Source organism: Diadema antillarum, unplaced genomic scaffold (assembly GCF_040938485.1).
Source record: "Diadema antillarum isolate AM-2024a unplaced genomic scaffold, OU_Dant_1.0 scf00000215, whole genome shotgun sequence".
Classification (NCBI taxonomy): Eukaryota; Metazoa; Echinodermata; class Echinoidea; order Diadematoida; family Diadematidae; genus Diadema; species Diadema antillarum.
The window spans coordinates 616,789-688,877 of record NW_027271104.1 but is presented as its reverse complement, the minus strand read 5'-3'; the positions used below and the strand labels follow the sequence as shown (position 1 = coordinate 688,877).

General features: G+C 37.6%; 1 protein-coding gene across 1 annotated transcript; it reads left to right on the top strand.

Moving 5' to 3' along the window:
* Positions 1-34,862: 34,862 nt before the first annotated feature.
* On the top strand, positions 34,863-53,474 carry LOC139724450 (uncharacterized). The gene is made up of 4 exons (XM_071635592.1): positions 34,863-35,448; positions 51,323-51,599; positions 52,348-52,468; positions 53,184-53,474. Exons 1-4 carry the CDS (start codon positions 34,863-34,865, stop codon positions 53,472-53,474), a joined length of 1,275 nt encoding a protein of 424 aa, XP_071491693.1.
* The last annotated feature ends 18,615 nt before the right edge of the window (positions 53,475-72,089 follow it).

The window sequence follows — 72,089 nt, the reverse complement described above, 5'->3', positions numbered from 1 at the left end:
TTTTTGAACTTATGGTTAAAAGAAGTTAAACAATTCTTATTATTCTCTTTATTTTTCTTGACCTTTAATCGCAAATATCTCCATTTGGCAAATATGGACTTATCGGTTTTTGCGAACAAACTCTTCAAATCTGTACAAATCTTCAATACAGGTAAATTGCGAAATAAGTTCATAAGGATGGTTGATAAATATAGGTTAAGAGTTCTCTAAACACATCCAAAAGTTGTATTTACCTGTGACAGTTTCAACGACGGGCTGTCATCTTTCTCAAACGATGGCTAATTGGCAACTGATAATTTGGCGCCAATCAGCAATCACCCAGGTGTGCAATCCGAGTGATCAGCGCCATCGTAAATGTCAGACAGTTGGTATGGGGGTGCACCCCCATCCCGGTTCATCGTTAGCCATCGTTTGAGAAAGATGACAGCCCGGCCGTCGTCGAAACTGTCACAGGTAAATACAAATTTCGGATGTGTTTAGAGAAATCTTTACCTACATCAATACAGGTAGCCAGGAAAGGTAGTCCCTCACTCTTTCTCTTTATTTTCATAGCTGAAAAAGACGCTGAAATGAAAAAGAAAACATTACTGCGTAACAGTTTCTTATAAGTTTACATAAAAGTCAAACTCTCTGAATGCATCCACAACTTACGCAGACCAAAGATCATCATGGATCCCTCAGTTGTGTATCACCAGGGCTATAATTATCATGCAGAACAACGCCCTCCTGGACACATCCGTATCTTGCATTTTAGGCCCTACATCATCTTATCAAATCGTGTCCAAACTTCCATTGATCACACGGTGTCTCGTCTCGAGACTACTAGTATTAAAAAGAATGTGAAAAGGACCATTACGCAATTCTCCACGCCCTACCCCCTCCCGTCGTCCTGCTTTCACGCTTGAATTCCACGCTTTCCGACTGATGTGATAACTGGCTGGGATTATGCCACTAACTAACATAACAGACATCTTGATTGTTCGATTTATTGACATAATCCGAAACACTTGTTGGCGCGTTTCGCATCTCCTCAGACCAGGGAATTGGCTTCCCACCTCCCTGCTCAGACCGATTGATAGGAATCTCGCCCACCTCGGGACTACCACAGCATGGGTTTCGTGATTACGTAATCGCACCCCACATCCCAAATCCCCTAGCTCTGCTTCTCGTTCGCTCCTTTCTCGTCAGATTTGTTCCACCTGCCTGGCTGTCGAGAGAATCATCTCCGTGCCATCTCCAGATCCCAGTCCCACCCCATGGATGGATAGCTCACTCTCGTCTCAGCTCGTTTTATTTGTAGGAGCAAAACAGTCAACCTTTTACTTTCATTCCGATCCTTTCTGACGAGGTCAAGAAGAGAATCATCTTTTCTACTCCAAGAAGAGGACGCCCTGGAAGATCCATCCTCTAAAATCCTCCTCCTCATCTCTTCACTCTCCTCTCTCTGTTCTCCGTATAATTTATATCGTTCATCACGGCCACTTTTTTGCTCCCCTTTGCGTCTGTCATCCGAGACCGCTTGCAACATCGTCTTTTACCTTTTGCCCTGAGATGAGCTGTAGAACTTCAAGGAGAGCAATTCGTCGTGAATCAGAAATTATTTTGTGTGACTATTTAGTGCTAGCGACACGTGGGAACTGAAATAGAGGATATCGCGAGCACATTCCTCGTGCAGTTGTCAGTAAAACTTTTCTACATTTCATTTGTATCGCCGCTCTTGTAGTCCGGTGCTTTTGTGCAATGTGTGGTGACATGGATGAGCAACAGGCTTTGGAGAGTCGCAAGAGAAAGGCTGAGGGAGACTGCTATGAGGTCAATGACGGTCACTCGTCTCGGAAGTCATTGAAGATGACCTCGACTCAGAGCCCCTGTACGAAGGCGACCACCGGATCCGCGTTCTCCATCAGCAAGATTCTCTCTCGTCAGCACACCGGGGACGCGGGAATCCAAACATTTCACGGGCAGACGACAGCAACTCGGCGAGGGGGCGGAAAGGGCGGGAAATTATCTTCCAGTACCAACTCGAGTCCCAGCTCAATAACGGATTCGCCGAAATCGGGGGAACTTTTTGACTCAGAGTATGAGCAGGAGAGCAAGCAGCTCGATGTGGCCTCTTACCACGAGCTCATTTGGCGGCAGCAGAGGCAGCAGCAGCAGTTCTACCACCAGCAACAACTCGCTGCTGCAGCTCCCGGATTTTACCCCCACAGCTACCCGGACTTCCCCCATCTCCATCCGTACTTCTCTCCCGTGAGTCCGCACCAACCCCAATACCCGGTGCAGCCTCATCCGCCATTTCCGCCAGCCTTCTGCCCCGCGGCGCCAGGACCTGGTCAGATACATCCCTACAACTGCTCGTGTTCTGATCAGCTGTGTGATGAACCCTACTTTCTTCTCACTCCTGGTAAGAGAGCAAAGCAAAATGTTAATACTGGAATAATTTTTACGTTCGAAATCAAATGATTCAAAGCCAAATAAATGTATAACTGTGAACTATCTTACAATGAATTACAACTACACAAAGATAGATACCAAAACAAGTGTTTCATCATACCACGAGGTAAAACATCAAAACAGAAGAACACTATAATAATTCATGTAAAGAGGGGAATACAAGTATACATGCATGTTAAGTCCCTGACGTCTTCTCTGAGAAGTTGACAATTTATTTTCAACGAATAATAATGGTTGAACTACCATCTACAATTGTATTCTTTTAACACAATAACATTTTGTTCAGTTTATTGATACACGTACTCGACAAACATAACTAGTAATAGGACGTCGAAGATGAATGGCTGTTGAAATAGGGAGGTGGGAGGACCCCCCCTCCCCACACACACACACACACCATGCCCCTCTACCCTGATAGTGCTGAAAGTGAATGGCATCTGTATTATGTCATAAGCGGTATTCCTAACCCCAAGGATTAGATAACTGGATGAGTAATTGATGAAGCAGTACAACTAAGATAGGCCTAAACCAAGGAATAGATTGCGAATCGCATAGTTTAGGTTGAGACCTGACTTCACATTTCTAGCATTTATTTTTAGATTGTTTGGTTATTATTATTATATTCTAAAGCATGCCTTAGTGTTCTCAGTTATACTACTTATATCATATGCTATTAAAGGACAAGTTCACCTTCATAAACATAAGGATTGAGAGAATGCAACAATATTAGTAGGACACATCAGTGAAAGTTTGAGGAAAATTGGACAATCGATGCAAAAGTTATGAATTTTTGAGATTTTTGTGTTGGAACCGCTGGATGAGGAGACTACTACAGCTTGTGAGTCATATGCGTACAACAGTATAAAGAAAATGTAAAAGAAAATTCAACATATTTTCACTTTTTTCGCATAATAATAGAGCACTTGACTTGCCTCTTTCTAAAGGTGGGGGGAATAATATTACCCATAACATTTGTCGGTAACGAGTCAGGGGAATGTGAACTTTTTTCAAAAGATGAAATTTTGTGAAATTCTCTTTATATTTTCCTTATATTGTTGTACGTATGTGACATCTAAGTTATTCACACACTGCAGTAGTCTTCTCATCCAGCGGTTACTGCACAAAAACTTCAAAAATTCATAACTTTTGAACGGATTGTCCGATTTTCCTCAAACTTTCAATGATGTGTTCTACTAATATTGCTACATTCTCTCTATCCTTATGTTTATGAAAGTGAACTTGTCCTTTAGATAGTAAATCATATTTCTGTTTTTCTTGATTGAAATTAGCCAACTATGTGATTGTTTTACGCATGCTCAATAATTTGTTTCACTTCCTGTTCGATGGAAAAATTAACTGAACTGAAATGTCTGTGAATGTTCTCAGTCATCCAGGTAAAGTATCACAACTGTACTGAACTGAACTAAACTGAACTGAGATAATGAGAAACCTTAAATGAAATATGAAAGAGCATTTATTCGAAGAGGGATTCAACGTTTATCTCAAGAAAATTTGTTTTAAAATAGCTGAGATATACGAAACAGAGCAGTCCTATATGGTAAAAGACGGGACCCACCTTTAGGATCGCTTTGTTTTGCTTTGTTTTTGGATATCTCAGCCATTTCAAAACCAATTTTTGTCAAATAAACTTTGAATTCCTCTTAGAATTGTATGCTCTGGAACATTTAATAAAGTGGTTTCTAAGTATCTGACAAAAAAAAAGTTAAAAGTTAAAAGCTGAATCCTCACCTTGACGAATACTATAGACCTACAGTATTTTATTTCTATACTATCTTATGTACGGGTCAATCCACGTCAAATCATCCAATTTTCAGAAAAGTTGTCACCCGACCCCCTCCGATTTTCTTTAAAATCGCACCAAATGTTCCCCAAAGTGTCTGACGGAAAATCCCAAAATATTTTGCCCCAAGGTCAATTGGTTGCTAAGATAAAGCCTCACATAGCAACCAATGTGCATTCCAAAATATTAGTTAAAAGAAAATTATGCATTTTTGATCGATTGTGGTAGCATAGATATTTATGCAAAAGTGTTCATTATCTGGAAATTGCAAGAACTTTATAGTCTTTGCAAGAAAAAGTGACTGTGACGCGAAATTGACTTTTCGTTAACGTGCACGAGGTCACCGAAAATGGTGTTAAATGTTAATTTTGAAAATTTCAATGCATATTTAGAGGCTAATATCTTCCACATTTCATCACCTCAGGTTCTAAGATATTATGCTGTTGAAGGCTTTGACTTGCTCAGTAATTTTGAAGAAAAATCAGCGGATTCGTGCTCACCGTTTTTACGGAGAGCGCCCTCAAAGTTGACAAAAATGCAAAATGTGTCAAATTCAAGGTCACGGATCACCCTTCGTCCCACCTAGGAATGGCATCAATTTTTGTGTATTGATAGACATTTACCTATATTACCTTGGGTTACCAAAGAAATTTTGCTACCGAAATGTTAAATGGTAAATTTACCCCACTAAAAATGGTCGTAAACGGCCAAATTTCCATGTAATATCACATATTGGGTTTAGAGGACATTTCAAATGTCCATGCTTTCAAGATGAAAAGCTGTAGCCCTGTGATATTTGCTGTAGGGGTAGTCTGTAATACATATTTTAGTAATATATACCACAAAACACTTTTATTACATGATAATGACCTTGAAATTTAATCCAAAATTTGATAAAAACAGTAAGTCGCTCTATTTTCCTCATTGCACTGCATGTAATATGTGTTTAGAATGACTTTTCACAGAGCAATATTTCAAAAATTATGAAAGCTGACAGCCTACCATACTAAGGTTCTAAACTATTTGTGCTCTTCTTTCAGATTTAGTGTCAATTTGATCATGAATGTTATACCCTTGACCTTGAAGTGCTTCTAAAAATAGCTGTAAATTTGTTAACTACAAATTACACACACAACAGGTGTTTTATGGCATAACATACTAGTGATTCTTTCACAAACACAACAGTTTTTATGGTGTAAATGTTATATACTGGAATAAATCTATAGGATCTTGCAAAATATGTTCGATTAATTACTTTGTTCTGACAATGACCCTGAATTTATGACCTTCAAAATCAGGAGAAATGTCTATTCCTGCCCATAAAGACCTGTAATTTACACTGTAAGTACATAATAATAGTTGAAATTATGGACATTGCGCCCATTCTAGCCTGTGAAAAGCAAATTACAAGCATTCAGAGTTTTCTTTCTTGGGGATTTGTTCTGTAGCTTATGACAATTTAAAAATCATTTCCATTCCTATATATTTTCTTGTTTTTGGTAAATTTGTTATGTATTTCTTTGTTTTTTTATTTTCTACAATTTTTTTTTTATTGGAAATTGTCACAGCCCACTTTTTCTACCATAATTTGAATAGAATTAATCAATCAAAGTGATAGATAGTAAAAATGGTCAAGTTTTTATGACTTTTACCACAAGTACTGTTTTCTATAGGAAATGCACATGAAATCACTCAATATTACTGTCCCCTTTTATGATTGAAATTGAGGGTCATTGTCAGAACAAAGTAATTAATTGTAACATATCTTGCAAGCACGTATAGATTAATTCCAGTATATAACATTTACACTATAAAAAGCTTTTGTGTTTGTGAAAGAATCACTAGTATGTTATGCCATAAAACACCTGTTGTGCGTGTAATTTGTAGTTAACAAATTTACAGCTATTTTTAGAAGTACTTCAAGGTCAAGGGTATAACATTCATGATCAAATTGACACTAAATCTGAAAGAAGAGCACAAATAGTTTAGAACCTTAATATGGTAGGCTGTCAGCTTTCATAATTCTTGAAATATTGATCTGTAAAAAGTCATTCAAAACACATATTACATGCAGTGCAATGAGGAAAATAGAGCGACTTATTGTTTTTATCAAATTTTGGATTAAATTTCAAGGTCATTATTATGTAATAAAAGTGTTTTGTGGTATATATTACTAAAATATGTATTACAGACTACCCCTACAGCAAATATCACAGGGCTACGGCTTCTCATCTTGAAAGCATGGACATTTGAAATGTCCTCTAAACCCAATATGTGATATTACATGGAAATTTGGCCGTTTACGACCATTTTCAGTGGGGTAAATTTACCATTTAACATTTCGGTAGCAAAATTTCTTTGGTAACCCAAGATAATATAGGTAAATGTCTATCAATACACAAAAATTGATGCCATTCCTAGGTGGGACGAAGGGTGATCCGTGACCTTGAATTTGTCACATTTTGCATTTTTGTCAACTTTGAGGGCGCTCTCCGTAAAAATGGTGAGCACGAATCCGCTGATTTTTTTCAAAATTACTGAGCAAGTCAAAGCCTTCAACAGCATAATATCTTAGAACCTGAGGTGATGAAATGTGGAAGATATTAGCCTCTAAATATGCATTGAAATTTTCAAAATTAACATTTAACACCATTTTCGGTGACCTCGTGCACGTAAACAAAAAGTCGATTTCGCGTCACAGTCATTTTTTCTTGCAAAGACTATAAAGTTCTCTCAATTTCCAGATAATGAACACTTTTGCATAAATATCCATGCTACCACAATCGATCAAAAATGCATAATTTTCTTTTAACTAATATTTTGTAATGCGCATTGGTTGCTATGTGAGGCTGTATCTTAGCAACCAATTGACCTTGGGGCAAAATATTTTGGGATTTTCCATCAGACACTTTGGGGAACATTTGGTGCGATTTTAAAGAAAATCGGAGGGGGTCGGGTGACAAGCACTGGATGATTTGACATGGATTGACCCGTACTATAAAAGTTTCCTTATAGCATCGAAGCTAGCATCGGATTTGAAAATAATGATATTGCCTAATTACCCTTTGTTTTCGAACAAAAAAAAAGACAATTTCAGTTCGACTGGAATGAAAATTTTCCTGTCTTGTTGTTAGAGACCACATTTATTCAAAGCAGCAATTTACATAATTAAATGGTCAAGTTGAAAATCAGAATGACCAGAATGACCGAAGTGTTCTCAAAATCGGAAATAAAATCAGAAAGTTATAGAATTCTTTTGGTTCTCGTAATTTTACAGAATAAATGATAAACAATTTGAAAGAGACCAAAAGTAATATTTGTAGTTAGTGATTTAGAAGATGCAATATCATTCTATCGGAAAGTCACACGACCAGAATGCCCGAAGTTTCCTCAAAATCGAATATGAAATAAGAAAGTAATAGAATTTTTTATGTTTTACAGACAAAACACGATTACAATTTTATATTAAAAAAATGAAAGTAATGTTTTTGATCAGTGAACTGCAATATCCTGCCACCTGACTATCATACAAGATTAGTATGATATCTTATTTGCTGTGAAGGGCACAAATTGTTATCCTTGTCTTGTTTAAAAAAAACAACAACATTTTAATCCTCCTAGAAAAAAAAAATTACGACGTCATGTTAGTAATACATTCATTATTTCGTTCCAATAATGTGTCGGCAGTTATTTTAAACCCGTTCCATACTAAATTCTAAATCCCCATAGACTTTACACACAGGTAACCAGGTTCCAGTGTAGGGCATGGCCGGAGGAGCGGGGGGGGGGGGGGGGGGGGGGGGGGGGGGGGGGGGGGGGCAGGGGGAAGTACGTAAAGTGGCATTAAAAAGAAATAGACAGAGATATCAAAGTGTGAGCGAGGTAACGTCTTTTGCAATGAAGACCCCCCCCCCCTTTTTTTTTGGCTTGTCTGCTGAAGAAACCCGGATGTGGAAGGAAAAAGATGAGCTGAATACATTTTGTTTTTGCTTTTGTTTTGTTTTGTTTTGTTTTGCTTTGGTTTGTTTTGTTTTTCTTTGCTTGTTAGCTCATGAAACCCAGAAGTGCCACCCCCCTTCCACTTCTGAAAACGCTCCGCCGGCCTTGTGAAGGGAATGGGTTAACTTCATCCATCGAAGATGGCACTGGTATATAAAGACCATGTGATACAGCCATTAAAGATTAATTACTTTTGTAGGGACTTACTGAGAGTTTTTTATGATGATTATACCACCATTGCTTTTGCATTTAGTGCATCCATTTAAACCATATTGTCAGCATTTAATATCGGGGTAAAGGTTTGCTTTGAGAAAATCATATCTATCCTCTGCCTTCTCCGTCGTATGTGATGCTTGCAATCAATCATCTTTGATATCATTAAAGATATAGGGACTGTGATCTTGAGCAAAAGAAAAAAAAATCTTAATCAGATGTTTATGTTAAATTCTGTGTAGTCTTGATACTACTTTGAGTGAAAAAAAGAGGTATTCGTCCTCTGTCGAACAAACTAGGCCCTCTCTCTGAGTCTCTCTTCCAACACAATGGTTGGACTCTTCAATCCATTCTCCTTTTTAAACACATCAGTGACTATTCTAAAGATATAAATATGAATCGTAAAAAAACCCTTGTTGTTGTTGTTGTTGTTATTGTTGCTTTCTCCGCATGAGAAAGCGAACGAAAGAGCGACAAGCAATGACAAGGGTTCAGAATAGTTCACCCCAGTGTCCTGTGACGAGAAGATGTCACGAATCAGGTTGAACACTGATGAGCGAAAAAGAGGTGCCCGATTTACATCAGCTGATGATAGTTCCTTGACATTGGTCCAATTCCGTCAATTCTTTTAGGGAAGAGGAAAGTCGATACGATCATCTGTACTAATCCAATTATCTGTCATTGTCCTTCTGTTAAGGCTTCATGGGACGGCGAGCATAACGGTTATACTTTCTATAACACACAAAAGGGGTTGGTATCAGGAGGGGGTGCTTTCTTTAGTTCTGCTATTCTCTCATTTCTATGGTCTACGTGAACCAATAAGTTCAGAGTATCGTGATCTTTCCAAATATTTTGCAGAAGAATGCGAGCGGACTTCACCGATACTCATCGATCCGATCCCGTTGTTGTGGTCGTGGGCTTAATACCCATTTCCGTGTCATTGCTGGTTAGTGTTTCTTTTATGGTCCCTAGTTCAGGTTGATTGGATGATTGGGTTTTGCGCATTGTCCCGCATTCCCAGCAAAGGGCCCCAAAGCTGTTCCCAAAGAATTGGTTAATTCCTCTAACGAGATAAGACGCTGCTCCGGTACTTCAGCCTTGGGTTTTGATTGATCGATGACGAAGTTTCTCCGGGGTTGGTGACACGGAGTCTGGTATCTGAAAAAATGGAGGGTGATGGTTTTGGTACGTCATGATGATTCGAAGGGGAATTGACCCTCAAAACAAGAAAAGAATCGACATTCGTTGAACAGCAGTAAAAGAGCTATCAATGAAACAATGCAGCGGATTTTTTAAGTATACGCGAACAATAGTGGGAAAAATAATTCTAATGAGAATGTTGTAAACATTTACAGGCTGTTTTTTTTTTTAATCGTAATGTGACGTCAATCTAATACTCTTTCCATCTTCGCTGTATTTATATATATCTCATTGTTTTCATCCTTCCCTCATTGTCAGGCGTGAGCGCATAATTATTACCCTTGATGAATTTGATAGGGATGGTATAGTTTTGGTTGACATGGGGTTTCAGGTTTTAATTCTTGCGATATTATTAGAAACGATTTGTATGAAATATGAAGAGCATAATAATACAATTCTTACATAATATTTTATGAAGAGTGGTTTTGACATGGCGGAGATATACACCCTAAAACAGAGAGGTAAAAGGTAGCAGGTCCCATTTTATATAAGGACCACATTGTTTTACTTTCTTTTCGGATATTTCAGCTGTTTCAAAACAACATTTCATTAAATTAACTTTGGATTCCTCATTATACTCTGTCATATTTCATGTAAGTGGTTTCTATATATCTCGCAAAAAGATAAAACCTAAATTCCCACCTCAACCAAAATTATATCATCCCTTTGATACAGAGTCCTGGCAAAAACGAAATCATACTTGAGTATTCCTATATTATTCTTTCCCCTATCTGATTGACTAATGCCGAAAAGTTTTAATTCTGAATAATGCGACACCCTCTGTCACATGTGAAGGGTTATGCAGACATGCCTCCAATGTAGATGTAAATGTAAATGCAATAGTACTATCTATATCATATGGAATCGCGTTGATTTTATTAAAATATACGAAATGAGGAGTTCCTTGTTCTGCGTCGTTCTCCTCACAGTAAGCCAGGACTATGTTTGCTTGTTATGTTTGTTGTGTTTTCATTTCTCTTGAGAACTTAATGTGGGAAAATGGAGATTGCAGTATGCTACTTGGGAATGCAGTATCAGTAATCAAACACCGCAATCGTAATCATAATAATTACTAACGTTGAAACTTTTCGTTTTCGTTTTTCATTTTCGTTCCGTTTATTTCATTTCCAACAATGTAAAACATTTTCATACACAAAATAACACAATATTAATACAATGTAGCAACAAAGAAAAATACGTGAAGTTAACAATACTACGCATCGCAAAAGCAAATGAAAATTGAACTAAAACTAAAGTTGCAGGAAATGGAGGAGACATGCTAAAAAGCTAAGCTTGTATTTCGCAGTCTCGTCGTGGACAAAAAGACTAAATAACATCAAATCTTTTATTTCATGGACTGTAATATTGTATCTGCGAATTTATCTGTAGCTCCAACTTCTCTTACACCTTCCCCCTTTTTTCTTCTTTTTGACACAGCCGGTTACAGCATCCCGTCGCCTTTCCCGTCAGACTTACGCTACTCGTCGCTTCGCTACTGCCGTCGGCGGAAGGCGCGGACGGTGTTCACGGAGTACCAGCTGCGGGGCTTGGAGGCTCGCTTTGTCAGCCAAAAGTACCTCTCCACTCACGAGCGCATCGAACTTGCCAACCTTCTCTTCCTCACCGAATCACAGGTAGATTAATTACTGGGAATTCCCCTTAATATTTGTTTGTTTGTTTGTTTGATTAATTTTCTTCAGTTTGAAAAATGGATTGAAATGGGGCAGAATATGCGAGTCTATCTATTAGGGTCTTATGATTCAGTGAATCATTTGGCAGTATCATTCTTTGTCTTTATCTCAAAGAGAAAGCATAGTTTTGAGATGGTGCTTCAGATTTTGATTTTATTGTTTTTGATGATATAATGAGAAACTATGCTTATGAAATGTAAAAGGGAATACAATTCTAAGAGGAATGCAAAGTTTATGTGATGAAAATCGATTTTGATATGGCTGAGATATAAAAAAAAAAGTGGTTGTAATAAAAGTTGAAAACCATCTATTATTAGGACCACTTTGTTTTTAGATAGGCTACCTGGATATTTAGAGAGAAGTCTTGAGCCGAAACTAAAAGTGAGGATTGTTTTGTCAGCAATTATCTCCTATCCGTCCTTCTCCGATTAACTCCCTTTTTCATGCCTATCTACTAATCGGCATGGCATGGCCTAATGATCATTCCTGCTGAAAGGGTGTTTTCTTTACCCTCCAGTCCTCTTGAAGAGCACCCCTAATTTCTCCCCACCTGCTTGAGATTATTCTTTCTCCCTATTCCTACGTAATCATCGTTTCGTCGTAATAATGTCTACCTTTATTTCCTATCACGTGTGCCAAAAGTTTGACGAGATAGGCGCTCCTTCTTCAACGGGCAGGTTTAGGTCATAATTTATCATTTGCAGATGAAACAAAAACCCGGTATTAGTGCTTTAAGATATAAGTACCAAACTGTGAGTATGGGATAGAAGCAACCACTGTAAAAATTTGAATCCGTATAATCAATGTTAAATAATGTTAAATACACAAAATGTAAACAATAGTTAAGATTAAAAAAAAAATGTTGCCAGACTAAATTGTCTACAGTTATGGTTTAATGAGAAAAATAGTGACATCTACTTACATTTTAGGCTTTATTGCGAAAATCTTATATGTAGGATGTTTTGTGATACAACCGACGTACACATTAAGATTATGCATCAATGTGATACTATACTGATCTTGAACATTTTTTAAACCACTGTTCCCAAAGGTAAACAGGACCTTTAAAGGGATGATATAGTTTTGGTTGACAAAGGGATTAGGATTTTATCTTTTTCGAGAGTGTGGTCTCACCTTTTATTAGGATCCCTTTGTTTCTAGTTATTTCAGCCATTTCAAAACCAATTTTCCACAAATAAACTTTGAATATACCTCTTAGAACTAAGTGGTTTCTAATTACCTCGCAAAAAGGTAAAATCTGAATCTCCACCTATTGACCTAACTAAATCTATATCATAACTTTAAATTGCCGCGGTTAGTTCCATGTGCCAGCATTAGCAGCAAACAGACCATGTGGTTTTAGAGTAACTACAGTATACAGTAATAGAGGAAAGAGAAAGCAAAAATGCCGTGCACATCCGACCGAACAGTCAGTTGCTACTTTGGTCAATTTACAGCAGAAAGTTGGTACGAAACCATTTTGGTCGGGTCTATGGTGGAACCGCATGTATGCATTCCTCTTTATGATGTACTGAAAATGAGCCCTTTACCAAAAGTCGCCAGAAAAAAAAAAGCCGAATGTTTCAGTGGACATCCGCTGTCATTTAGCCTTTCCGGCAAAAAACTCTCCTATGTCAACACTAATGTAAGGTATGTTTTCATTCCCCAGCCGAAATGAAATAGGCACGTCGTATGCTGTAATTCTTCTAATTTACTTTTTCTATTTCAAATGCTATGTTTATCCTTCTTCATCAGTGGATACACATTCACTCTGCACTTGCAGTAAGAATAAAATATGGATCCCAACTTTTATCAAGACCACATTGTTTGGCTTTGTTTTTGGATATCTCAGCCATTTCATAACCGATTTCATCAAAGTGACTGTAAATACTTCTTAGAATTGTATGCTTATTATTCATGATTATACTAGTAAGTGGTTTTTAATTACCTCGCAAAATTTAAATCGAAATCCCCATCTCAACCAAAACCATACCATCCTTAAATCGTGATTTTAGACTAAATCTCATCGAATGTTTCTTTTAAAATCCGAACGAAACATTAATCACCTCCCATCTCGTATTTGTGGTCACAGATCAATGCGGGTAAATCATCTATGGGTATCATTTGAATGCAAAAGTCCAGCAGATCATTTCACATCATTCTGATCAAAGTTGATCACCAATCTTTCCTTGATCGTCAGGTTAAAACCTGGTTCCAGAACCGGCGCATGAAGCAAAAGAAGTCCAGTCGGGGACCAAGGCTGCCCGGCCAGCGGGACGAAGACGAAGACCACGACGACAACGACAACGACATCGATGACGAGTATGGTGATATCGATGACGACGAGGAGGAGGAGGAAAGGGGCGACGGGGACACGAACGAGACCGAAGAGGATGCAGGACCTGCCAGGAAAGATACGTTCGACAAGTAAAAAATGAAAGATTTCAAAAAAAAGAGAGAAATCACAAGAAGTGATGGGGGAAGCAAAGTTCTGTGTGTGAACAGTTTTGACGACAAATGTATACCTTGGCAACCTGGCTAATCATCTCGTACTCACGACAGAGAAAGTAATTTTGACTAAGTCGATGAAACTGATCACTGCAGTTTCAGACATCTCAGAGTTGAGGGAGTTAAGTCCTTTTTCAGTACATTCAGTAATATAAGCAACGGATATTGCTTCATGGAATTAAAACATGAGTGCAAATGGTATACATGATTATCGTTTATAATACCGTGTATAATAATACCATAATATCGTTTTTTGTTGCTGCTGTTGCCGTTTTAGAAAATGCTGCATCACAAACTCTACTGACTGAAGTAAAAACGGTTATATTGTGTATAAAGATGCGTCCATGATCTACCTCATGCTGACTAATGTACAGTGTAAATAGACCTTACAAGATGTATCCTGTATAATACGCCAAAACTTCTTTTTGTTGTCTTGGCCAACTTGCCATTGGAAAGTGTTCGATGCCTGGTGTTGAGTATGGACAAATTGTGTTACAGAGTCTAAGTTTTGTTTTGAATGCTCTGGAGGTTGTTTTTTGTTTGTTTGTTATTGTTGTTGTTGTTGTTGACATAGGCCTATTATATAGTATTTTATGTTTTGCCGCATTCTGTTCTGCCGTCGGAGCATGTTATGTCTTCTTTGTTTATAATTTTACAACGACATATGTTTGTTTGTTTGTTTGTTTGTTTTTCTGATGCTCATGAATTCCACGTTATACTTATAGCGCCCTTGAAGGAGAAAGTGGCCTATCAAGCCGAGTATATATATTCAAGTTCTTTTCCACCATCACAATGTGCAAGAATATTCACAGTCATTGTTGATTTATATGCATCAGCCAGAGAGATATTCATCCATCGACTTCAATGTTTTTTTTTTTCTATGATATTACGTGTTCCATGACATTTGCTCCTGCGACAAAAGCTCTCATGAAATATCTGCACGCTAAGCCAAACATTCTACCACAGACATATCCTTAACACTAATCCTCGTATCAAACTTAATCTAAAACCCAATCCCAATTCTCACCCTAATCCTAAATCCTTGGAGAAAATAAAAGAGGAGAAATATTGTCGCGGGAGCAAAATAATGTCGCGTCACCGTCTTATGACCTGCATTGTATGCACTTTTACGTCCATTAGATTCCAGCGGATCATCTTCTAGCATAATTCATGTCATGAAATTGATATCAAGACGTATATGCCACAGTTCTCTTTTGTTAGTGAATCGTATTGCTGTTTTCGGGAGTTTGTCCGAAGTTTTATTAAAGTGAAATATCATGGGATGTTTCCTTTCAACAATTTTGGTCTTCTTTTTTTTTTTGATTTATTAAACTGTTTGCTGATGGATGTAGCGACGGAGTCTGTAAGAGTTTGGTTGTTTGTCGCATCAGGAAAAAATTGCGAGGCTACAGTTCACTTTGCCTTTAAAATGATGGTATACTATTGGTTGAGATGAGGATTCAGCTTCTAACTCTTTGCAAGATACTGAGAAACCACTTTATGAAATGTTAGACAGCATACTATTCGAATAGATAGGTGTTCAAAGCTTATTCGAGGAAATCGTTTTTGAAATGGCTGTGATATCCAAAAGGAAGTAAAATAAAGAAATTCTGGGGAAAAGGTGGATACCACCTTTTATTGTGATAAGTTTGTTTGAATGTGTCAGCCATTTCAAAACCAATTTTCAGCAAATTAACTTTGAATTCCTATTCGAATTATTGTGCTCCTCTTTCATTTTTCATAAGAGGTTTCTTACTATCTACAAAAAAGTCAGGAACATGAAGTCCCATCCTAACCAAAGCTATAACATCCGGGTAAAAGTCGAATCGACGTTTTCCTCATTGACGTAATTGTTCCTTAGACTTTCTTTTTTATGATTGATTTGTGTTCGTGACCCTTACTGATGGTGGTGATGATACTAATGAGAGATTGATGGAAATGATAAAAATTTTATTTAGTTACTGTGGTCACGTGATGGTAATGATGGCCCATGTGCATGGGATGGTGATGACAATTCTGATGAAGATGAAGATGATGATGATGATGATGATAAAGAAGAAGAAGAAGATGATGATGATGATTACGATGATAATGATGATGATGATGATGACTTCGATGATGATGATGATCACGATGATGATGACGATCGCGATAAAGTATACTTACACATACAATCATATGTTCATAAGTAAATAACAGCGTTCTAAATACAGTGTACAAGGGCACGGGTTTCGTAGGAATGTGATCAAATAAATGGCAAAAGGCATTTACACTACACTTCATTTATCACAGCAAGCATTGCATTAAACAGTCATTGTATATCGGCATATTGAATGAGATAAATACACTGTACTGATAATTTGCAAAATAATGTAGGTATTGAAGAGAGTAAGAATAGGGAAACAAAGGAATGAAAGCCTTGTGGCTGTTCTAAATTTTGGTTGACTTGTGCCTGGTCTTGTTCTCCCTCCAAAGGGCAACTGATCGCCGAGGCCCATCGACTGCTGATGGGACATTTTTTTTGAAAGGCTCTCTAAATATCACTACCTGATTAAATCAACTTTCTGATGGATAGTGTGACGATTATTGAAGCCGATCCATTATTGTGTTTTATGGAGGATAAGTTTTAGTGGAAAGAAAGTGTGACGAAACGGGGACAAATCCACGAAATACTTCAAGGTATACTGCGCATGTTCACTGACATGCGAACTTTGTTGTCAGGCGAGAAGTACAAAGCAGGACATTAACCCCTTGAGAGTGATAGCTATGAAACGTTCGTATTGTGTGTGTGCTTTGTTTTGTGGCATGGCAGGGCCTTGTGCATAAAAGTACCTTTTTTGGGCGTGTAGACACGCCTATAATGTGCAAAATTATTTGATGAACACGTCAACATGGCAACTACCAGGCCATAGCCAATCAGCTGACTTGTAGTTTTTGCTACATAATGTGAGGAATTCTGGTGCAGGAGTTAGCAGTTACACTTCTTGTGTAGCTGGCTGTTCTACGAAATTGTTCCCCGGAACTGCAGCCGGACAACCTGCGCATTCCACGATACGCATTTTGGCGTGATAAGCAGAATCTTATCGACAGCGGAGCGGTCTAAAATCAATCTAATCCCCGAAGCTTAGGGGGAGGATCCAGTCACGGCCTGCTCGCGGATAATGTGGTAATCTATGTAATCGGGCGTAACATCCTTTTTCTTTTTTCACGACGCTTTCCAGAGTATTGACGGATTCAATTTGTTTCCTCCACTTATTTTGTTTTCTGAATCCACAGCATCTTTTTTTATACTCTTCCCCAAGGAATGATACAGTTTGAGGTATGAGGGCTTACATCTTGTTGAGATGTTCAAGAGTTTTGTTTTTGGACGATCGAGTAACTTTTCCTGTGTTCTTTGATTACGAGTAGGCCTACTGTTTTATCGGGCTATTTTTGTTCACCAAGTAGGCCTACTTTTCTATTCTTTCTTCTTCGTCTGTTTCCATATGACTACATGTATATAATAGGTAGGCCTATCTACTTGTCACTTGCCCATATTTTTTTGTACTTTTTCATTTTTTTTCGATTCCTTTTTTTCCCTGCTTAGACACTATTACTATTGTGTGTAGCATCAGTTTGTTTCATCATGTTCTCACGCTACAGCTCCTGTTGTAAGTATAGCAGTAATCGTTCCACAGAGAGACTGTCAGGAATTTAACTTAAACCATTCCCCTACACATTGGCACATCCAGAGAACATTGAATGGCGAAGTTCCTTCACGAAATGTATCTGCGTTTTCTTCAGTATCTTTTCAAATTAACCACCATCTTTCGCAAGGTTGGCATTATATGAGTACATAATCATTAAATTTATCGTTTTTTTCTATTTTAATTTAGACTTATTTAATACTATAGTTTGATAAAGTTCATGTTTAATTGATACGAAAAGAGAACAAACCGAAAGCGGGCTCTTTCTGTCAAACTCAGATGGTGAAGGGTTGGCCGAAGAAGAGCTTATAGGTCGTTATCGTATTAACTCGACTCGCTTAATTATACGGGTCCAGACGAATTCCTTCTGGACCAGGAACTCCGAAGAAAGCCAAGGTTCGTTGCACTATTGCTCTGTCCAGCTCAGCACTCCACCTCTCCCCTCCCCATTTTTTCTCTCTCTTTACCTCTCTCTCATGCTCTCTTCCTCTCTTTCCTGCTCTCTCTTTCTCTCTTTTATAATGAGCCAACTGCCGTGAAAACGTCTCCCAGCCTCAAGATATTGATTCCGAGGGAAAAAAAGTCCCGAACTTCTATTTACGAAGGTCGCTCATAAATGAACAGGATTTAGACCTATCACATTACACTTGAATGAGAACTGACAAAAGAGATGGGGAATACAACACTCGCTGCTCGATTTCCTTTTGTATAGGTCTTTCTTGTTTCGTGATATAATTGCATCAGTACCCAAAATTAGATACCAGTGTACGTGAAATCTATTATGTTCATAGTTTCAACGCTAAAAAAAAAAAAGAAAAAAGTGAAAAGTGATATCACGTTTATAGTCAGTGATCATTCATTCATTCTTTCATTTGATTCGCCGTTGGTTAGATAATGTTATCTTCAGTACAATTGTGTCATCAAGTTAGGTAATAGACACGGATCAACCTATGTCAACCATTTTTTGTTTTAAGTTAGAATTTGGAAACAATAAGATGTGGGTTTTTTTTTTTTTTCAAAACACAGAATATTCAAGAAGGGGCGTGTCACGTATGGCCTATACCTTGACCTTGACCCCCCCCCCCCCCCCCCCACACACACACACGCACTGAAAAACGTTCCGCGGCCCCTCAATGGAATGTACGTGTCATTTATCTTTTTCACTGATGTTTTCTAAGGTATTACTGAAAAAGAATATGTATTAGTGTTTGAAATTATGTTGAAGAAAATAAAGCAAACAAACAAACAAACAAACTTCGCGGAGGTGGCAATGTTATTATCATCTCAGAGATCTTCTGAACTTTATTCAAATCTTCACTAAATTACTTTTTGGACATTAAAAAGAACAAAACAATAACTCATAGCAAAAATAACAGTTAAGGACAATAGGTTGCAACTGATAATTCACCAACCGAAGATGATTTTGATATTTGTTTGTTTGTTTGTTTGTTTTTGAGAACTAATATCAGAATATTGATCTAAATAAGTAACATCGCCATCTGAAATCGCGTGTAGGCTGTGGACATAATAATATGTGGAGCTTCAAGATTATCCTGTATGATTTTTTCTTGTTTTGGGCAATTTTGATTTTTTTTTAATACTTAATATGTTTTATGATAACTTTATCCATTATTTTAGTCGACGTTAACATGATGTGAAAGTGTATCTTGCCTAGAGATCGCAGTTGCTTTCCAGAGAAAATAATACAACAGTTTTTGTCTCTGTGTGACATGAATATTCTGCTACAAAGGACGAACACATTCCTTTTCGTACAAAGGCGTTTATTTCGCTCGGTGAAGGATAACCCAGACTAGATGTAGATAGAGAGAGAAAACTCACGTGACCACCATGGTGTCAAAGTGATCGATAGGCGAATAGATTGTCGAATCGAAAGAATCTTCTCCTCTGAAACATATCGCCTCTCGATTGTACAAGCCGGTCGATATCGCAGCGGGCTACGATCGATCAATCGCATCAATTACTGCACATTCCTAGCGAAGCACTGTCATTGCCACGCCAGACAGAGCACTTATTCTTTAATCGCCTCTAGAGGGCTCATCTCAATTTCCCCGTGACAACCCCCTTTATTGACTTCCTTTCATTTTGACCATTGACTCTTTCTTTTCTTTCCTTTGTGAGTGCTGCTCGTTATTCTGACTTCATTCCACTCAGTGTATACAAGGGTGGGACAACATCGATTGATTCTATCCAAGAACATTTTATTTGCTACTAATTTCATGCCACGTCCAGACAACATAATAAGTTAGTCTTGTTCCAATACGGAGGTATCGCAGTTTATGACAACGTTACTGACTACAACACTACTAGTGTACCTAGATACATTAATCATAAACTCTGAATTAAGGTCTGGCATTACAACATTATCAGTCTTGTGTAAAAGCTTTATTATCATACTGCCTGAACTAGTCGTCATCACCATCCCTTAAAAACTGAGGGAGCGTTGTTATTGGTGGTGATTGAGGGGGGGGGGGGGGGGTCCAACTCAGCATCTTATTCTGTTGTTCCAAGAAGGTAGGCAATGTGCCCTATGTCTTGATTTTCTAATTTCAACCTCATATCTTCTGAAGGGTTATTTTCTCCCTCGATTCTTGCGGTCTCCATAATACAGTTGCCTCTCAGCTACAGCCGTGATTATTTTGAAAGCTCTCTAATGTCTCGGTCATGTCGTCTTAATGAAGCTTCCTTGATAGCCGTCCGAGAACCCAGCATATGATTTAGGACCAACGATAGATAGTCATCTACTTTTAATCCAAAATGTTCGGTGAATATTTTACAGTGCCATTTCTGAATTGTTTGAACAAAAGATGTGCACAAGGACAAAAAGGTAATACACTCTGCATTAATTACTCCCTGCTTACATCCATGACATCAGCCTGTGAATATACCAGCCTTCATAATTATCAAGTTCATTTCTGTTTCAATCTGTCGAAAAGGGGTTTACCTGAGTCGTTAAACTGTGAATCTGTGTCGAAGGATGATTTAGAGTCATTCTTATTATATTTGCATTAATTCATGCACATTAGGGCCTACAGAAGTTGTAGAACAGCATAACTGTACAGTGCTGCAATGAGGGGAGCGAGCAGCAGCTGCAGCAGAGATTGGGAAGGCAGTATGACAATAGGTGGCGCTATAAACGTTGGCATCCTTGCTGCGTCTATGCCATTGATGTTCCAACGTGAGTATCAATGCTTTTGTGTACTATCGAGTTCACACCCGGATATTCCACTGAACAACAATGTTGGTTCGATTTGATAAACTGTAGCTTGTAAACACAACAGATACAGTCGGTTCTTTGTTTGTTTTTATTCTTTGCATGATATAAGACGGTATCAACTACAGCTCAACTTTATGCAGATGAATTTAGTACTAGATTTCTGAGAAAGTATTAAAGTTTTTGGATTGTTTGTTTTTTAAGATCTTGGTATGATTCACATAATCATCTGAATCACCCAAAACATGAAAAATGTCTTAAATAATACTAAGGGTCATTTGAAGAAAAAAAAAAAACATGTTTTCATTTACGCGTAAGCCGCAGATCGTAATTTCAAGGGGGTGGAAATTTAATTAATTTTGTTACTGATATTATGTGAATGCGCACACTATTCTCTCAGCCTCCTGTAGGAAATTATTAGAACAAGTAGGGTGTCTACTAAGATTACGATCTCCTAGAAAGATGAATATTGCTATTTTGTTAGCTCGCTGCATGCATTCGCTGAATCAACGCAGACGTTTCATGGGACATTTCCACTTTAATCAGCAACAATCATTAATCTTCATGTCGGCATTATTAGCAATTGCAATCAATGAAGAAAAAAAAATGTCACTATAAAACGACAGGTCGTCCGTAACAAAATATCAGCATAATGGTTCGTAGTACAGTGTAAATTGAAGACAACTCGGCACTCACGAAAAAAGAAAGAAAGCAAAAAACAGAAACAGAAACAGGAAGAGAAAAAAAAACGACAACCAGAGAAAGACTGTCACACATACCTGCTTATTTCAATTTTGTTTTAGTAATTGCTAACAGCGAAAACAGGATGTGATCTATCAAAACTTTAACATGATATGTTTATGTTATTCAAATGTCATGCGACATCCGTAGATCGAGTTTCGTTTAAAAAAAATGAAAAAAAAAATGCTAAAAGCAAGACCACCGCCTTTGACACGCCACGTGGAGGGCAAACGTGTTTGCGCATTCGGAGCTCGAAACGTGTTTGCGGTTGGACGTGCGGTCACGGTAACGTACGCACGCGTGCCGCCTCGGTAATTGATTACAGAACAATACAGAACTAATTTATAGAGTTCAATGGCTCGGGAAACTTTCGAGGAAAACGGATGCTAAAATAAGTAACAGGTGCATGCTTGGTGGGAAGGGGAAGTTACAACGGTTTTGTTTCCGAGTAAAGTAGATTCAAGCCAACTGGTTAAATTTCTCTCCCTATTTTGTACGCACGCATATTTTTGATTGCGGAAAAGTTACAAGAATCGTGAAGAGTCTATTAACCTTCTGTTTGCCATACGAATTCCATGTCCATTGGTAATGTTTGTGGAGTTTCTGCACATTTGATTCATTGAAACAGAAAGGGTATAACAGTGTTCAAGTCTAGAGAACCCAAGGAAAGGCCGGTACTTTCCCCGGGTGCTGTTCGTTATTCCGAAGTTTCGTTATTCCGAAGGTTCGTTAATCCGAAACACACAAATTCCCTATGCTTAGATATTCGTTAATCCGAAAATAAAAAAGGGTTCGTTAATCCGAACATTTGTGGCGTTATTCCTAAGGTTCGTTATTCCGCAGATTCGTTAATCCGAAAATGAAATTCGGAATAACGAACCTTCGGAATAACGAATCTTCGGATTAAAGAGCGTTCGGAATAACGAACCTTCGGAATAACGAGCTGTAACCTACTTTCCTATAGTATGCACTTCTTGGTGGTTTACTATGATTAACATTCTGTCGTTGTAAGTTGAATCACATAGCTATCGCTACAAATTCGATCTAAAGCATACCATCATGTTTCAACCAGGCAAATGATGTTTTCGTCTTCTTCCTCCTCTTTGCAGAAAACCCCAATCACACAGCGTATGCATACTGGTACACCATGAATTATATAACATCTAGATAGATTTTTGTTATTTGATTGGTTGTTTGCTATTGATCATTCATCCCGTTTTACCGTGACGCCATCATTCGTGCAATTGTGGCTCCATTATCTCACCGTGCAATCTTGGATCCACCATACGATTTGCTCAATTGCACGCACGCCGAGAGCCCGGCACTCTACGCATTTTCAATATAACGTCTAAGACGACAATAGTACAGCACATTAGAAAAAAATAAAAAAGACAACCAAACATGGAAGTATAAGATATTATCTAAAATAAACCCTCGTACCCCAAAATCAATTCTCCCTAACTACCCTTCCTAACCACGTCCCCCTGTATTCACATCTCCCTCCCCTTTAAATTCCAGCCTATTACCAGACAGACATCGCTGTCCTCCCTTCCCCCGTCACCCTTGCTTCCCAGTCAAAAACAACAACACACACATACATACATACATACATACATACAACACATACATACACCCACGCTGACACTCACAGTTCTCTATAGGCACTCTATAGTCAGTCTGACTTTCCTTACAACATTATTGTCCACACCATTTCCCTTATCTCTTCTTTCACTATCAGTCTGTCTTTCTGTCTGTCTGTCTGTCTGTCTGTCTCTCTACTCCCCTGTCAGTTTTTGAAGTGATCTCATTTGTTCAGAGCTCAATAAACAAAGGTGACAGCAGCAGAATTCATAATAGAAAAAGAAATGAGAAAAAGAACAAAGATAAGAAAAGTAAGAGAGGAGGAGTTTACGTATGAAAGGCACCGTACCAGGCCAGGTGTGCCGGAAAGTTTGGATTCGCAGCGGGATCGCCCTCGCGTCTCACCGGTCGAGCCCGCGCCGCAGATCAGGCTCACTGCGGCGATCATTTCCCCGACACCACCTCCTTTATGGTTAGCATAATACATGAAATACCGTGTTCCATCAATTAACGTCAATCAAATCCTCAGCGTAACCCTCAGTATCCTCTACTAATTAATGGTTCGTACAAGACAGCGCCGGAGTTGACGTTGCGCTACGCTTTGAGTAAGTCACACCGGTTACGTGAGCACACCTGAACATACAGCAGGGATGACTGCAACATACAGGGAGCGCACATTTTTCTTGCGATTTCGTTTTCTTTATCAACCCTTCATCACCTGTAAATATCGAAGAAGAAAGCTTTCAAAATGACCTTTTCAAAGGACACACTACAAGCAACCTGATTTTAGGTTTTGTTCTCTCATTTTTCGCGGTCAATCAACTCATAGAACTAATCGCAAAGAAGAGATGGACCGATCAATTCAGGCACTTTCGCAACTAAATTACACTTTAACGTATCTATGCTTAGGCATTTAGACTGCAATTCAGTCATGACGACAAGACTCACAAAACCGATGAAAATCAAAACTCCAAAGCAAGTCAAGCTACTTGGTATCGGATTCATCAGAGAGAGGAATAATTCGTGCACACTACAACAAATAAAACTACAACTGCAAAAATGAAAGTATAGATTTTCCCGGCCAATTTCGCACTTTTGTCAGTCCAATTCCTAATTGCTGCATTCACTTTAGCAAAATTTAGCGTAGATGACATGTTCGGTAGTTCAATTTTATGATCTCTTCATTCAAATTCATTTTGGAGCATTCAAATTACCTTTAGCCTCATTCTAATTAACACTTTTCAATTGAAATTCGTAAAACAAGCACCATTTCGTTATTCGTTCATTCAATTTAGAATGATATAGTCACGTGATCACGGACATGCCGCACTCGTTCATTCAAATTCATTTTTGGGCATCCAATTTAACATCTTTTGCAGTCAATTTAGCACGCATGTTTATGCTTTGGTTCTTTCGTTTTTTTGGCAACATAGTTATTGTTTTGCAAGCGTCATTACATTTCATATTTTCGTACTTATTTTAGAGATTTTGGCAACATTTTTTTTTCTTCAATGTGCTTAGTGATTTTTCCAGTCCGAAGATATAGTGCATCATGTGGCCATAACTTATCAGGCCGTTGAGTGCTTTATTCCGAGTGTGTCGGCCAGTTCTAGGAAGTCAAGGTTATGATCATCAAATGTTCCTACAATTCTGTTTCTGTCTTCTTGAGAAATACGTCTGTATTTAACTTGTGCTGTCATGACTGTAAGAAGATGAAGTTAATCTGTAGTATTGGTACATGTAGGCCTAAAATGACATGTATGAAAGAAAAGGGGCGTTACAGAACAACAAACTCGAGTTACATACGGACAAAAATATGATACTTTTACTGCTTAACAGTGCGTGGATGAAGCAAAAAGTCACATAGAAATACGAGTTTAAATGTTATTCAAAAAAGAAATAACATGACGTTAATTTGAATGAACATGTTAGGAATTTGACTGCCCATACGCGAAATTGAATGACTGAAATACCCCTTTCGGCCAGTGTTGGCGAATTTGAATGACCGAAGAGCACGTGCCAATTTGAATGCTCGTTTTACGAATTCGAAAGGCACATGTGCAAATTTCATTGATCGAAATGGTAAATTGAACGACGAACTTGCAATTTTGAATGACAGAATGTGCAGTGACGAGGATTTTCGCTAAATTGAATGAACCTTTTATCAAATGGACTGACAAAGTGCGAAATTGGCCGGGAAAACCTATATTTGTCATTCAGCCGAAGGTTACGATGGCAGAACACCGGAGAGCCCAACATAATAATAATGAGTAAAAAGAGAAATACACTGCATGAGGTGTGGATGACACCTAGACGTGTGTAGCGGTGTAAGCACAGTGTGAAATCACAGTATTGGAAATGGAGATGTACTCGATCAGGAAGTAAACTGGCAACTATTCTTTCGAGAAAAGAAAAATGATGGCATGACCTATTAAGATCTTGAAGATAATGCACTTTAATTTGACGACTTGTGGACCTATTAAATAGATTTGAATCTAACTTGTTTTACGTGAACGCTAGGCAGGTAATTAATACTCTTAAAGGAACTATGCAATGCATGTTAGATTGACTCGTGTTTATTCATGATACACTCAGCATCAGGTATGTGGTAAAATAAATGTCGAAATGGGAGCCATGATACTTTTTTTAATTCGCTATTTTTCCACAAGCCCATAAAAACCTCTCAAACCCAGATTCTGTCAGTGACGTCAATCCGTGGTAAATCACTTACTACGATTAACAAAAGACATTGGAATGCACCTTTCCCTGGACTTGACATAACCTGCGAGTTTCTAGTAACTAACTATGATAAACAATACACATTGAAGGGAAACATGCAAGTAATGTCTTGTCTACTTGGAAGGTACCTCCCAATGTCTTTTGTAAATCATATCAGTGATATTTCACAGATGATGTCACTGGCGGAATCTTGGTTTGGAAGGTTTGTTTTGTGAACATATCTGAATAATTTCAATACAAAATATAAGAAACTCATTGTAGAATATAATTATGGCGCACAATGTGTAAATATTGGTTTGGTCAAATAAGCGATGAACAGAGTACTATAGAGTCAATACAAGTTTTAACTTCATTCGCATTACAGTTCCATGAAGTTTGCTCCTGCGACAATTGCTCCTATGAAATATCTGTAATTTAAACCAAACATAAATCCAACCTACACACATAAGCCTTTTAGCCCTAATCCTAATCTCACATCAAATTAAACCTACTACTCTATCACAAACCTAACCCTAACCCTAAGTCGTCGAAGAAAATCAGACCTAAGCAATTGTCGTAGGAGAAAAATATCTTGTCACCTCGCATTGCATAAAGTCCCTTTAAGCACCTAGTGGGATAGAGTTCCCTGCCATGGGGCACATCCGCCGCTGCTATAGGGCTACTCGAACCAGGTACCTTGAGATTGATATGCAATGGCTTTATCCACTGAACCACAACAGCTCCTCTCCATCATTTTGGAGGTGACAATAGTTTGTAAGTGAACAACCAAAGGTTTTCCAACAAGTGATCTAATCCATTCTTAGTGACGTAGGCCTATCGTCAAACTGTGTCTCTAAAAAAAAAAAGTATTATAAGCAACGTATATGTGTTTATTGTAATAACAATGTGTAAATGCACAATGGCAATGCACAATCCAATGCATGGAATCGAATCATTCAAGTCAAAACCAATATTGATCTTTGATAAAAATAATGATTACCCCTTGTTAACTTGCAATTCATCCACCATGTATGATTTCACATGAAATTACGAATGTTTGAAATAGTAAAGTATTTGATTTGTACAGTTTCATCATTTTGTGTGTCAACCTACTTGTCAATGCCTTATCTTCGTATCCCTACTCATCCATAAATGCAGCAACATCCTGGTCAAGTGTGATGGATTTTTACCCATATCCTGTACAAAAAGAAGAAGAAAAATGCCTGTCTTTATATTGTATATAACTTTTGTTGTCTGTTTATAGTTGTATATCATCTTCATCTTTCCAGTAATTCAAGAAAGCCTCAAGAAGTGCGTTTCCACTGCCTGATAAATGTCTCTTCAAATAGACCAAAACAAACAAACGAGCAAGCAAACAAACAAAAATGATAGGCTGGGAATTTGGATTGATCCAAATCAATGAAAGATCCTAGACCACCGCGTATTTCGCTTGGGCAACATGGAGTCGATGTATTATCCTGCATAAACGTCGTCATTGTCAGCTGTGTATGATACCCAAATGAAAATGCACTGCATGTGTTATCTTATCCAAATAGTAGATCCATGTTCCCCTTAGTCTGTGTTGACTTAATGCATTATTCGCATTATAAACCGTGCGTGCCATACTGGGCATCGTACGGGTGGCCTAAGCGGCCCGCCGATCCGGACCGCATTACCTCTTAACGCTTTCGGTAGCTCCCGTCAGAGGGTTATGAAAATATTGATATTAATTTCCATACGCAAACCAGTTGGATTCTCATACGCTGCTCCCGGGGGTAAAGATGTTGGGTACGTGTCTTTTTTTTTCCAGGACGGGATTTAACCGTGTGACGATATAAAGGGCTCGTTTATCGGCTACTTACGGGTTGGGGAAGTCGTTTTCGCTGTTGGGGTGCAAGTGGCGGTGCGCAGGTAAGGTTAACAGGGGTGACATAAACAAGTGCACGAAGCGACGGGTTGGGGTTTGGTAATAGATGGATTCATAGCGTGGGGTTTGGTAGAAAGTGCTAAGTCTAGTGTAGACCCCACACCAATCACCGCAGATTTTCATTTTCCTTCTAAACGTTTATAAAGGTGCTTAGATATGTCCACAATACCAGATCAAAAGTTGTTAGGATACTATCAAATTTAATATTCTTGTATATGGCACCCGTTGAAATTGAAATGAGATCATAAAGAGAATTCTCTAAAATGTAAGGAAAGAAGGGCTAAGAGTTATAATAAGACAGGGGGTGTCCAAATGACTTCCAATGAAATTTGAATTCACCCCCACCACCCCCCCCCCAAAAAAAAAGGGGGGGGGGAGGCGATCGACATTCACATCAAATTTGCTGATTCTGCAGTTCTCTCAGTTTTTAGTTTTGTTGTTAATTTAATTTGGTATTTTGATATCTTTCATGTCAACAATGTAATCATGACATCAATTTTCATCAGTTTGATTGCATCAAGGGAGTGAACATATATGTTTAGAATGAATTGGTTCACAAACGTGCGACGAAAAAAAGAAACGCATGATATTATGCTTTCGTTTCTGACTGAAAGTTCGATCGCTCTTATTACTCGATATTTGCTCCAAGGTGTGTGGTAGAAAACAAAGAGCAGCTGCTGTGTATGAGTTTGTTGTTTAACTGTTCGGTCAAATTGATTTCATTATTGAACTACTCATTCCCAAAAGTTTGTATTTTGTACAATTGGAACCAGCCTCTCTCAATATTTTCTCGGTTACAAAGTGTGACCCTGCACCTCAAAACAAACAAAAAATCGCCAGACATGAATTTTTAGGTAAGACCATATTCTGGAAGAGCAGACTTTAAGCTTTAAAATGATGTATAACTCAAATCAAATGGACACTCCTAACCTATCTAAATATTGGAAAGAAAACACAAACTCAGGAAAAGTGTGAACTGAGAAAAGAGGCTCTAAAGTACAGTGTCTATTCAAGCGCTTAATCTTTACCAAACCGTGCTGGCTGTGCGATGAATGGGACAAAAAACAGGAAGTAAACCACCAGAGTAACAACAATGAAGGGATTATCAAATTAAATTGCAATTAAGCATGCCTCATTAACACATTCTGTGCATAATTAATGCCAACTTTCAAAGCAGTAGCACTATCCTTTCAAAAGTTATTAGAGTTGAAAGTGAAGAGTGTGGACAAGGTTTTTCAGAAATGAAAAAGGGATTCTAAAGACACACCTAATCACACTATTTTACCAAAAATGTTCGAGATAAACTGCTAAAAAACACACTTTCCTGCCCATTTTATAATACCAAATTTTAGCACAATGTAAAAGAAGACCCGCTCTTTCAGAAAATATGAAAAAGTCAAGTTCAGCTATGTTGACCCATTTCACTTATTTTCTGTCCTCACGCAAAATCAGTGTGTGCGACTTTATGTTCGTTTTGAGGTGCACTGTCACAAGTGTTCTAGTTCACCGGAGAAAACAATTAGATAATTCATCTCAGGAATCAAAAGGAGTTACCATGAAGCTATATAGGAGGACGTAAGAAAGAAATAGGCCAGAGGAGATTTTTTTTTGTTGTTGTTGGACATAACAGCCTAAATGATTTTCATGTCTTTCTTGTAACCCGCTGAAGATTATAGTCCCGAGTATACCCGGGCAGGTGTCTATGTTAAAGCAAAATCAGGCCGCCCTCAACGGGTTAAGACGATTTGATGACCATCTCACCTATGTGATGATATACCTGCCTTGATTGAAAAAATCAACGACGGCAAGCCCATGCAAACTAAAGACTAACTACCTTCAGCTATCATTGGCTATGGGTTAGAGAGGAGCGGAAGTAATTCGAAAACCAGTAATCCATCGACCTGAGTTTCTAGGTTGGCTAGGCCTTCATCACAATAGGCTGTATGTGACCACCGTCTTTATCAATATTGTTTCCCATTTAAATACATCGTTGGAGTCTCGTGGGCACAGAAAGAAACAAGTTAACAGAAGATAAAGGGCAGTACAGGAATTAATACACTCAGCAAAAAAAGAAATTAAACACTTTTTCACGTTTATAATACTCATAGAATTTTTGGTGAAATGTTAACGTATTATATACCATATGAAAGGTAATTTAATTGGCTATCAAATTGATAAGTCAATAAAAAGGGAAACTTTACGCATGGGTGAACACCTTTGTTTTTCTTTTCCAAGGCACAAAAGTGAAAATTGCAAAAATTGATCAAGTTGTCATTCATGCGTAAATGCTCTTCCATGTAACAATAAGAACAAAAGACAAATTTGACACAATAATGAACATGGATTCAGTTGCAAAAATATGCCTATGATCTCTATAAATTCTTTAAAAGCCCAAAAGATCAATAAAGGCTATAAATGATGGAGGAAAATGAAGAATGTTCTGTCAAATCCAAATTCACATGAAATGAGAGAATGAGCAACATTAGCAAAAATGGTAGAATTTTGAATTGAATATTCAAATTAGGAAAATTATTGTAAATCATATTTGGTTCTTGAATTTGTCTTATGAATTCTTAAATTACTAATTTGAATGAATGAAATAAAGATATTCTGTTCATTTACTCATCTTCGTGCCCTTACTCCCTATGTCACTTGAAGTGACATTTCGTGTAATTTTGTGTAATGTTATATCGTCTATATCACTTCAGTCTATTTTCATTACAACATTATTTGTTACCCCAAGGTTCCACAATTATATTCTCTTTTCACTTTTACTTTGTTTTAATTATATGTAACCTTATTCTCTGTTACCAATGAAAGTGAAATGTTTATGTTCTTTTCGAAAAATGAAATAAAGTTTGAATTGAATTGAATTGAATTGAAAGTTTGAGTTCAGTAAAAATGCTTATTTTCCTCCCTGAAGTTTCCTACTTTTATAGTTGTTTGAGGTTATAATGAGATTAAGAGAATATAAACTTATTTTTGCCATTTCTTTGTGTCTCTCATTGTGCTAAACTGGTCTTTTGTTATTATTGATGTCTTAAAGGGCATTTGCATATGAAAGACAATATGTCAATTTTTGCAATTTTTACTTTTGTGCTTTGGCGGATAAAAACAAATGTGTTCACTCATGCGTAAAGTTTCCTTTTATATTGACCTACTAGATTGATAGCCAATTAAATTACCTTTTATATGGTATACGATATTTTGATTTTCATGAAAATCTTCTATGAAAATTTTGAACTCGAAAAAGTGTTTACTTTCTTTTTTTGCTGAGTGTATTTGCAGCTTTGTCCGATGAATCACAATTAGTTACGCACCCTACTTGCCCTACAGCTTCTTTCATAATTCATGAAGTATAAAATTCATTCTTTTTTTTTGGGGGGGGGGGGAGGAAGGAGCGGAAACATTCTACGATTTTGAAGGGCGATTACCTTTTGTTATTCAAAATGAGTAGTTTAATTTTTTGTTTGTTTGACAGAGACTAAACAAAATGATTTCCTTATGCCAACTGCCTACCTTGCGCTTAAAGCATAATGGTACTAATAAAGACAAGAGAGAGAGAGAGAGAGAGAGAGAGCTAGAGAGCTAGGGAGCTTTGAGTAGATTTTGAAATTAACTTAAGTTATGTAGAAGTTCAGGTTACACGGTAAATCTGACAAGATTCATGATATGGATGAACGGAATTTATGCTTATGAATCTCAAGGTATCAATATTCCCTGCACATCCTCGCGAACATATGGTTTTGTCGCGATGTATGAGTAATGTCAGCAGAAGTGATACGTATCAACTTTTGATACTACCGTTGTGCCTTTTTCAGAAACACCACCATTTTCTTTCGAAAAAGAAGAGTAAGTAGTCAAAATATTGATGGTCATGTTTCATGCGTTGAAAATTAATATCACCGTTGTCACTTTGCTACATTGTCACATGAATATAATTAATGGTGTCATTTCATAAACTGTTATATTCATGATATTGGCATGATAAAAGTTGGTGGTACGAGTTCTTGTTTTACTCTTTCATTGTGTAATTATTATGTATAGTACTTATCATGAAACAAATGCTATTTCTCACTCACTTGCTGCTCGAACTTAAATCATCTGCTTAACGAAAATTTTTGTAATTCTTATATCAAGGCATTCAAAAGGGATAAAGGTACACCAGCGCCTAGTTGTAAGACTGATACAACAGCAACACTGCCATTTTTTTTTTTTGTTGGAAAATGTGGCGAAAGATGAATGCATAATTTGAGAGAATTCATTGGCTAATGATTACCGCCTTTGTCCGTACATGGACCTAAGAACAATGGTCCATGGTCAGAGTAAAGTCAAAGTGGAAATTGGATACCTTTTGAAGAAGCACGATTTCGAACTAACTTTTAATTAGTGCAGAATTCCCCTTTAACTATAATACTCAGCACACGCTACACTGTAAAAACATCGGTGTTAGATTTAACACCACGTGTTAAATCTAACACCGATCAAACTTCAATAAAGGACCACACCCACGGGTGTTGTAAATGCACTGTGATGGTGTTGAAAAGTGTTCACCTGACACTTCGTGGTGTTAATTTGACACTGTACCTGGTGTTATTTTGACACTGTACTGGTGTTAATTCAAAAATGACACCACATGGTGTTGATTTGATATTTGTTGGTGTTAATATCAATGGTTTAACACCCGTCCAGCTTCAATAAGAGACCACACCAGCTGGTGTTACTGTGGTGTAAATTTATTTTCACATTTTTTCAAAAATCTAGTATTTTAATGTAAAATTCTTGATCGTCTTGTTTACATTAAAAATCAATAAGAAGTGCAGTTACTAATAAGAAACTCTTCAAAAAACAGTTTAACATTTGGAAATGACACCCGGAGGTGTTAATTTAACACCAGAAATGAGCACCGAAAATTTAACACCAGCTCGGTGTTCACTATTTAACACCGGACTTTTTGCAGTGTACCACATATACACTTAAAGGGGACCTCCGGATGATTTTCAAACTTTTACATTTGAACAACTATAAATTAGTTAAACCGAGTACAGAGTTTCAGATTTTTTAGTGATTGGGATGAGGAATGAGAATGTTTTCAAAATCTATAACAAATTGCAATGAACAAGGATGATGACATAGCAGCCTCGCCATAAGAATGCATGAGTTAGGGCTCAAGAAAGCAGAACAAAAGAAGAAGGCATGCATAGATTTTTCACAGGTGAACTTGTTTAGCAAGCGGTATTGTAATGGAATTACACTGCTACATTTATGAAATATATGAGGCTCTGATGTCATCAACACTGTTCAGTGTAATTTGTTTAAGATTTTGATTTTATCGGTTTCTTTGCTCAAGGACCACAATAAATTCCACAAATCTATACATGGAGCTGTTGATTTATGTACTACATGATGTGCAATTGTGAAAATCGTCCGGAATGCCCCTTTAACGGTGAATGCTTATACCAATAGACAGACACGTACGACAGCTGAGTATGCATTCCTGCGCGTCATTAGCCTATTCACTGTCAAGCGCAGAAACCGATGTTTCACATCACTTTTGTGCCTCTAACCTCATTACGCGTTTTGTCAGAAAGGTGATACCCGCCCTACCGTAGGAAAAAAAGGATGAACCCAACGTTATTAGTGGGCAATAAAGTTTCAATCTGTAATTCGCCGCGCTCTGGCGCTTTGGCTTGCTTCCCGCGGTTTTCGAGCCATCCCGCTGCGCTAACAGGCCCCTTGCTCAGTGGGTCACGTTATAGCCGTTTTCTTCTTATTCATTTTCGCAACCCCCCCCCCCCCTCTTGTCTTGAGGTTATACTCTTTCTCATATATTTTTTCAACATGGAGCAGCTATAACTTGCTCATGCGAGAGTTAAAAGTAAAACTTTGTTGAGAATGGCGACAGTTCAGCATCAGAACTGCGAACATTTTGCGCATATACACGTACTTTGTATTCAGATAAAGAGTAAAACAGATTGTGCGACACGTGAAATACATAGCCGAAGAAAGGAAAGCAAGGGCCTGTCTTATAAATCTTGTCATCAGTGACAACTGCCACATTTCTATGACAAATTTGCTCTCAGCCAATCAGATGCAAGGATTTCAGTAGCTTGTCACATCTATGACAACTTGTCACTGATGACAAGTTTTATGAAACGGGCCCCAAGACACAATCATGGAAAGCAATGTATGTCTGTAACGCGGGAACACAAGTTGTTGTGCTAAAGCCTTCTCAAACAAATGTTAAAGTCTTCGGAAATTGAGATGATATGATTTTCAAATAGGACACTATTTCTTTATCTCCGATTTTAAGGATTCATATTTCATAGTCTGACACAGCAGTCGTGAACGTGGTGAAGAAATGGTTCGTTAAAACTGCATGACATCCTTTATGACTTGTAGCCAACGTTGAAGGGAGTTCATGACACCTATGCTTGGTAATCAGTTTGACAGAAGCGACAAAAAGATTGCTCAAGATCACGAAAATGTGAGTGAGACACCCGGGTGCAGTAACGTGGGGAGAGGTATGAGAACAGAGATGAAGGAAAACAAAACAAAACAAAATCTCAAAGACTGAAGAGGGTGTGGAAATCAGAGGGAGGGAGGGGAGAGGGAGTGGAGCGAGAGAGGGGGGGGGGGAGGGAGTCTGACATAAAGGTCGTAATGATGGTTGGAAGGACTGTCACGGTGGGCGGAGCTATAACTTTCACCGCCGATTACTGGCGATCAGAGCAATCGGAAGTAGTTACCGATCCTTTGTCGTTGAGAAGTTTTGTTTGACATAATCATCTTCGCGTCGCCTTTCTGAGCTATAGGTGCCACAATTCCACGCTGACCAGAATAGAATCATAATGCATGGCGGGACTTTCGTGATAATCAGCACTTCGTGAATCGTGCTAACTGCCAATTACACGGTTCTTTTTTACTCTCGACTTCCTGTTCACTCGTCTCATTAGATATAACTGTTGTTCCTTTACAGGTCATAGGAAGTAGGAAAGTGCGTATTTTCACGAAAACAGAGACCCCAGGTTGTGTGCTATTGTAACAAACAAGAAGGAAAAAATTGGTCCAGTTTGCGGAGAAAGTTTGTTTGGTTGTAAGGACTCTAATAATGCAGACGGGGACCGGTGTCCTTTCCGTTGCAGGTGTGCTTGCCATGGGCACGTCGTGCCGGCAAGGCGGCCTCCCGGCTCGGAACGTGTCGCATCCGGACTCGCTTCCATACTTGCAGCTTTGCCACGCACCTGCAGGGGACACCACCACCACCACGACTAAACCGTTGCCCCACGCCGCTCGACCACGCGTAAACAAGCTCTACGCCCAAGTCGCGTCGACATCCGACCCAGAGACCCCGTCATATCTACCTAGGGTTGCTATCCCCAATTCAGAGAGCTCTTATCGCCAAGGTAAAGGTACAGCCATGAAAAAGTGCGGCTTCTCCATCGACGACATCTTGCAAACTCCGGCTCGTAAGTCGGCGCCGCCGTCGCCGTCATCGTACACGAAGCGTTCACCCTCGCCTCGACTCTCGCGTAAGCAACCCCAGGTCGCTCCGATCGGAGAGACCGCCCCCGCTGAGGTTAATCTGGAGCTCTTTGCGAGACTGCAGAACAAGTTCTACCAAGACCTCAAGCTAAGTGGGCTCCCCGTGTCTACATTCAGAACTGCGACCAGCGGAGAGCTTCTATCCCTTACAGGTAACCTTTCTCTGTTTCATTAGTGACATTTTGCCTTTCTATTTTGAAATTTTCTTTTGCAGTATTCCCTCTTTCATCTCAAGGCTTAAGATCAGATCTTTGCTTGTAGTTGAGATCATTTTATAGAAATCGTCCGATGCCTCTAGTGGGCAAGTATTTCCCGGCTTTGCGAAGTTCCTTTTTCTTTTTCATTCCCATCCTTTCACTAACTCAAGTTGCATTTTGTGTAAGAGACGAAGCCTTAAGAGTAATTCATTGATTTTGTGCAGAAGACATGATAATGGAATCTTCAATGTTACGTCGTGGCTGCTCTAACTGTCAAACCTCTTATCAAAACTATAGTGAACAATTTACTAAAAAATTTAGATTTATTTTCAATCTGCTGCAGTTTCGTTGCCGCGTAACCGAAGTTATCGATTCTAGAATAATCCCGAATACGTTAAATGGTATCATTCAGTTTTAACACACTGCTACAAAAGTTTGATTTTCAAATGTCGTCTGTTAAAAGATATTTGACAACAAAGCATTCGACAGGCTTAACAAAGCAGTATCAAATTGTCATTATGTCTACGTTTATACTTGTATTGACATCTTTGGTTATTGCTTTATTGATCAAGTAGGCCCTATTCTGAGTTCATCTTTTAATTTCATGGATGCCGTTTCCACTGGTCTACGTAGGGGCAAGGGTATAATCGTTAATTTTGATTATACTTATATAGGGATTAGACTTCTTTTGTAGCCCTGCGTCCGAGCTATTTTATTTTCTTTCTTTACACTAAATAAATTGTGATTATATCTTCTTCACAAATTCTATTCTGTATTCCAAGTGTAGGACAAAAGTAACAAAAGACCGGTGTCAGTGAAATCCAAACATATCTGTGTAAAGGCCGTAATAAAGAAATCAAACAGGCTGAAATGACACCTCATCGTTTACTCCTCCTCTATTTATCAATATCAAAAGACAATGGAACAATAAACAAAACGAAAGTGCAGTACATCTGGCATATTGTAACACGGAGGAGCGTTTTGGATACATCTTTTGCTTTAAAAAGCAAGAGTGGTAATTTCTTTGGAACTAATGCAGAATGTTTTATTCATCAGACATGTCAACAGTGCTTGGAGTGAATGATGAAAATAACAGAGACATCTTGATGGATATTTTTGTGGGCTTTTTGTTGTATAGATTTTTTTCTCCAAATCTTAAGATTTGGAATGGTTGCGTTAAAATAATTGTCAAAATGACAAGGACTTGGTTTGATTCGATTCGCAAGATATCACTTCGGAATACTACATGTCTTCCTGCTTCTTCCAAACATGGCGTCTCTGAAATGTTTGATCTCCTTCGACAAAGATACATTTCTGAGATCAACTGTAACGAAATACCAAGTAGGCCTACAAATCATAGGTTATACTTACCAAATGCACATTTAATGAATTATAACTTTGATGAGAGAGAACTTCAATGATGTGGTGTAAATATAATATCCAAATTATCAGCGTCATTGAATCTTAGTCTCATTTCTTAACTTGCTCACAAAAGAAAAATAAATATCTGCCAAAAGCACCAAACAAACAACATACATTACAGGAAAAGGCGGAAGAAAACGTAAATGAGGGACATACTGCCTTTATCGTCTTTGATATCTTACTATTCGAACTGACTAATATGAATCAATGACGGACTGTAAACCTGTTTTATACGCTTTGCTTTGCTACCAATTATGTTCTGCAACTTTCGTCATCATCACTTATCACGCTCAGTCATCTAAAAGTCATCATTTCGGTACTCTCTATGTATATTGTATTATGGTAAGTAATAAAGATGTCAAAATCGATAGTTTATAACTCGTCGACCCTGTTTCATGAGGAGTTATAATTGATTATATAGTTGATTTTTTTTAAATCATAAGTCTATGGCAGCCTGTGTGGTAACGGATTTTACATTCGATTATATCTTGTGATAAAACGGGGCCGTCATCTTACAACATCGGTGTGTTTTCTTAATCAAGTCATATTTCTACTATCTTACTGTTGCTTCTGATAAGACAACGTGTAAGGCATTCATCCCTACTCCAAATAATTATTTTTGTTTGTAACACAACATGTAAGTGAGATACTTCCAAAGTAGTCACAGTTTCACCAGTGATGTTGGTTTGGATAATCACAAAACTTGAGTACCGTATTTTATTGTAATCATACCCCAGTATTTCATAATTTCTTTGAAAGTATATTATGCAATTAACATTAGGTTTCTGTGATTAGTGGTCCTGAAGTTTCTTACTTATATGCCGCCAGAATGTGCATGAGAATGTTTATCACTATTGTCATTAGTATAGGGACGTACTATTCTGTAGTATTATTCCATTCCTTTATTGCATCATCTCAGTTGTCACTACCTTATCAGTCAATTTTCGCTGTAGATAATACAAATAGTGTCATCACATTTCTGTTGCCATGACTACTCCATATCATGATAATCATCACTGCAGCTACTTCTCCATTGTTCTGCAAAGGCTTCCTCCATGCTACCTTAGATACCACAACCACTATTATTACGGTCTGAAGCTTGTTGTATGGTACCTCTGCTACTTTTACTGCAAATGCACTAATTATCATTTCATTCAACATCGACAATATTTCATTGTGTGACACAATAATATGGTAATGGTAACGATAAAACCTTGGTTACCTTTCAAACAATATCAACACAATATTTATTTAAAACATAACGCTGCGTTGTCAGATGCTGTCGAATTGACTGACACACTGAATGGTAAATCAAAACATACATTGTATGAATGGAGAGCAAATGAATAGCACATCTGCTCACTTTACTTTCTCTTATCTAATAATGCTGAATCAAATCCCAGGTTTAATGAAATTAATATAATATAAAGTCGAATCAGCAACTTGAATTGTTCAGTTTGTTTGGGTTTCTTGAGTGTCGTTTTCACATTTCATACGGAGAAATAGGGATGAGAAACACTTCTAGTATATGGAATGCAATATGTTAACAGCATGCTCAATATGAACATGTAACCCTTCTTATACAAAGTTAAACATCCCACGTTGATTACCATCTTGACCACAGTGCCACTGATACGACAAAGACACCGACCACCCATTTGAAACTTCGTCGTACATCTTATGCTATCGTTAGCAAACCATTACCGCCGTAATTGGGTTGTTCGAGCGGCCGGGTAAATTGACCATCGCCTGTCACTCCCCCGTAGCATTGACGAGCGGGTCCCTTCCTCGCTGAAAACAGCGTCCGTGCATCCTCCCAGGTTTGTCACGAATTCTTCCACTAATGCTAAGTGATGGAGAAAGAGTCCGCGCAGGAGAGGGGAGCAACTCCAGAAAATTCCGCCCGATGCTCCCTCTTTACGTAGATTGGGTTTCACCGCAGCCTTTCTCACGACGGAAGACAGTGCGTAAAAGGCATGGTATAGGGGTCGCTTATTGAGTCGACCAAGGAAGTACATCCTTGAATAGACATAATACAGACTTTAATCGAGTAATACATTTCTTTCATCTTCCCCTACCCCGTCTTGTTTCATCCGATGTTACCATGGTAACAAATGAAGAAAAAAAAAAAGATGAAGAAAGGCCTCAAGTGCTGTGTTTATCCGAGTATTAACTGTTAATAAGGCCTGCTGTTTCTTTTTTTTTTTTGGGAAAATGCATGGAATAGATTGGATGTATACTTATAAAAATAGAAACGTGAACATGAGTTACATTAGTCTTTGGCAGCAGTATTAGTGAATGTGATCTCTCTTAATCCTTTCTCATTACCATTTACATTATCAGATGATAATAACCACGAAATGATAAACTAATAATTCTTATAATGATTATGGGGTGGGGCAGGGGTCTTCTTTTATTCTAATATTATTGTGAAAGATCCTTTCAATATCATGTTATCAGAAACCCTAGAGTCCTTTCATACAAACGAAAATGACAAATTAGTTTGGTAGATTCCCTCTGGATTTATGCAAAACACAAAGGGGCTTTTCAGTTAATACACAGCAAAGGTGACCTACGTTACACTAATGTTCACTTCCTGTCATCACCATTTTCCACCAACATTCAATGAGGAGTGCAACGAACGCGGATGTTTCACTTTAGCGTGTGCGTGTGTGTGATCGAATATGTTTGTTTGTGTGTCACGTATGTTTGTTTTTATGTGTCGTGGAGAAAGAGGCAAATGGAAAGTTCAAACATTCACATCGAAATAAGAAATTACTCTGGCACCTGCTTTGGTTTCCTCTCAAATGGCCGGCGGCTTCAGACGAGGGATAGATAAGTAATTGAAAACAATTGAAGTCCTTAGGAACAAAAACACAGGTGCCTATTTCTCACCCCGGAGCAAAATGCATTGAGGGCATCGCGAGTCCCCATCTTTATTGCTTGTGACAAAAACACAGGGTTTAACGCCCGCCTATTCGATATCTCCATCCAGTGCCCTCTTATTACATTTTCCAAATCGGACAGAAATAGATTTCTAATCAACATTTCGATCATAGTTTGAGACTGACGAATGTGACTCCGCAATCAAGGCAATACGACGTAGATAATATGTTCAAGGATATACCCCTTTGTTTTATTTGAGAGTTTCAAACTGGTTTTAGGTTCCGTACTTTTGGAGCGTGTTTTATGGATACCCTTTGCTTCTGCTGATTGGCGGATATCCATTCAGGGCCCTGTTGCATAAAAGTTGAGATCAAACATATGTCAGAAAACCACACATAAGTCTCTGAATATTCATTTGTGATTGGCCAATGCCTAACTTATGTCTGATTTTCTGACTTATGTTTGATTTCATCTTTTTATTCAACAGGGCCCATGCAGGTCTCATATTTTTATATCGTAATTCTATTCATGAGGAATAAACAGAGTAATATTTTAGTAATATTAGATCATGAAACATTGTGACTTTTGTAGATGACATTCATTTAATCGTTTTACGATATCACTAATTCATAACTGTACTCAATTCAGAGTACAATACTTTTTCCTTTATGTAGCGGAGTGTGCGGAATCATATCAAATACACGTGGTACATCGATTATCTTGACATTTCATTAGAGATCTTATCTCCACCTATGCTATTTCTATTAGCACCTTTAGATCTCAAATTATTGATCCTTACACAGATATGGATATATTGATATCAATAGTTAATCACATGTACACAGGAAATGTATCGGCATTATAGAGAGCTCTTTGCATTCGATGCTCATTGTGATTAAATCTCTACAAGGATTAAATCAAATAAAATTATTCCTGTACAGAATATTGTAGCTCAAGGAGAAATTCAGTCTAATTAGCGAAGTCAAACGTTTCTTATTGAATTTCTGCAATGTTGAGTAAAATGAAGACAAAAACAAAAAAAGTATCAGCACACAAGTGGAAAGTAACATTATCTTATTTGACTTGCCCTGTTTTAAACATCTTTGAAAAAAAAAGAAAGAAAATGAATTGTCCACGATCTCCTCTCCTCCCTCTTAAACAAAAGAGAAATGACATACAGACAGATTAGAAAAAAAAAATCGGTATTCACAAGTAACGTAAAACAAACTTAATTCCGTATAACTTTCTTATTGATGTTTGTCGGCTTTCGTTCATAATACGTCCACTCATATCTTGTTTTTTTTTCTTAGTGATACGCTACACAGTCTTAACTTCTCCCTTGGATATATAATCATTAATTTCACAGCCATACGTCTTTGTTAAGATGAAATATTTACTGTCTAATTTGACCTTACTGAAAGAGCAAAAGCAAACAAAAATCAGGGTTTCTTTCAAATCTGACAGAAAAAATAATTCGGACGAGGCGACTGTTTCATCTCCTCACAACGCTCCAACTGAATCATAGACGGAAAGATTGATAAAAATTTCTCAATTTTATGAAAAAAGTAAAACAGGTTAATTATGTTTAGAATTCACCTGTCATCGTCTTGTACAGAGGAAGTGACGAAAATATGACAAACTGGTGATTTGTTTCACAGAAATGATTTCACTTCATTCAATTTTCCATTTTCCAACAAAAACAATGTACAATAGTAAACGCAACATGATTATCTAAAAAAAAATATTTATATCTCTGCTATAGATATAAAATGCTATATAAAAAGGTAGCAAGATGTAGAATTTAAGCTATTCGGAATTAATCTACTTTTTATCAAGCAGTGGGTAATTAGGCAGACTTTTTGAGATAGAAGTGACTGCTAAAACACACACACACACACACACACACTCACGCGCGCGCACACACACACACACACACACACACACAAAGTAGCTTTTATGTTGCAGTCCCCACAGATTTTGTTTAGACCCGCATCTGTAGAAAAACAGTAAACGAAAAACACTTGATAAAAAACAAAACATTTTTTCTGTGAATTTATCAAGATGTTCAGAAACAGATTTTTGATCCTCATATATTTGAATGCAACATAATTGGAAACTGTTTTTTTACCATGTTTAATGTAACGTCAAACTATTTTTTCTGTTGCTTTTAAATACTCAATATGATTTAGTTGCTCACTTTAGTGACAAAATTACAAAGATCTTATCTCCACGCTGCATATCACTCGAAACTGACTATCATCAGTACGACTGTATCGTCATAATCATAAGCTACGGGGAATCATCGACAAATTCAGATATTGGAAAAGACATGAAAGATGACAGTTTTGTTAACCCGATCTTACTTTGATATGAACGTTTACGTCTGTCGACAGTGAGGATGGGTGTCACATTGAATGACAAACGTAATTATCATGTTCCATACGAATGTGGAAAACATGAGACACAGATTATGTGGGAAGATTCAACGTGAGGAAAGATTTGACAAGAATCTTGTTAAGCAGTTCTCGTTGAAGTCGTTGATCTGTTCGCGTTTCTTCAATTTCTTTTTTTTCTCCTTCTTTCGTGCATTTTTATTTCTAACTCGCTATTTTGTTTTTGTTTTGATTTTTTTATTTATCTCAGCGGTCATCTAAGGTAATTTCAAGTCAATCCTAGCTCCAGCGTATAGATATATACTTGACCTAAGATAAACGTTGGGACAAATAATGTTTATTTGAATTTATCTGACTATAGAAAAAAAGAAAAAGTCATTCCAATATTGCAGTGCTGCTGGTTTTATGATTTTAAATCAATACGTACAGCAAGGTATAATCATTAACAATATCCCCACACATTTATCATGTATACAAACACTCATACACAAACCAAATGACAACCTTATCATCCCCCACACACACAAAAAAAAAACGATACACATTCACTCACAAATCACAAATTTACCATCGACCATTATTCTCCTCGCGAGAAATCAAGTCTGGAAGCTGCATGCCATTGACAAAATTGGCATTAAATGGTTGCAATTTTTGTAGCAAAAATGATCTACTCCCTCATTACCCCTCCTCCTCCCCCCCCCCCCCCCCCCCACACACACACACACACACCCGCCGTCGGAAAAGACGACTGGTAGCGGCGTGACCCGGAAAAAGGACAAAACCAAACCAAACCCAACCGAATAAAACAACAACAGCAACAACAACAACAACAAAAACAAAACAAAACAAAACAGATAATCTGCTGCGAAACTGACGGTCATACCCATTAGGTCATTTTCAAATTGCTTGATCGAGAGAAGAAAATCCTTTTCCCTTTTTCCGCTAAAGCAATGCTGCGTGTTATCAGCAGCTGCCAAAATGCATGTGGCGGCCATCTACACCGTGGTATAGGCACGCTCTGGCCGGTTCACCCGCGGCGAGGCGGTCCGTAAACGCGCCAAGCTCCCGTTGTGAGGGCGGCACACTTGTCGCCTCGTATGTGGCCACGTTGGTCAGTATAGTTCCTCGATTTCTCCCCCCCCCCCCCTTTTTTTTTTGTTAAGCGGTGTCCAGATTTTGACGTGGCAGGGGTATTAAGTGTACTGTTCAATAATCCCTCCCCTAACATCCATTAAGTTGAGAACGAGAGATGAAAACTTTATTGATGTTCAGCCTCCTACCTATTTCAATTTTCACTCTGCATTTTTTTTTTGTGTCATTTCCTCAAAATATTCAGAAACCAAACAAAAACAAAACTTTTTAAAAGTATTTTATAGCCTAAGTTAGAAATTTTTGATTAATGCTCAGGGCATATTTAGGGGCAAGAGAAACTTACATCTAGATATAAGCTATTCATAATGCTTCACTAAATGATTTCAAACAGGAAGCCCTACATCAAATTGAGTGTTTGTGACAGACACAGAATACTATTTTTGTATTTGTATATAACAGATCAAGGCTACTTTAATGAATAGAACACATTGCAGTGTTGAATCAAATAACATACAGAAACAAATAATGAAAACATAGACAACTTTCCGTAGTCGATTTCTTTATAACGGTGCCATCTGTTTGGAGTTCGTAGTATGATTTCCCCTTTATTATAGTATTCTTCAAGTAGTCAAATGAAAAGAAAAACACTTTTGTTTAGATCAACATTTAGTGTGTCAGAAGTAAAAAGAGAAGATCGATATTCATAGTGCAGTAAAGATTTATGAAAATTCATCGAGTGCTCACATTTGAGAGTAACAGCTATAACCAATAAATATAGAGAACAAGAAAAACAACCAAATGCAAACGTTGCATAGCAACATTCACCCCTTAGATACAAAATTATGTTTATTAGTCGATGTATTTTGAATGAAGTACACTTAAAACGCGCAATTTTTACATGATTTACATTAAGTATATCAGCAAGAAAAACGTTCATTTTCGGGCAAATATCAATTCGTAGCGCATCAGATTCGTAGTTCATAAAGAGAGGGTCAGAGAGAGAGAGAGAGAGAGAGAGAGGGAGAAAAAGAGAAATATTACAGTGGTATAGAATTAATAGGGTGGAATAATTAATGCAAAGGATTTCACTATTAATTTTGCGCAAACAACAAGGAATACAAAGTCAGAAAAAGAAAAACAAAGGAAAGAAAACTTGGTTTCTCCGAAAGCAGTCTGGTTTTCATTCCTCCGCGGGGCTCCGCCGCAATGTCGGCCGGAGCTCACCGCTGGCATGCTACGGCCACGACGGAAGAGGTAATGTGGTTATATTCACGTCCAAAGTGGATGATTTTCATCGCTTTTGACATCGTAATTGAAAAATACTTTCACCGACAGTTGATTAAGCCGGTGAGGGTACTAATCTGCCCCACGTGTACTTGATTGCACTCGAAATGAGTAAAAGCAAAATGGTCTTAGTGACTGACATAATCTGATAATAGTTTACATAAGTTTAGACGTCAAAACCAGAGTATACTCAATATCCCCTTCGACATGGACGCAAATATCATGTTCAAAGTGTATAATTAATCAATTTCTTTCTCTCTTTTATTGGGTGGGGTTCTGAATTTTTATGATAAGTTTGAAGATATTACATTTTGATGTTTTATCAACACAGACTTGGATGATTTTCTTATGACAAAATTCCATCATGTGAAATGATGACGAACTATTGAAAGCTCTTGAGATGGAATAGAAATTACTATTTCACTGTTTTTAAATCTGAAAAAAAAAATACTCTTCACTCTCAAACGTTCCCCATTTTCTTACACAACATGTCTTCTCGTTTCAAATCAAAATAATAAAAAAAAAGGTAATGTGAGTACGTAGGTTTGTCATTTAAATGAGAAGAAAAATAAGTGGAAAACAAAAAGGCAAAGAAGTTGTATGGAAAAAAAGATAATAGATATCATCCCTATCAGCGTTCCAGAGCTGGGTTTGACTGCCGGAAGTGGAAAATACAAATGCCAGCTAATGATATGCAAAAGGAAACTTCGATAGGACGACAGAGAAAACCAAAATGTTTCAACATTGAATCAATCAGGACAGGTACATTAAAAACGAAAAATAGGGAAGAATACATATACCAAGCTGATTGTCAGCAAATATGCTCCATTTCACATAATGATGGGTAGAAATGATACAATCAGAGCAGTCATATTATCAGTCATAGAAGCGTATTATAGACTTTTAGACTTTGTGGAAGTAATGGATATATCGCGATGAACAATAATTGCGCTGGTATTTTTTTCTTTTGTAAACCCGTAGGGCTTTTTGGACGTTCTTCTCGTGTCAGTATAGGAAGAAGCTACAAATTGCAGACTGGAAATTATCATTTAAATTTCGCCTAGGGCTTTACCCTGCTTTAGCTTTGTCCTCTGGGATACGCATAAAAAAAATTCATATTGTTCTTCCTCCTCTTTTTCTTTGACTACATAGAAACAAATTGAAATGAGTATCATCACTTAATCATATTTTCGCTGGTTACAGTAATTCGTTATTCCAAAAGTTCGTTAATCGGGAAATGAAATAAGATTCTTTAATCCGTAGGTTCGTGAATCCGAAAATGACATAATGTTCGATAATTCAAAAACAGAATAAGGTTCGTGTTTCTGATGGTTCGATAGTGCGCACGTTCTTCTCAATTTTAGAGTGACGACCTTGTTTTAAATATTATAGATAATCCTAAATTCGGAATAAGATAACGAACATTACCTCATTTTCGGATTAACAAACCACCGGCATGTCCGGAATAATGAACATCGCTAATTCTGTTGGCTTTTCTCTAGGGAGGTTTGGAAGTTCTCGGAGAATACAACCTGTGTAATACGCAAAGGAGACTTGTTTAAGACGAGACCAAGCTACTATAATGCTGTACGCAAGTCTGTACTTCAGGAAACTGTACTTGGGATGTCTCGGAAGAAAACCTTAAAAGTAATGGCAATTCTGACAAAATTGGTAATAACAGTGCACTCGCCAAATAACTAAGAGTAAGAGTCAGATATTTCTGGTATACTTTGCAATAAAAACAAGTTACCTCTGTATCATCCGCTTATCTTTTTCCCTCCGTCACTTTATCCAACTTCCTATTCCCCTTCCACTTTTGTCTTCGTCTTATCCTTTGTTTGTGTTTTTTCCTCGTCCGGCATCTTCTCTTTTCCTCCTCTCCCAGAGCGGCTTTGCTAATTTTTACAACAGTTCAAGTGTGGCAAGCCGAACGTCCCATAAAAGCAATGACCTTTTATCGGTCGATAAACAGAGTTTTTCGACTTATGGGACAGTTGATTGCTTGCCATATCGCATATAAAAGTACAAGACGCCTTTTCGTCTTAAACCAATGCGACTTAGGCCTATTCAAGTAACCTTCTGGCAATTTCGCTCTGGGACAAGGCTTCTTTAAAGCTCCTTTTTATACCATACTCCCGAGCTCTTGCTGAATTTGTAACGTTTAGTCTGAAAGCTTCATTGCTGCAATTGCAAAGAGAGTAAAATTGTACAATAGGCGTAAATTTGATGACGAAAGAAAAGAAATACATCAAAATTTTTCTTTTGTTGTCATGCCTATCAAATGTCGACTTCCCTGTAGAATATGCTCAGTTGGTATTTTGGCACAGATGTATTATAAAGTTTTTCCGATGTCATTAACGAATCAGTACTGTCGTGAAAAAGAGCGGAGAGAACCGTCAGTCGCGGCCTATTCTTTCAATAACTATTCCTTCTACCGACAAGGCGTTTTGCTTTCCTTGTTGTAAACTATACATCCCTACAACATTTTTTTTTTTTTTTGGGGGGGGGTTTATTTACGTAAAAGCTTCCTTGTATGGACTATCGTTAATATTTTGGGGTCTCACGAGACAGACACCCACGAGTCATACAGCCCATAAGTTTGACATTGAAAAAAAAAGAAGGTAAATGAGTCATAAAGCCCACGAGCCATACAGCCCATGAGTTCGACACGATTCAAATAAGGCCCATAAGTTCGAAACTAGGTAAAAACAGCCCATGAGTTCGACATTTCAACATAAACTTAATAGTCGGTCTCGTGGGCATTGTTTGACTCGTGGGCTGTATGATTCCTGGGTGTCGAACTCGTGACGTCCACCCAATATTTTTTTTTTTCTAATTCCTCTTTTTTATGTGTGTATGAGTATGTATGTTTGTGTGAAACATTACTCCTGAGCAGTGTTCTCAAAATGTCAAAAGAGGATATTGAGCAAGTCTTCTTCATCGGTATACTAAATAAGCAAACGCACACAATGAACATATTAGAAGAGAGAGAAAAAGCAACAAAACTGCACAACGGAGCATTTTATATAAGTTTTTTTTTTCAGAAATAGGGGAACCTGAACTATGATGTGATTTAAAGCAAATAGAGGTTACATAGACATGATATCTACAGTCAGTGGGCCTACTTTGTGTCGAACATACACACACACACACACGCACACAAACGTACACACACACGCATGCACATAAGCCCATGCTTTTAGCCAAACGCATGTATGCCCGATTCAACTCTACATATTTAGACTTCATATCTACTTTTTTCATTCATAATCATGTTTTTCAGTCTTCCAGACGTACAGCACCAAACGTCATACCCGAACGAGAGGCGGGATACAATTACTCGTCCAATCATTTTTCAACTTCAATAATAGATCCTCTTTCCGGAGACCGGCAAAAACGATCAACAGACAGAGCGAACCCCGGACCCCACAATGGGGTGAAAGAGTTTTGTTAGTGTTGGAAATGATTTTCTTGTAAGCGCGCCACCCCTGTACGCGATGTCATGTTTGAATCGCAATACGCGGCTGCCAGTGGAGCGTCGGGCGAGCCCCCGCCGAGCGAATGCGGCGCGGAGCGCGGGGTCCGTAATCTGTCATTTTGTGCCGCGCTCCGAGTAAGCAACAAAGATGGCGACGCCCCGCTGTGACCAATTTGAGCAGTCTTTTTGGATGATAAACATTGTCCTAAGTGCCCTACCTCTCCCGGGGTGCTCCCGCTCGTCTCTGGCCAGCTAGGCAGAACACAAAACTGCTCTGCTCCATTATATTCCAACCACTCAAATTGCTATCTAAAGGAGATACATGTGTGCACAAATGCCGATAAAGCGTAACATGACGCATGGACTTTCGAATATTTCGCTTTCAAGTATCAACAATTTATTGTATTCATGCAAACTTTTCCACCACTGCCCTCATGTACTGCGAGTGTCCATTACCGCAGAAAATTGCATAGTTATTTTCGTTTCGTTGATACATACTACCTTTTGACTCGAGAGGATGATGTCTTTGTGACATCATCATCAGGACTGGTAGTCAACAAAATCTGTCTTGGCCTTTTGTTCTTTTTTTAGTTGCTTTGGTTGCAGTATTCTTCCATCATGGTCAATCTTTTGACAACCAGTGAAAGCCTGCGGTTGAGAGCATGTGCAATCCAATTTAGCCCAAGAATGGAGGAAGTTTATCTTGGGCAAGAACAGCCATGGGCATAATTATGTGGCAACAGCAAAGACCGGGAATCACCAAATAATGATCTGCGGGAAGAGACCATATACAATGTAATTGAAATCCCGGAACGTATAGATACACTGTTTATGTTTTCATTACCAAAATGATAATAGCACAGTATTGACTGCTTTGCTATCCATTCATTGCAAGATTATCTTTTGAATAAGATTGGGATATTTGCTCACTGGGCAAAAGTTGTTGACGCTATTCTCTGGTTGGTTGAGGGAATAGTGTTTCCGTGGTTGGAAAACAATTGGAAACGTTAAGCTGTATCTGTGGCAAACCGGATGAAAGCAATGTATCCACCCAAAGCGGCCATCAAAACTCTAATCATGTAATTCGCTGTGCGCGCTGGGATGTGCTGCGCGCGCACGCTGTGCGCACCGGGAAAGCGCGAAGCGAAATCGTGAAGGCGGAGTTTAATTCCTGACGATTATTGCAAATTTTTAACAATTTAAAATGTGCTGTTGCGGAAATGTGCCCCAAGCGCCCTCCCGGACAGGGTTACCATGTTCTGTCAAAAAAGGCGGGCTGATCCGATGATTATGCCATTACCGAGGCGAAACGCGTCACGGCGAGTGTTGGATTGCTAGCGTTGCTACGGTGACATTTATGTTCTGGCACTGTAGTCACTATATTCAAGGAAAAGGTAAAGATGCTGGTAAGGTGCGCGGAAAGAACCACTGCACCTCCCCGAGTGACACTGACTGTTATGTTGAACTTTAATATTTATATTGCCTTTTTTTCTCTCTCTCTTTCTTCATTCAATCTTTCTCTCTCAATCTTTATCAATTCAATAGATCTGTTGGGAACATTGCTTTGATTGTCAGTTTTTATCTTGACAACGATTTGTCATAATCTTTTCTACTCTCTTCATTTTCTTTCCTACTCTGTACATCTTACGTCGACTCTTCTATCTATCCAACCGTGTTTGTATGCCTACATGTACAGATCTAGGCCTATTTCCTCTATTTGCACGCTTGTAAGCTTATCCAGGTCGATCTGTTACCACCTTTCCTCAGTTGTTATGTATTATAGCCGTCAATGGCGGGCTTTTCTCTGTCGGAAGTTATTTGTAAAGGCGAGAAACCTTTTTACCCACTCTCCTACTGCGCATGCGTGACCCAGCCCACGTACAGAGCGACCCCCTGTGCACGGCAAATAGTATCATTATCGCCGATAATGCATTTAATTGCGGTATATCACTTGCGTCCATTACTGCCCCGCTGTAGTCAGTCGGTGCACCTGTCCTGGCTCCTCTAGGGCAATTCCATGCACCCCTCTGATCTATTCCTGATATGATTCAATGTCAACGCACATGTGTGACAATTAAGCAATGGGCATATTTCATTAGTAATCTTGCAGAACAAGAACGATATTTTTGGTGTTCTTTTTATTGATGTTTTGATTCCGTTTTGCTTAAAGCATAGGTCGACTTAATTTTCATATTTTCCTAGTACAAATTCAGTGCATTCTTGGTCCACTTCCTCAAATCTTTACATTTAATGATTCATGAAGGAGGTAGATCGTGAATAACACCGTTAAAGAGACGTATATTATTTGTCAGGTGTCACATTTCATGACAATGGACTCTTCCGGGTAAAACCGCATGACCGCGTGGAAATAAAATCTCAAAAATAGAAGTGATTGTGCCGTTTGATTTTTCGACGCTAACGAATTATGACGCCAGTTCTGCCTTAAAAAAATTGAAAAAACTATGTTTACAGGTGTCTCGGTATTGACAATAGATTGAGGTTTTTTTTTTTTTAATATGACCCAAAGACAATGAAAGCAGGAACAAGTCAAGAACATCTGCAACAGCATTATTTAAAGCACGTCATACAGGGCTTGGAAAACGCTTATCAACGAACATGAATAAATTTACACTTTACACATCACACTTATATTGTGCGTAAAAGTGGCTCACGAGTGGGAGAAAAGTCTGTAAAGTGCATATTATGGTTGTCATGATTTATCAAGTCGGCTATATGTAGTTCTTTAGGAAGTTCATTGTTTTGTCCTGCGTTCGAGTACATAGGCAAGAATACGTGCTTCAAAATGTACTCGAGAAAAAGATGGTTGTGCGACAGGGGCAAGAAATGGGACAAGTTCAACGAAGAAGGGATCTTCTTTTCTATTCATTTCATTTACCTTCATTTGTGTGTGTGTGTGTGTGTTTTAATGCCATTCACATTTTCTATTGTATAGAAGCTGTATGTATTAGCATGGATTAGTTTCAAATATGAAAATACAATAATTTATTTCCATTATCGCTTTCCTTATTTAAGAATATCACAGTATCAGACACGAAGTGTAAGTCATTGTAGGCTTAATATTGACAAAATATAAAGTTAAATGATGAAAATAAAATAAAAGAAAAGCCCTTATGGATGCTTTGCTTCGTTTTGGTGCTTTGGAGTTTGTAATGGTTTAATGGTTTTCATCTTAACAAGTGACGACATGATGTCATTCCAGAAGTTTCGCCAGAAAACTTATCAATGAATATCTGTCGAATTCTTCTCTTCGCAGACGGCCTTGCACACTTCTACGCGTCGGCTCCGACGGCCTCGTACTATCATGGCGCCTCCCAGCCTCACCTCATGGCGTACGGCCACCATGCTGGCCCGCTTCAACCCCACCACCACCCGACGCATCACGCCTCCATGAGTGTTCCCATACCGGTCCCTGTCTACCTACGCGGAAAGTCCCCGGCAGTTTCCCCGGCCGAGGCGGCCAGAGCCGCGAAGAAGTGTCGGAGAAGTCGCACAGTATTCACGGAACTTCAGCTTATGGGACTTGAGAAGAGGTACCAATTTTTCCTTCTGATATTTAAGACTCTTCGTCCAAAAAACAAGAATAATATTGGCTTCTAGGATTAATAACTTTTATTTCAGAACTAAAGGGAAAGAGGCATTATCTGAATGAAATCTTTGCTCTTTGCAGGTCTGTGGTTACGTAATGATAATGACAAAGGATGCTTGATTTAGATTCAGATTCAATCATTTTAAAGAATGTGAAATGTTTAGTTTCATGAAGATTGTTCTCCCCTATCCTGCTGTTCCTCGATAGCATAGACCTCTCACGTTTAAGTTATGGTTTGGAGTCATAGAATAACCTAACACAAACAGTCCATAAGACAAAATTTGGCTTTCTTTATCTCAGTGAATTCTGCGGCTTTAACAAAACAGAATATCATAAAATACAGGTTTTCAAACTAACAAGTGTCTGTTGAGATAATCCTTCACCTTACATAATGATACACAGTTCCTAGACTTCCTATCTTTGTCACTGCTCTTTAGCTACCTATATGATTATAGTGAATTATTGTTTCACGGACCTACCATCTTAAGGGTTTTAGCAGGACTTACATATAATCTGTCATTCCTGCAGCCTTTAGTACTTGATGAATTTTATGCTCTCATCAATTTGAACAATGAATAATCGCTTCACAACATTACCATACTACATGGGCCTTCTCATGAATCCATTTAACCTAAAGTTTCCTTGAATCAGCTTTAAAGATACACACCACTTTCTCCTGTCTTTCTTGGAAGGTTTGAGAGGCAGAAGTACCTCTCGACCCCCGACAGACTGGAACTAGCTGAGAGTCTCGGCCTTAGTCAGCTGCAGGTCAAGACGTGGTACCAGAACAGGAGGATGAAATGGAAGAAACAGGTGAGTTCACGTTAAAAAAAAAAAAAAATCCTTAATCGTCAATGATTCCCTTGAAACCTCTTCCAAAAAGTATCGTGAATTTTGTACCGAACAGAAATTAACAGAAATTGATTACCTCTCGGAAAGCTATCTTCTACATCGTCACAATCTGACTAAAGCGATGCAAATGATTTTTACTATCTATTAAAGTTTAGTTGAAAGATGAAATGAGATGAAAATTTTGTGAAGACTACTGGAAAACCGGCCCACATCATCTAATGCACTTTGCATAATTATGCAATTTTGGATAATGATTCTCAAACGAATATATTTCAAACTGCATTGCCATTTGTACCCATTGAGAACTTTGACACGCTGTAAGCTGCTACTTTGTTGAATTGAACTTAGATATGAAGTAAAATGAAATGAAAAAAAATAAATGGAACGAAATGGAATAAATATAATAAAATGAAATAAAATAAAATGAAATAAAATAAAATAAAATGAAACAAAATGAAATGAAATAAAGTGATATAGAATAAAATAAGATAAAATGATATGAAATAAAATGAAATAAAACAAATGAAACAAGACAAGACAAAATAATATGACATGAAATTAAAGAAAATATATTGAATTAAATTTAATCAAATTAAAGAAGATAAAATAATGCAAGAATCTATAATTTCAAGCTCATGGAATGTATACCTCTTTACACTGGTTATGCAAACCAAAGGTCATGCAGAGCGGCAGACACGACTCGCCGACAAAACCGAAGGGCAGGCCCAAGAAATGTGACGTCACAGATGAGAATGGTACCGTGTCTCGCTGTTATGCCTCAGACTTCGACCACGACGATCTATCAGAATTCACCGATGACGGAGGGTCACCAGTCCCATCAGCAAACTCCCCTACGTCAACACTCGATGACTCCCATCTAGTGGCATCCGCTAAACCCTTGACATCGTTACAACATCCACCTCCATCATCATCGCTCCAGCCCGCAGCCTCCGCGACGCAATCGTGAAGGGACAACAAAAGTCTCTCTGCCAACATGGACATGTTTCTAAGCACTTTTTAAAGATCCCCTCAGAACAGCGTTCATGGGGCCTTTTTGTCACAGTGCCTTTGATATGGGAAAGATGAATAGACTTGATTGTTGACAAGAGTTAAATACGTTGCAGCTCGCTGCTGTCATTTATGCTGCACTTTCATGTAGTATTCAAAATTAATGACATGTTGTGTGTGTTCTTAAATTGCACCTGATCGACAAATTGCCCTTCATCGAGGTAAATAAGCACCGTTAATTCAGTGTTTTGGTGGTAGCCATTATCAAAAAAAAAAAATCATGGGCATTCACAAACGGGCTGGACTGGAGACAACAATCTCTTGATTTCTAGACAGGGATCGTATCCAATAGACTACCGAGCTTGCGCCCGACAGCCGGTATACCTGAGAACGTTACCCACGACACGTTATCATGGTCATTACAAAGACATATGATCGGTGCTAACCTAGGCCCTCGTCAATGAAGGCGAATTGTCAGTCAGTTGCAAGAGATGTATTTGGTATTCGTATCTTATTTTCCTTATAAAACTTGCTAACACATGGCCGACAAACTTTTGATGACTCTAATAATTCACATTTAACCACTTCTATCATGATATTAATCGGACAGCCTACTGAAATGTTCTGCATTTTTTTTTTTTTTGATGAGAAGGACAGGAACATAATTATTGTCTTTTTTGTTTAGCAAAGTTTGGCACGATATCGACCTCAGTTCCTTTCCTTTTTTTTTTCATGTTACAACTTTCTCATAAACAAGACGGTGAATTTGATGTATATTTCAACATTATTGAAGTTTCTGATCACGTCTACTTTACACAAGATCATAGAACAGATACATAATTATATCGCTATTTTGCATGCTATTTGGTTGTCGGTGATTTTTTATTTATTTATTCATTATTTTCTTTTTTTTTGGGGGGGGGAGGTTGGGAGGGAGGGGTTGTGTGTTCTGGAAAAAATTTTGAACCTCTTTGTCTTTCTATCTGCCTTCATTTATGTACATGATATTGTAGGCATCGATGTTGCGGTATTCAAAAGCGTTTCTTGTGGAAATCACGAATTCTTAAATAAAAGGAGGTGAACAGACCTAACTGCATCTCTGCAGGCATATAAAGTGGGTTCCCTCATCAGGTGTTAATGTTGCAAAGTAGTAGTACGGAGCGAGTGTACAAAGAATATGATGGGCGTATTAGACAATATATTTTCTTGCTTAGTTGAATACGATGGAATGATATTTCTATACTTAGATTTCATGATATATACAGGGTACATATTTAACAATGGTCTTCCTTTCCCCATATTCTTGGAGCTTTATGGGTAGGGTTTTTTAAACTAAAGATTTAAAGACGAAAAAGAGTTTAAGATTTATTTTCGTGCTCTGAATGAGAAAGAATGATTATGTTTATGACATGCAATGCAACATGGTACTTCTATTCGGAAATATGTTGGCGCAAGTTTGATTCATATCCTGTCGTGAGCGATTTTATCTCTGCTTCGAAAGCTGGTATCATTAAAGAGAGATAATTTATGAAACAGGTCGTGAATCTATTAGGATCTTACTCGGAGACATACACATCACGAAACACCCTTTTTGGTACATTGCGACAAGGTAACATATTAGTTGCTACTATTTTCGCAATGGAATCAAAATTTTCCCTATATAGCATTAAATGCCTGTTACCAGTACTCATTTCGAGTCTGTAAATATAACGGTTATTTGTCATCACTTTTCCTGACTTTGCTCTACAGATTAAAATCGACTTGCAAATTTATTGGCCTAGTTTGATACATTAGTACTGGTTTTCTCCGTGCTACTTTTATGACCTGAAGGAATTCATATTTTCTTCAGATCTTAATTATTCATGACATTTAATTTCCCATTACTGATAAATGAGGCCTGAATAAAGGTTTGATCAGTGATACGTAAGTAGTTGAATTTTTTTTTTCCTTGTCCTTTTTCTTTTTTGCTTTATTACGCATGGTGATTTGTGATATTTCGTAATTCCCGACACGTTAAAGAGCCATGCGATCGTTGGACGGCGGTTTGTTTTACGCCCAAGCACGAATGAATCAATGTTAGATGATTAAACGAATCTAAAGAATACTATCTATCCGCCATGTGGATGTCAAAGTTTTAACTCATCTTGCTTCTTTGCTTGCCTTGTTACATTGCAAATGGAAAGTTAATCGGAAGACTGTAGTACTCCTATATACATGTAACATATATGATGAATGTTGATTAAGGAGTACAGAATTCTACTATTAAAAAGAGAAATTAAACGACTCGTGAAATTTTGATTTCTTGGTTTGAGTGTCCATTCATTCACGTTGATAGTTTTAACGCTTTGGATGTGATTATGTAATCGTTTCCTATAAACGCTCCTGTTTGCATGCACATTGCAGTCTGTGGCAATGTTTAATCTTGCTTTAATGAAAGCCAACCAATGACAAAAGGCAGTAATTTCAGTAATATTATACTTCTTGACATGTTGACCTAAAAAAGAGTAAAGTAATATGTAAAGAAAATTGAATCAGGGGTATCATAAAAGATTGAACATCTAATGATAAAGTAATTAGATGTTTAACTTGTTTTCACCAAAAGTGGTATCAGTCGCCACATTCTCAAAATAACACAGTTTCATCACTTTTTTTCAGTAAAGAAAAAAGATGTACATAAAATCATATTTTCTCTTCACTTAAAAAATAACCAAAAATGACATGGAAATTTGTGAATATCACCCTTTCTACACTTATGCCAGTATTTATTGATGAATACACCCTTTATATAGCAATACTCATTATAAGTATGATTTTGGGTGTGTTTTTTTTTTTTTTTTCGTTTTCATTTCATTTCTCAGGGCATCTTTCCTGAAAAATTGTGCTGTTTCATACTTTTGGGTGAATACACCCTTTAGTTCCAAAGTGAATCATTGAAACTCTATAACTTTAGATCTTGACCGACGCAAAAAAAAAAAAAAACCAACGACAAATAAATGAATTTGAGTACCCTTTTCTATGTATAAATTTCTACTCTTATAGAAATAGATTGGATTCAAACGAGCTCTTTTGTTTTTCTTTCTGTTCGTGTGCGTGTGTGTTATAGTGCTTGTGCTATGCCTATATTATATGAATTTGCTAAACAATGCCGTAGAATTATATTGGACAGACAATATTAAATATATATATATATATATATATATATATATATATATATATATAAAATGTAAAATAAAGATTTGAATTTAAGGCTGGATTGTGTTATAACGACAATGAAATATCTTGCCACAGGATATGAACCTAATTCGATAAGCGGGTAATGATTGGTGTCCGAAAAAAAAAATGATTGGGGGACAAACAATTTCTCCGCAAATTGGCAATCGCTGCGAACCTTCACCGTAGATACAATGTGACGGTTGCAGCTGTTGCTAGGGGGCTGAATCAGATTCCAATTTTCACGTCATATTATCCCCTCGATCCAAACCTGCTATGCCAACATGTTTATTCTGATTGTTCTCCACTTTTTGTCGTTTCTTCGTTTTCGCTTTATTCTATTCTATTTTCAGTCCCTGTCGAAGGAAAAGCATCAAGTTTCTGTGCTTTGTGTCGTCTGGTGTTGTTTAAACGACTGATTATTCGATTGTCGCTTCGGTGTCGTTGGCTATGGAGTCGTCTGGCCCACACTCCAACACAGGGGTCTGTTCATTTGCATGCCCGGTTGAATGTCATCGTCATAGCCTTTCGACTGCTTGCTTGTGTGCCTGAGTGTGTGCGTTTATGTATGTGTGTGTGTGTGTGTGTGTGTGTGTGTTACATTATATATATATATATATATATATATATATTTATATATATATATATTTATATATATATATTATATATCATGTAATATATATGATGTGACATGATATGATATGATATGATATTATATCATATTATAATATAATTATTACATTACTTGTCCATCTAATCTTTCCATGTCTCTTCAAACCTTCCTGTATAAAATTATATCAACGATAGATCTCCTCTCATTTTCCCTCTCTCCCTGATCTTAATGACACTTCCTCCATCCTCTTCTCTCTTTCCCTCTATCTCTTTTACAACCTCTATCAATGCTCTACAGGGTCTACTCTTCGTTCTCTTTTTCTCGGGCAACGTTGGCTAACGTGACCCGAGGATAAGTGGAAACAATTAGTTTTAAGGACCGGGCCCCGTCGCGGACGGGACGAGCTAAGATGGCGGCCCCCTGTCGCGCATAGCATGCCGGGAATGTGTTCGTGCTGGTATTCCTGTCCTCCTTGTAAAACTCTCTTTCCTACAAACGTCGTGCAAATCCATGTCACACATTTCAATTCATAATACTGTCAAAGGGACGAATACTTAAGCAGAGAAAGACAAATCACGGTACTTTTATTGCTCTCGTATTACTTTGTTTATTGATTGCAATACGCATAGCGATCGATCTACAAAGCTAAACACTGCTGTGAGAAGGACGACCCAGATGGTGTCAAATGCAAAAGTTCTGTCTGTTAAAGGTTGATGCTGGTGTTTTCACTCTTTTTCGATGGCCTACTTTATATTACATTTTACCAGCAGAAAACAACGAGATATTCGTACGTAGTGTCATGAATGTAATCAGCCACTTTTTAAAGGCATAAAAAATATTGGGTCAATTTGAAACAATTCACACATTTACAAATTTACGACCAGGAATCATAGAAGGATCATCATTATCTCGGCTGGTTTTATATTCCACTATACAATAGCATTCAATTAGTTTTGATGTGCAAAGCAATGCACCGGCGTGTTCTGGTCGACAAATTAGGTTTAGGTGTCCGTATTACCGAAGATGGCTTAGATGGTTTCTTTTGGTGAGATATGCTTTGTACTTACACATTATTCATAATTATTTCATGGAGTCAAAAAGCAAATAATAAAAGATGTCTTCAAAAATTTCGTGTTGGGACTGTTTTTATGAATATTCATAGATAGACTATAAAGAAAGACTAGAGGATGTAGAAATACGATATTGAAAGTAATTCTGATAGCATACTATTAACAATTGAATATGTAGTGTGTTTGTGTCTTTGGTAAGCAAACATAGCATTAACACTAGTCTTTTTGGTAAATTTTTATCACTGTTTTCTCCAATGAACAGAGCATCATGTTGCCAACTAAACGTCGAAAGAGTTCAAATAAAATCTGGAAGAATTAAGTTTACCTAGATCAGACTGCTTTTAAACTCGATTGAACTCTATTCCGAGGAAAGACTTATGAAACGTTGAGAATTGAAAATTAGAGACACTACAGTGCTTTTTTTAGTTTCATTTAAGCCATGATCGTCATAAGCACGTTAGATAGCACAATGTTTAGGTGATGCCGCCCTCTGTAGACAGGATACGCAGAGCTTACTTTCCGTTGCTGACTCCTGAGCACAGAAAAAACAAAGAAGCGAATTATGTATGAATATTTCCATCTCTCTACTTCTCTAGAGGGGGGGGGGGGGGGGGGGGGAGGACGGGGCGGGGGTGGGGAAGGGCTACATCGACGAAGAATGGTGAAAAAAGGCAGGAAATGTTCCTCTAAGTTTACCAAGGTAGAAACCTATACATTCGTGGTTGTATATAAATTACGTTTAAACCTCAGTATTTGAATGTGCGAGAAGAATTTTTTTTTTTCGACAAAAAAGAAAAGCAACAGACGAAACTATAACAAGTTCAGGATCGAGTGCTGAATATTCCCTGAGTTGCATAGTGTGCGCGTGTGTGTCTGTGTGTGCTTGTATTTTGTGATTTGACTCGTACCAGCTGAACGCGTGACTTTGAAATTATTAACATCGATACATGACAAAAGTTCTAATCATTATGATGATTTCATTAAAGTTTTACCATGGAGCTACTAACAGTCTCTGTTAGTAGCGCCATGGTTTCACTAAAGATTACTTATGGGGGGGGGGGGTGTTAATGTGCTGATAGGTGCGCAGACACACTGAAATAAGCAGAAGGTGGGAATCTCATTCCGCGTTCTTACCAAAGCACTGGAACATCTTCCCCGATCTTCTGTAACACCAGCACTCTTGCGTGGATCCGGGAACGGGATGGCAAACTAGATAAGAAGACGTGTCAAAGATGAAGGGGGAGAGAATGACGTCAGGCATACTCTCTTACATTAATTTAGTCAGTGCACTAAAAGTCCTGTTGATGCCACCAAGGCACGAGGAACGTAAACACTTGCATTTGCAAATAGTATGCTATCATAACTACAGGTAATACATACAAAATTCATAATAATGTATCAGTAAATTCGTCAGTATAATGGTAATAATGATATAAATCATAATACATATATTATACGCATATATATATATATATATATGTATATATATGACCAATTATATTGCATCTGCTTGTATAAATATATTTATACATTTTGACTTTATCCCCCAAAAAATGTTGATGGACATAATAAAATCCCTCATTTTCAAAACCACTGTACTCTTCCAAATGGTCATGCTATATTGACAATTTCTGTGTCATGGGCAATTATAGCCTGTCCTTTTCCTTGCTCTCTTTTTGTAATTATTCTCGATGATCCGGGCGAAGGGACATAGTGATACGGGAGAGATTACGTTTTCTTAGCTTAACGATGCTTGACACTACTGTGGGCAAGCAGTCAATTTGATCCGCGCGTTTAATGCTTTTCGCACATGGCGCCTCTCTACAGTGACTATATGCGTGACGGTTTTGACAGCCGTCATTATTATTGCGCGCAATTCAGCTGACACCCGAAGACGGGAGTGGAAATGTTATAAGGTCATTCAAAAGTAAATTTGAAACATTAGAAGCACGACGCATATCATATGCTACATGCATACAAACACATGAAGAGTTTCATTACAAAACGTATTAAGCACCATTTTTGAACAATTTATTTGAATTACGTCCATTATGACATAAAACAAACAGAAACCTTTACACTGAGACTTCGATTGTTATACAACAAAAAATATTCTTAAAGTACTGATAAAAAAAGATCCCATATCTTCCTATAATTTGCTTTGTTTACGTAGCAGCTTTAAAGGGGATGGCTAGTATATTCATTTAAGAGTGCATTATATATCTATTGTTGTGTGAAAATCATTTGCTTCAAAATGGTCTCATATTCAAGTAATGTGCAGTCTAATGTTTCCAGGTTAGCATGCCTGTACAGTGACGGGGCGATCGTTAACGATTAACTGCACATTACTTGAATATCAGACCATGCTGAAGCAAATGATTTTCACACAACAATAGATACATAATGTACTCTTAAATGAATCCCACAAGGATTGGAACAATCATCCTCCAGCATTCCCACTGATTCTAACTGATCAGTTACTAGCCATCCCCTTCAATCGCAATCATTTTGAATTGATAAGACAAGTGATGGAGTGACGGACAAGCTGGGATCTGTCAGTCAATCACCTTAATTACGTTCATGGAGAACAGCATTCATTTGGTAGAATAAGTAGAAAGTAACTAAATTGACGGAATTGTGAAGACAAAGGAAAACATAAGGGAATCCTTAAGAATATGCAGACAGACGAAAAAGGTGTATCGACTTGAAAAGTTAACTTCATTATAAAGAAAAGATATAGTACACCCCATCTGTTCAGGAGTTTGCTTTACTTAGTAGAAACACAAAGTGTCAAAGGGATAATTCAAATGAGATAAAATGTAGTGAAACTTCTCGTACTGAATAACTATTCCGAAAAAAAAATAAAAAGAAACAAATCATATCGGATGTAATCTTTTTTAGACTCGCCTGCCATTACTTATGAAAAAGACCTATGGACTCTATTGATTGCGTTGCATGACATGCTGGGTATGAAAAAGCAGACATGAAAACACTAATGATGAACATTTAGATGTTTGAAAATGCATTTTGGATTTGATAGCATCTGCCAGGTAGTAGTAGCAATATCAACTACCATTTATGCTGCCAATAGAAACAATAATGATTATGAGAAAAGGCAAGTGGAGTAACAAAGGGGAAATGGCTACAACGATATTACAAAGTTAATAAGAATTCCGATTTAGAAATCAATTTCATTCATACTTGGCTTGGGTGTCAATTTTGAAAAAGAGCAAATAAAATGCGAAAGGTCAGCAAGTCAAAGAAGTGAGGGATTGATTTAAGAAGTTTTCTCATTTTGACTACTGACATTGGATTATGACCCGCATTACACCTGTGCCATCTTTGTCACCGTGAATTAGATGCGAGGGCATAACGGTCATAACAGTTGCATAGCGTCGTGCAACTGAAAAAAACATTCAATTACTGTCCGTCCTCCTTGAAACCTATTATATATCGATCCATAGAGGGCGCGGTGTCGTATCTAATTGCATTCACTCTAATAATCTGCTTTCTCTGTTCTGCTTATCAATAATTTGACAGCCTTCGCAGGCAACGAAAAAGAGCAATGATATCATAACTACTTTCCATTTCCTATTTGCTATCAAAGAAAATGTAATAACCTTAGGGTGTACCCTCTTTTTTGTCCCACCAATCTTTGCATTTCTGTCGCAATTTCTATCCAGTAATCTTTTCTATACCCTCTGCAGCAAAGTCATCTTTGTAAGATCTTTCATCTTATCTGGAGAAACATTATTCATCGGCCTAACAAAAACGGAGCATTTTTCACCTTTTAGTATTGATCTGCTATTTCTAATCAAATACGTATGAAATCTTTCCAGAGGACGTAATAAAACAGTTATCAAGATGAAAGAAAGGTTACAAGATACTGGCTTATATTCGAAATCTTCTATGGGTTATTTCGCAAAAAAAAAAAAGAAGTTCCGTGCACTTATTCCAAACTACAGATATCTTTCCCCTGTGCAAAATATCCAAGTGACAAAGGTATTGATGTTTGTTTAAAAATAGTGTACTGACCAAAAAATGACTGATCATTATAATGTGCCCAGAGGAGAGCACATTGAACCATTTTCTAGGTCATAAAATTTAAAGAAAATTAAATTTGAAAAAATCAGGATGGAAATTACCCTTTTTTGCAAAACTCAATGTCATTAGCATCTTCACCACATCTTGTGTAATTTAGCGCATTAAAACACAAAACAAAAAAAAAACATGCATAGAGTTTGAAAATTGATCGTGGATAGATCCTTGCATGCAGTGATGTAACCAGCAATATTTACCAATGACTCTTGTTTTTCATTTTGCAAGAAATTTCTGTACCTTTCCTGTTCACGTAATGTTAACTCATTGGGGATTAAAAACAATCCACTGGGCTTTCAGATGAATATTTGTGCTAAGAAAATATGAATATAAGTCTTTAAAATGTAAGCACATGTTGTATTTGAAATTGCAGCTATTTACCACTTCAAGCTCATAAGCTGTAAAAGGGTAAAACTAGAGACACCTGAAAGTGAAATAAATGCCCGTTATAAAGCAGTTTTCTTCTCTGACACTGGAAGGGTCAATCGAATTTCATGTTTTAGATCATACTGGACAATTCAGAACGTAAAGTCTCGTATTCATAGGATGTTGGGTTATTTCAACTCAACAATAACATATTGCAAAAGGTAAAGGGTTCGGATATCAGTTTCGAAGTGGAAGCTTGGATGCAGGTTTATTTTAGACTGTGACGCGACATCATCAAGTCACCATAAATATACAGATATAATGGAGTTATTCTTCACGAGCAATATCCCAGCGTTGTGAATGTAAGTAAAACTGCAATGGTTTATAAACTTTTTTAAGTTATTCCGAATTTGATGAGCCATTTTTCGCATTTCTACATCTGGCATTGACTTCAAGTCAAGCTGAATGTAGTATGGTATTGCTCTTTCTAAAAATACAAATGCAGATGGGAATGATAATTTCAAACAGCGTGTGTATCTCTTTCGCTTCTATTGGGGTCGATTAATTACATTCGTGCTCGTCTTGGGGCTGTTGTAACGCCAGAATCGAACTAAACGAAACGAAACGAAACGGTTGTTTGGCGGATTCGGTTATTGCTACATCGTCGAGTACTTTGCTCATCTTTGAAACAAAAGAGTGAATGTGATATATTCCTGTATTAATAAAAAAAAGGATACTACCCGAAAGAGTGTCCGACAACACTTGGTCGTTGCCCAAGTAATAATATAGCATTCGTCACCCAATTGCCAATGATATGTCATAAGCCACTATATCATAAGGCCTACTCTGAGAGGACGTTAACACGCAATAGGTAATTTGAATACTGTTATATTCAATCGCACAACGTCATAATTATTTGCTTCGAGTACAATTTACCATTGTACAATGTGAAACCGCTAAAAACCTGAATTATCACTTCACTGAATTATGTCATGCCATTGCAACATCAAATTAAACAGTTCTTTTCGAAGCATCTTAAATGCCTTTTATGCAGAAAGAAGTAGTAAAATCTAGATCACAAAAACTCACTCTTATACTTCTTGTTGGCCTTGGCCCTGGTGCTATCGCGCTTCAGCTCCATGAAAGCCTCGAAGCCAGAGTTCATAGCAGGTTCGAGCCCAAATTCCTCGTCGAGGTCGCCTTCGCCATCGTCGAAAGCGTACATCCCGAAGGACGATGTCGACAGAATGACAAGGAGAGCGAGAACGAGCAGCTTGGAGACCATGGTTTCGAATCTGTGTTGGCAACATCGAGAAATGAGGAAAGTGCGATCTTTGAGGAGTTTATCTCCAGTGAAGGAGCTAGTTCAATGCAAACACCTAAAAAATGCCTAAACTAACGGAGTATATGCATGCCCATTATTTTTTACAATCATGACTGTTATCTAAAAATACTGAACATGATTAATAATCGTGTTTATATACGTCGAGGAATGGCAATTTGTCAATCATTTGCAAAATGAGCACTCTGCAGAGTGGATTTGGCGCTATATAAATCATATCAATTATCATTATTATTATTATTATTATAAGAACAAGTCTACGCTTAAAGATTCAATTATTTGAACACAATAAGGTTGTCATAATGAAAAATGTTCTGTCATGCTCTGTCGCAAATTAGTCAGACACTGGGGCTCGAGTGAGCATGCTGGATAGATGTCTACAGGCGAGCGAGCAGTTTCAAGCCCGTCTTGATAGATTAACAAGATGAAATATATATTTTGAATTGGTCATAGAAGTTTCTCCCATGCGATTTCGCTGCATGGACATGCGCAAAGGCTCTGCCTCCACGCACGAGATTTTGGTCTTTGGTGCTTGAAGATTTATAAACATGACAAACAGGAGGCAGCAAGGTATCTCGCAGGCTAATATCATGAGATCACAGTTTTAATCAAGCGTAGTTTTTTTTAAATATGTTCCTGAAATTTCGTCTTCCCAGTGGACAACATAACTACAAAACATGCACATGTAAACAGAAAATATAAATGATTTTAACACATGCCTGTATAAAAACAGATCCAAAATGTTACTTCTCTCCAACAACTTGTCAGTTTCTAGAACTGAATTCTTTGATGCATCGTAAAATGTGCATTGCGCCTGGAATTCATTTGGAATATGAAAGCACAATCCATGCACTATTTAGCATCATTTAGTGCATGTATCTGGTTTTATGATTTCCTCTGAATGTCTGGGTATGATCCAAACATAATGATTGGACGAAATGAGAATACTGAATTGGCTGAGGGTTAATAGCACCATGATGCAATGAACATATATATCTATATATTTTAGTTTCGCTCTGTAAAAAAAAAACATTATCAGTTTTGCAGATGTCATGGGGGGAGGGGGAGATTATCAGCGAATAGAAACGGTTTGTTACAAGCGATTGGAGCGAGAAATCCGAAGCTGACTGCGCAGGAAAAATATAGTCGACCAAATAATATAGAGTTCTTATTACTTTTCATCTTATCTGAAGCTCGGTGCCCTGTTCTATGTATTCCCAAAGCGATTTCACACAATAATGGTGAGAGACAATATTTGCCTTGCCCCCATAAAACCCATAGCCCATTGACCTGGTACTGTAGGAAAGTGGGGCATTTGATCTACTTTAATTTTTACTTTCTTCGTTTGAATGCTCATTACATTCTTCATATGATATACGGTACGATTTGCAGGAAATCCACTGATTATATGATAATATGAATGACGAGTCTGAATGCAAAATCAAAACACAAACCAAAAACAAACGCCGATTGATTTGTATTAGTTTTTATCAACTTGAGATATATTACAGTGAATTTGCTGAGAAAACGATTAAAGTATATTACGTCAATATAATATCTTCGAAGATATTGCTTGCTACGCAACGATTGCAGTATAGTTGGAAGAGATGTGTGTTTTTTAAATAATCTTATTTTGATGGTGTATGGCCTTACTTAAAAAAACAGAAAAAGAAAATGACGTTTTACTGTTTTGCATTCAACACTCATACTCTATATGGGAGATACAGGTGTGTTTCGAAAACGTTTGGTTGCTGTTGTTTTTTTTTTTGTGTGTGTGTAATACGAGAACCAAAACAGAAAACCCACACGCTAAATATTACGCGCAGACCACTAGACTGCTAGTGTATCTATATATACATGTATATACCTATATCATGGCTCGACACTAACTTTTTTGTTTGGTGGCCAGATGGGGCCACCAAAATCCTAAATTTCAAATTTTTGGTGGCCCAAGAGAAAAATTTGGTGTCCCGAAAAAAGAAACAATAAAAAACATTAAAAGTACTTTTTTTTTAATGAGTCAAATATTTAAGTTTTATGATAGTAAGAATTAGAAGTTGGACATATCTACTCATAAATAAACTTCAACAAACTTGCAACACTCACTCTCGGGCACTCATTCAATCCTTTTCGTCCATGCTTTAAAAAAAATCAACTGCTAATTTCCGGCGCAAAAAGTTACGAATTTATTGACATATTTTTCAAAAAATTTTGGTGGCCCGAGGCGGGCCACCAAATTTGCCCTTTTTTTGAAATTTGGTGGCCCGACTTTCATTTTCGGTGGCCCCGGGCCACCGGGCCACCGTTAGTGTCGAGCCCTGCCTATATATTAAAAAAGCCAACAACGACATCGAACGCTTATACTCGTTCTAAAGTGTCATGGCTTGTACAAAATGATTTACGCTCTCGTTCCTACGGCAAAAGTAAATATATACATAATAATGTATGCATATAGTGTTCCTTTATAAAAGGTGCCGTATCTTTTTACTTCAATTTAGACATTTTGACAGAAATGTACCCATTCCAGCAAGATGCAGTGAGAAACCCGTGTGCATGCTTGACTGCTTTTCGACCCAAGAGTATGAAACGCATGGACGGCTAGCTTTCCTGCCTGCGTAGCTTTCCAGATGACCCACATATTACTTGATAATTAGTTGTGAAATGTTTTATATATATGCATAGACATTCTTTGGAGGGATGGAGGAAACACGAGGAGAATTTTGATAACAAATCATTCAATTGAAATACATGAATATTCAGAAAAAAAGCATTTGCGTTCTGTTCAAACTCCACAAAATCACAAGAAATACTAACTCTTTAAAAATCATTGAAGACATTTAGACTTTTCCGAGGCACAATTTCTTTATTCTTTGAATATAGAGCATACTACTATGTGACATGAAATGATTTTATACAAACACTTAGAAGCAGGTTCTTTTCCTTACCATAAAATGTGGATTTACCACCTTTTGGAAAGGAACTCTTCGTACAATATTCTCGTGTTACCGTCGTCTCGGTATATCACGATGAAACGATTTATACAATGAATAGCAATAGCAATATTAAGTGCTGGAAAGCGATTCCCTCTCGCTCCTTAACTTTTGAAAAGAAAGAAACAAGTAAAGTGTAAATGATGTGCTAATGTTTTGATGGAGATGATTACAGTATGCATTCCATGATTAGCATGTAATATGTGTAAAATATACAGACATGGCAAATTTAAGAAAAATGGCATCGAATAGATCTGACATGAAACGCAATGAGAAAATTACTCACAGCCTTTTTTTTCAAGTAACCTCCCATTATGTACCTATGATTACTAAAATGAATTCAATTTCTGAGCATGATGTTGAAAAACTTGCATTGTATATCTCAGTTGGGTAAAGAGTCATGAATATCAGACCCAATTCCTACAAAGTCCTCTTAATTAAAAAGCTTTAAATGACTGATTCCTGTTGTGGTCACATACTAGTGCCATCTAGCAACTTCTGATTCACCTTAATCACAATTCGCTTCTGCCTCCTAATCAGTCAGCGTATAGACAATTTCACAGTACCAAATCCACCACATCGTCGAAGATCTTGCTGATTGTGTACAAGACATTTTACTTTATTGTTCAAGCCCATGGTTATATTACAGAACTATCACAACTCAAATCTCACAAACACATTCAAAACCTCCGCAGTTCTACCATACTTTTCTTGTACAAATTCCAACAACCAAAAATAATAAAAGGACACCAAGCATTAAGATTGCCACGAAATGTCTAGTTGGAGCGTCGTTCGATTTCAGATTTGAAACATCTCTTCTTTTAATTACCATTCACCTATGTAACATTAAGGAATATTGTACATAGGTTCTGCCCTATATGAAATTGGTATATCACTATATCATAATCGTTAACACGTGATCTATATGCTAAGAGGTTACTTTTTTCATTTTCTATTTCATCATTCATTTGTCCATTTATCTAATTTTCCATTTACAGCAGAAACATTTATAGTTTACAGAAATATAAGGCACAATCATAATGTATAGAAATGTATAAGTTTGCAGAATGTTGAAAGCAGACTGAAATGCTGGAATGGGGAAAAATGCATGGTAAAAGCAATGCTTGTAGGGCACATAAAATCCAACACCACACATGCACACACGTAATACAACAAATCATATGATAGATATGCTTTTATTCATAAGAAGCGGAATTACGAAACAAATTATGTTAAAGAATAGGCAAGAAAACTTTTCAAACATACTTCTTGACATTCCATTCTCTCTGTACTTGCCATAAAGATTATTGACCGATGTATTATGATAAAAATGCACATTTATCGGTTAGAATAAATATGTGAAGTAAATTGGAGACATGAGTGTGAATGCTATCTAAGTTACAACTTCAACGCAGTGGTGATTGATTAATTATGACACTTAAAGAGTGTGTACAGTTCTGGTCGAGGTGAAGATTTAGCTTTTAGCGTTTTGCGAGATATTCAGAAACTACTTTATGATATGTCAAAGAGCATGCAGTTCTAAGGGGTATCAAAAGTTTATTCGATGAAAATCAGTTTTGAAATGGCTGAGATATCCAAAAACAAGGTGAAACAAAGATATCCTAATAAAGTTGGGGCATGTCGCCTTTTATTATTAGCACTTTTTTGGATATCTCAGCCATTTGAAAACCAATTTTCTTCAAATAAACGTTGAATCCTTCTTAAAATTACATGCTCTTTCATATTTCATGAGAGTCTTTTCATTATCTCATTTAGGAATGTTCAAAACATGAATCCCTACCTCAATCAGTACTGTACAGTCCCTTTAATGATGACATAATATTATCCATTTACATTTGAATGCACATCTCGCCGTTTCAAGAAGAGAACTTTATTGCATTTTTGGAACATCTAATCTTTCTATTCGCCATAAAGTTAGACCAGCTGCTTTGAAGGAGATGTTAAAATGTGCACGTCTGAACAATAAGTGAGTAGCATAATGACACACCTCCATAACAGAATTCATTCTGCATCTAAATTACTATTGGGTGCGTATATCTTCGTTATGGCGGGATGCGAATACAATCATGGTATTCAAAACAATTCTTTCCGTAGTCTTACAATGACAAGATGCCAAGAGCAAAAGGAAACTACTTACGTTGATGTTTGAGCTGCAGAAGGTAATTGCTGTGAAAGGTAAGCAGGTAACTCGTCAGGTTGACCGTGTCGCTGGTGGACGTCGAATGAGTGGACTCACTAATCGGCTAAAGACAATATCTGTGCCTTCCGAAGACTAGACGTGCTGCCGCACTTGACCTACTTAAATATTCATTTTTAGGGGCGTACCCTTGAAAGACGTTGGTTCATTCTAGAAGGTTTTTAACGCGAAGTTTAATTAGGAGTTGGCCAATCGCATGAAGCTCGCTGGCAGACAACTGACAAGGTAACAATTATTATCTTTCTTCTTCTTTGTATAATTCTGATGTGGAGATTTTTTTCTTGCTATTGTCAAGACATCAAGTATGAACCTCTTTTTTTATTTCATTTCATTCACAGTATCATAAGCATACAAAGAACGAGAAGTTTAATTTGGAGTCGACCAATCGCATAAGCTCGCTAGAAGACAATTGACACGGTAACGATTTTTTTCCTAGCATATTTTTGATATGGATATTTTTTTTTGTTATTGTTATTGTCAAAACACTCTCTTTTTTGTTTTAATTTCACTTACAGTGTCATAAGCATACGCATTGTGAACCAACCCGACTATCACAAATCTTTTGATTTTCTTTTATCATGTTGATGCCGTCACCTTGACAAAGCATGAATGATTTTATACAGCGAACTGTAACTGATAGTGTGATACGATTTCAATCTCTTAAATTATTTCTTATCCTGTGTACGAGGTTATAGCATTTCAAGTCAGCAGCGTTTATTACTTCTGAGTTTTCTGTGGTAAGATGCTGAAAAGATAAATAACTTGATGCGATACCAAAACGAAGTGCTTTCTGTTGCAATAATAATAATAATAATAATAATTGCATTTATATGGCGCTTCATACTGACGTTTCTAAGCGCACTTTGCTACTCATACAAATAGATTAGAAAAGAAAACACAATAACATTAACAAAATCAGCATTAACAGTAACAAAAGAAAAAGAAAGAAAATAAAAGAAAAGAAAAATACATGTGATACAATGGTACAATAATTGATAACTGTGTGCGCCTCCAGGAAAAAAAAAATTACAACTGATTAAACAGGTGAGTTTTAAGAAGAATTTTAAATGATTCGACAGATGAGGCATTCTGAATATACAGAGGGAGTTTATTCCAAAGAGTGGGAGCAATGGAAGAGAAGGCTCGGTCACCATAACGGGTTTTTGTACGTGGGCCATGAAGTAATTGGAGAGAGGAAGATGAACGGAGGGGTCTGGCAGAAGAGGAGGAGCGGAGAGAGACTAGGTTTTGAAGATATATGGGTGCAAGATTGCGTGTGATTTTGTACGTCAGAAGTAGGATCTTGAAAGTAATACGGGAATGGACTGGAAGCCAATGTAGTGAGCGGAGAACAGGAGATATATGGTCATGTCTCCTACTAAGGGAGACTAATCTAGCGGCTGAATTTTGGATACGTTGGAGAGGGGATATGTGAGAAAGAGGGAGGCCGGCAAGGAGGGAGTTGCAGTAGTCCAGATAGGAGGAGACGAAGGCATGGACGAGCCGCTCAGCTGATGATTGATCAAGCAGACGCCTGATCTTCCCTATTTTGAAAATACCCCATGATGCAGACTTACAAATGTTTGTGATATGGTGTTTAAGAGTTAAGTGTTTGTCCAAAGTAAAGCCAAGGTCTCTAACAAAGTCAGAGACCTTAATAATCCCATCCCGAGTAGTTAGATCTGGTAGAGGAACTGTGCTCCTAAATTGTGATGAGAAATGGATGAGAAAAAGAAAAGAAAAAAACAAAGCGACCTTGCCTTTGCAAAGGTTGGGTATGTATGGTATTACAGTAAGTTGAAATTATGGGAGAGTATCGTTGTGTCACACACTGTGATGAAATTGTATTGGCTGAAAACATAATCTTTATTTACGAATAAATCTCGTACAATAAGAAATGGATTTTATGCAAAGTAAGCGAAGGTTATACCACGAAAGTCAGTCAGAACTATAAAGCACACACTTTAGAACTTTATCTTACAGCTCTAGCAATCTCTACGTCACTTGGATAACATGACGTGACCTAACATACATGTAAAACATTGAATGCCTTTTCATTGTTATTGTCAAGAAAACATTTGCGTCGTGAGGGAAACGTACAAATGACTAGAGCGTCGAGTGGAGGGTGTATTTGACGTGAACAAGAATGAAAAGAGCGGTCCTATAACAGTGTAGGCCTAAATGAAATCTAGAGGGACTCTGCGCGTTATCCGTGAAAGTTGATTAATGGAAACTGTGCTATATGGTTTATATTCGCCCTCGAACTCCGTATACATGAAGTTTTTAAAGTTATTTTGCGTGAGTGAGCGTATCGTTGAGGAAAAAAATAAAGCGGACGATACACGTGTTTTCAATCGTTTTATTAATGCTTGAAAATATTGAAATTATTGGTGCTAATTTCGTCGGACCAACAGCCAGGAAATAACTTGAATAGTAACTTTAAGAAGATTGGGGCATATATACCCCGATTAAAGAGAGAACACATTGTCACACGCTGTGACACACATGTGCTATTTAAATATGTTGCAATGTAATGTCTGATTTGCTTTTAAAGGGATAGTACAGTTTTGGTTGAGATGAGAAATAGGCTTTCGAATTTTTGCAAGATACCAAGAAAACACTTACGATATAGCACAGAGCATACCATTTTAAGAGGAATTCAAAGTT

Excerpts from the sequence above, each read along its gene's own strand:
- LOC139724450 (XM_071635592.1), top strand. The coding sequence starts at position 34,863 with ATGCAGACGGGGACCGGTGTCCTTTCCGTTGCAGGTGTGCTTGCCATG. Across the intron at positions 51,600-52,347 it reads CTTATGGGACTTGAGAAGAG|GTTTGAGAGGCAGAAGTACC; the intron begins GTACCAATTTTT and ends CTTTCTTGGAAG. Across the intron at positions 52,469-53,183 it reads GGATGAAATGGAAGAAACAG|GTCATGCAGAGCGGCAGACA; the intron begins GTGAGTTCACGT and ends TGCAAACCAAAG.